Below are 72,089 nucleotides of genomic sequence, written 5' to 3'. Positions count from 1 at the left end.
TGTTAAGGTTTTCGGTTGCGTGGGACACATTAAATTACCTATTGTGCATGCAACCAAACTTAGTGATCGTAGCAAGTTGGTAGTTAACCTCGGGAGAGAAGGAGGGACAAAAGCATATAGACTGTATGACCCAGTCACTGGTTCCATGCATGTCAGTAGTGCTGTTGTTTTTGAAGAAAAAAGGACCTGGACATGGAATGATGAACAGAAATCAGGGGATGGAGGACCAGAATATGTTACATTTATTTTAGTGGGAACTGAGAGGAATGAAGATAATGAACATAATGGATATCACAGTGAAGAGGAGACAAAAACTCCTAGCATGACTACAGGAGGTGACACTGTTGGAACAAAAAATTCAGAAATGGGAGAAAGCAACACACGAAGCAGTGCACATAATCTTTCCTTGAGTAGTAACAGTGGTGGTAATCAGTCAGCAAGCTGCAACACATCGAGCAACTAGCAGTGAGCCTCGAAAGCTTCATTTACTTAGCGACATTTATAATGAAATAGAAGAAATGAAAGGTGAGAATGAGATGCTATTGCTGGGAATAGATGAGCCCAATACCTATAATGAAGCAGCTACTGGAAAAGCATGGAAATAAGCCATGAACAGTGAGATTGAAGCCATTGAGAAAAATAATACGTGAACCTTGGAAGAGCTGCCACCTGGGAAGAAGGCTGTGGGTTTAAAGTGGGTGTTTAAGCTGAAAAGGGACACAAATGGGGAAATAATCAAACACAAGGCTAGGTTAGTCGGGAAGGGTTACGTACAAAAACAAGGTGTTGATTTTAATGTGGTGTTCACACCGGTGACAAGGCTCGAGACTGTGAGACTGTTATTGGCACATGCAGCAAAAAATGGGTGGTAGTTGCATTATTTGGACGTTAAGTCCACGTTCGTGAATGGGGAACTATAGGAGACTTTTATGTAAGCCAGCCGAAGGGTTTTATGAAAAAGAATAAGGAGCACATGGTGTACAGGTTGATAAAAGCTCTGTATGGATTACGTCAGGCTCCTAGAGCTTGGTATGCCCGTCTCAGTAAGTAACTCAAAAGGTTAGGGTTTACCAAATGCCCATACGAGCATGCTGTGTATACAAAGAAGGAGGGAACTGAAAAACTGATTATTGGAGTTTACGTGGATGATATTCTTATCACAGGTATGAGTCTTTCCACCATTAACAGGTTCAAATAACAAATATCTACAGTATTTGATATGACTGATCTCAGAAAATTATCACACTACTTGGGTATCGAGGTGAAGCAAGAACGAGATTATATCGAACTCAAGCAGACTGCGTATGCCAAAAGTTTACTTGAAAAGACCGGGCTATCTGATTGAAACTCGGAAAAATACCCAATGGAGGCTAAATTGCACATTAAAAAAGATTAGAAGGGAAAAGTAGTGGATTCAACAAAATTTAAGAGCTTAGTGGGGGGCTTGAGGAATCTAGTTTATACATGTCCCAACATTGCCTTCGCAGTTGGAATTGTGAGCAGATTTATGGAACGACCTACAGTGCTGTACGTTAACGATGTTAAGCGTATACTTCGATATATAAAGGGGACTTTGGAGCTCGGTTTGGTTTATACAAAAGGCACTGGTAACTACATCCTTAGTGGATACTCGGATAGTGACTTGGCGAGAAATGTAGAAGACAGGAAAAGCACAGGTGGAGTGGCGTTTTACTTAGATGAAAGTCTTGTTACGTGAGTTTCACAAAAACAGTGATGTGTTGTATTGTCGTCATGCGAGGTGGAATTCATGGCAGCGATAGTGGCTGCTTGTCAAGGAATTTGGTTGAGAAACCTGTTAGGACAGATTATGGTTGGAAAGCCAGGTCCCATGACTATATATGTGGATAACAAGTCATCTATAGACCTTGCCAAAAATCTTATTTTTCACGGAAGAAGCAAGCACATAGACATACGATATCAATTTATAGACGTGAGTGTGTAGAGCGAGGGGAGATTTTTGTTAAACACATTAGAACTGATATACAGAGGGCTGATATTTTGACAAAGGCAATGAGCACAGTCAAGTTCGAATGAATAAGCGCGCTGTTGGGTTTGAAGCATCTGCAGAAGCGAACTTGCTCAGATTAAGGGGAGAATGTTTGGATTATTAATCTAAGAAAGTTAATATCATTTTATCTAATAAATCTAGTTGGCAATGTAATATTTGCTCCTAGAATCAGTCGTAGTTTATTACCATTAAGTTAGGAGAGTCAGTGTGTGATTGGTATTATGGAGAGATTGTTGGAGAAATTCTAGAGTGAGTTGATTGGAAGTTTCTATCTTATTTATATTCTTGTACTCGTTTTCTATGCATTATCGGAGGGAATAAAATCAACCAGGTTCTTTGTTTTACTCTTGTTCTTGACGTGTGTACAGTGTAGAGCCTGTGCTGGTTCCATCATTTGGTATCAGAGCTCATATATCTTTATATGCCAAAGTACATGCCAAAACAAAGCACGATGGAGACAGGGAAAAAAAGATGGTTCAGTAGGGTTAAGCTATCCATTGTTGTCCAAAAGTAACTATACAGCCTGGTAGTAATATCTATGAGGCTAAGTAGGGTTAGGCCTTCATCAAAGAAATATTGAAATAAATCAATAAAATCAGGCTAAAATAAAAGTAAAATCGATGTATGTACAGATTTTGCATAACTAGGAGAGGATAAGGGGGGGAATGAGAAGGGTGAAGAGAAACAAGAAAACGAGAGAATGAGACTGATTCTCTTTCCACGTTTATATGGGTAAAAGTTATGTGTTGGTTCAATTGCAATGTTTTTAAAACCCCTGACATGTTAGAATTTAAACCCTTCTAGAATAATATTTGTATGGATATAAGAAATACTACACCATAAGTGGGCTACTATAATGCAAGTGTTACAAGCAGTGTTACATTAGATAAGAAATTTTTGTGCTATTGTAACACCTCTAAATTAGTGTTACAATAACTATAAAACTAGTGTTGCAAAGAAATGCCTATGTTACATAACATGTAACACTAACCTGGTGTTACATTAGGATACTTTTTTATTTATTTTAAAATTATTAAAATGAGTTTGCTATAGAAAATAATAAAATCATTGGGGCCCGAAATTGGTGACGTGGCCTATGGGTGGCCTACTACTGTTGACATGACCCTCAACTTTGGGCTTTATTTTGAAACTTTATGTAATAATTATATATATATATATATTATATAAAACGATTAAAATATTTGTTTAATTTTAAAAATGGTAGTCTATATTAAATTAATTAACATATATTCAAATAGCAGGAGTTTCGTAAATAGGTAAATTATTATTTATTAAATATCATTTAAGATTTTATTTTATAAAATTTACAATGATTAATTTTGTAAAGTAAAACTAGAAATTAAATATATATTTGATTTTTACAAAATATTTAATTACATGAAAGTAGTTTTTTTAATTATTAGGATACCAGTTAAATAATAGTTTAGATATTTATTTACTGAATTTAAAATTAAAAATAATTAAAAAATAAAATCTTGACAAATTAAAAAATTAATTATAGAGGCATGTGAATTACAAGAGCGGTAAAAGCCCCGCCCCTAATTTCACAAGGAACATTAAATTTTCGCGCTCCCCCTTATTTTTCACAAGTACCTCCCCATCTCTTTACCACATCTCACCCGTCTTTGAATCTCACCGGCAAACTCACTTCGGCTCTCTGTAATCTCATTGTATCCTTTCTACAACCTGATCATATGTATAAAGAGCTCGATTAATTAAGTTTTTAAAGCTCATTCTTTAAATTAAGGGTTCAATTTTGAGTTCAATTAGAGCTTGTAGTAATTTGAATTTCAACTAATTGCTCCTTATTGTTGTTTTAAGGGCTTCTTCATATCTTCGAATTGGAGGCTTCGATTTCAGGTATTTTAGCTCTCTTTCTTGTTGTGAACGGGCATAATTAAGTATGTTACTACTTGTAATTACTAACTCTTTTTCTCCTATGTAATTTACCAACAATAATTTATAATTTATGTTCTGTTTTTGGTCAATAGTTGGAGTATGTCTTGTTTTCTTATCACTTGCACTTTATTTGGCCACAAGATCTCAGATTTGTTATACTCATTGCCCACTATCCATTTCGTATATGAACATTATGACACCGGAGGTATCCTTGCCCAGAAAGTCATTCCAGTGCTTCATACTGATACGGTAAATGAGATGGCTGCAAGAGTTTTTCAAGAGGTCTTGAAATCCTGAGCACCTATTTAGTAATATATTTTGAAGTAATAATGGCTCCTTGCCTTTCTCCTTCAAATTTTTATAACAGCGTGAGTTAATTGTTAGGAGCATCAAGTATATGTGGAGGTAGCTGCTATTTTGTGTGAAGAACAGATAATTTGTAGGGAAGATGATGTCCCTCTCATCCAGAGCAAAGAATAACCCAATAACTATTTCTAGTAGATCGTATTTTGTATCTTCGGTGTCGCGCAATAAGAAGCTCGTGGCACATGTCTGTTTTATAGTGGGTAATTACTAGGATTTTTCAGGTGTGTATAGACAAGATTTGTTGGATGAGAACTTCTCTAAGCTGTTTAACAGTTCAACTCATTCTCATTATCAGTAAGCCTTTATGCCTACTATAATTCAATTATGTTTGTCGAATAATGATTGAGATTTATTGAACTCCCCGACCAAAAAATCACAAGTAGTTGGAAATAAATAATAGTACAACACATCCGTGATGTTCTCTTGTATACATAATTTATATATTATTTATGCACTCAATGATTACTTGTTATTGCAGATTTCAATACTCTTCATTATACTGGTAATCCGCTATGCATATCTATCTCAGAACCAACCCGATCACTTGTGTAAGTTCCTCATTGTACCGAGATGGATTCCATTCGAAAAGTCTAAGTATAGTCTTATAATTTATCTAAATTTTCTTTTCTGGTTTGCATAATCTAGATGTGCTATACTTCTTTATAATTTATAATTTATCAGACATGCCTACTTTCAGGAATTGACATAGAATGTACTTTATATGTTCAATAGTCATGGATCACTATTTATTAGTAACATAGGAAATTAAGGATTCATTACAGATTAGCGGCAAGATTCTTCCTTTGTTGCCAAATGTGGTGTGTTTTGAATCATCACTCTTATTTTGTTTTGCTCGCTTTTGCATCATAATAATTTCCTATTTCCTAGAAATTATATCTTTTTGTTTCTAGATTCCATTTATTTAAAACTTTCTGGCTGTAGCACTCCAAACACATATTGGTACTTTTTTCACTGTCCATAAATATTATTTATGTGTTTTTTAAGTGTTGTTTTGATGAGTTCACTTTTTTTAAGCTTGTATAGAGAAACATAAACATTCAGATAAAAATACACACTACTTTTCGAATAGAAATGAAAATTTGAATGTTTTAAATGCTCCTATTATTTTATCGAATAATATATATCATTATACATCTACTATATGTAATTAACTAATTAAGTATGTAATTTTATGCAGAGAGTTCATATACACCAAGGTTGACAAAGTTTAAGTGTTGATTGTTAATGTCACTCAGTAACAGGATTATCCATCTCGTCTGGTTTGTAACGGACTTCTGCTCCACTTGAGGTGCCAGCTCAACTATCTTAAATTTTGTGACACCAATCTTTTTTCCTGCTTTTATCTTGCTTGCAGTTGATTGTTTTGCTTCTATGTTTGTAATAGTAATTTATCAGATTATCCAGTGGACAAGGTTGCTTGTATAGGTCATTTACAACCCAATTTCCCTCGTGTTAATTATCTGATAATTTTTTTTTTCTTATCAATATTTGAAGCTGATAATCTTCAGCTGATATGTAGCATATACACTGTTTTACATGTTAATTAAGAAATATGTTGTTTGGATCTTTGTTTTAAATAAATTAAGAATTGTTAATTTTGACTTGTGACAAAATCAATAGACAAATTATTATTTAAGTTAGAACATTTACTATGCATTAATATCTTGTCAATCAAATGACTAGTCTTATATGACAAGTTTAACAAGCAGATATTTTGTAGAGATTGCAGAAGGAATATTATTCGAGAGTTCAAAGACTAGGAGTTGAAGCGCATACAAAGAGAACAAACTATTTTTTATGAAGTTTAAGTGATCAAGACAACAATGACCCTCATGGCAAGGCGGATAAATTCTTAGATATTCTATTTATATTGTTTTGTATTGATATCATTCTCATAGTTTATTGTTGTCTACGTACTTTTGTTGTAATGTAGTACTTTTGTCGTAGTTGTGATATGTGTTGGGGGTGTGAATAGTTGATGTTGGCCTAGTTTCGATGTAAAATAACAGTATGGCATGGAGTTGACACGGTTATCTAATAGTATGATTTGGATATTAAGACTCTTATGTATGACAACTTTGATGATTTGTTGCTAATGGTATTGTTCTTTAAATTAAGCATATATTTCAAAAAATTTAAAATTAACGGTTACATGTGCCCCTATTCTAGTGTAATGTATGATTATATATAGTGTTACATTGTATATGCTAGTGTTGCTTAATTATAAAAATTTGTGTTACAATAGATAAAATAGACTATTAAAATAGGTTATATGGGACCCACAAGCCCACATGTGGGTTCCACTTATGCAATCTTGATCAAGATATTGTATGACTAATTTTGTGTTACATTTGGGCATTTTACTGTTATAGTAGTTGCCTATTGTAACATTTTCTTCTTTGTTACAATAGATCAGTGAAGTGTTACATTAGGGTGTCTATTGTAATGCTCGTATACGTAACGCCCCTTGGTATTACAATTGACCTAATGTAACGATTTTTGGGCCTATTGTAACACCATTTAGGCATTACAATAGCCCACTTATGGCGTAATGAAATAAATTTGTTGAAATCCTGGATATTAAGGTTTTTCCAGCTCGCGTGTCAAATAACAGTTGGGTTTATTTCGTTGATAAAATATGCATGGCTCAACTGGTAATCAATAAGACATGCTGTAGTTATAGTAACATGTAGAAAATAAAGTTGGTATTAGAAACATACAATGTGGAAGGAGGAAAAGGAGCATGCAACAGCTGTATAATCCTGGAAAAATAGTAGGCTAAGTTTGACAAACGATTACCAATGCTCAGGAGCTTGCTTGGTAAATTGAGCAGAGAAGAAAATATATGTGTGCTGGTAAAAATTTTACGTTACAGTATTAAACCTGCTGTGAAGTAAGAAATGATGCAAGCTAGAGATTTTTGGAGCCTGTGAAAGGCAAACTGCAGTGCATGTAATAAACTAGGCCAAGTGATATTAGTAGAGAAAAAAGAGCAGAAGCTCAGATAGTATTAAAAAGGCTGGAGCTTTCTTTGTATTGAATAGCTGTAGTTTTGTGAAATTAAAATACCCAATGTCATACTATATATATATATATATTAGTGTAAAGCTCATTCATGTTTACAAAATTGCAGTGGATATGAACTCATGTTTCAATAGCAATATTTTTTAAGGAATTTTTCAAGTCTGCTTGTGAAAACCAAAATATGGTGTAGTTTTTATAATATAAAGTAAACTGTTACTACAAGTCCAAGAAAAATAATGGGGTTTTTCTTGGCTTCTTTTCAAGAACAAACTCTCGAGTTGGCTTACGGTGAAAAGAAAATTACAACAAAAGACATGTACTTTGAAACATATCAGTAATTCAAATGGTAGAATCTATTTGATCATATATATAAGTCATAATTTATATATCAGTAGTCAAAATTCTTTACCATGATCAAATCTCATGTCATAATCATCTTCTATATCTTCATCTTCAACAATAGGGTCTAAATCGTATTCTACTATTTCATCTTCCTTAGCTTCATCCTCGTCCAAATTAGTAGAAAAAGTATAAGTACTTTCTCGGCAACAAACTGTTCTAATGTTCTGACCAAGACCATTTTTAGAAGCACTGGAAGCTCTATCAACATCAGCCCACTAGAGCTCCTTTATTTATTTTATATCCCATTATAAGTCTTCAAGAATGAGTAGATCAAAATATGAACCCTCCGTTACGCGCTTTTTAAAGCTAGTATCAATCTTTTGATTATACACTCTATAGACCAAATCATTCAACTTTGGATGCTCCAACCGATTTCTTTTTTGTATGAATCTGATGAAATTAAAGTTCATATTAAGAGATTGTTTTGTGTAAAAGGCAGGGGGCGAATTTGTACAAGTAAAAGTAAAACACAAGAGGAAAAAATAAGTTGGCCTATTGGGCCACTTGAGTTATCATTTTTATTGAGACTTTAGAGAATAAGATAAAGGTGCCCAATTTGTTGAGTTTAGTAGATTATGTAATTAAGTTACAACATATATGATTTTGGGTCTATTGAGCCTTTTTTAATACTTTTTTCTTGGCCATACTCTGTCGGGCTTGACATCATGGCGGTTAAAACGTCATATGGACCCCAAACTACGTTTTATCAATGCCTTGGAAATGTCGTATAAACAGCGGGCCTCAATTCGACTTGATTATAGAAAGTGCCACACATAAAACTCTAAGGGATGATTCAAAGTGACTTAAGAATCTAATTTAATTTTCATTTTTAGTTTGGCAAATCATAAAAATCTAAAAGTAGAAGTATTAACCTCTCAAAAATAAATTGAATGAGGGTTGTTTTTTTGCCGGAGGATGACCGTAAAGGGGTGCATGATCATGGCCGATGTGGGGTGGTGGTTTGAGTTCGGTTAGGCCTAAATTGAGAGGAATATTAGGAAAAAAAATAACGAGGAAGAAGAGAGGACGAGCTTGTTCAAGAGAAAAGAGAGAGAGGAGGTCGAGATAGAGAGATTGATGGAAAGAAAGAGGGGGAGTGAGACATGCAAAAGAGAGAAATGTGCTCGAGCGACAGAGAAAAAGAAGGAGAGAAGAAAAATGAAAGGGGAGGAGAGTAAGAGGAAAATAAAATTGAAGAAAGAGGAGAGGGCTGCACCCGAAGAAGTATTTTGGCCGGCGGCTATCTAAAAAACATTGAGGAAGAAGGAGATAGGTGACGGGAAGAAGATGAGAGCATATTTGTAATTTCAAAATTTTTAAATACTATATTGATTTTCATTTCATAATATAAGTTGGTTTTAAATATTGGATAAAAATTAAATAACGGGTAATATTTATATGAATACAAAAATGATTTATTAAAATGGAGTAATTTAGTTGTTTATTAATATTGGAATACTTGGAACAGAAGAAAGTATGTACTTTTACTTTTTTATTTTTTTAATGGGCAGTTTCAATTAACTCATGTGGTTGTGCAATTGTTTTATATTTCTCATGGGATGCCTGTTGCATAATAAACTGATGATTTAAATGACGTTGAAGGCAAGACCATTTCTAAGGCTAGAGCATCAAATCTTGTAGATCCAATCACTTCATATATCATTTTTCAAGAATTTAAACTTCATGAAAAGAACAGGGGCCTTGGGCCCTTGTTCAGATAGATTTATTGTTGAATATTTCATTGCTACGTGGGAAATTATGAGGAGATCTTTTTATAAAGCTTCCTCAAAGATTCTATCATGCATCGAGGATTAAACTCGTACATATGTGTTTCTAAGTGTGAACCTCAAAATTAACTTGCATAAAACTTTTAACTCTATTAGTTTATAATTAGTTGATAACTCTGTTAAATTGAATATCTATTTTTTGTCATTTTTTTCATAATTAACTATTATAAACCATTATTAACCCCCCCTAAAAATACCATTTTTTTTGTTTCAGTTCATGATATCTCTTTTTAGTGTTTATCATTTGATTTAGTGCTTAAACTTTTGAATAACATGTTTAAGTACAATCTTTTATCTTTAAATTGAGAACTGTAGTTTGAGATCACAGACTCTTCAAGATATACTAACTTATATATATACACACTCACACAGAAAAAGAACAGAAGCAATGGAGAAAAACTATTTCTGTTAATATAGATCAACAGGTAATACAACGTACATATAAAGTAAAATAAACAAGTGCTGTTATAAACTAGGAAACAGAAAAACTACCAGACTCTTACACCTGCTCCACATCTCCATTATTCACTTAACCTCCTAAAAACTCTCCCTGGACAATAGACCAAATCAAAACAGTGCTGACTCAAACAAATAAATCACGAATAAAATAACTATTAAAACACTAGTTTAAAAATCAATATTTCGCCCCATTAGTCTTAAACTCTCGTTGCCACCTGCTTGACTCCTAACAGTTGCCTCAGACGCTCGAACTTGACTGTTGTTAACGCCTTGGTTAAAATGTCTGCCCGCTGAAAATCACTTAGCACATGTTTAACTATGATCTCCCCACATTCAACACACTCTCGAATGTAATGATATCACACATCGATATGTTTTCTACGACCATGAAAAACCGATTTTTTTACAAGATGAATGGCTAATTTGTTATCAATGTACAAGACTACAGGACCAACTTTCTCTTTAGTCACATGTTGTATTACATTACGTAGCCAACACTTTGACACACAGCTGCAGTGGCTGCAATAAACTCCGCTTCACAGGACAATAATGCTACACACCTCTGCTTTTGGGACACTTAAGTTATCAGGATTTCATTTAAATAAAACACCATTCCACCTGTGCTTCTTCTATCAGCAATATTGCCTGCCAAATCACTGTCTAAGAAGCCTGTTAGCTCGTTATTTCCATTCACATAGGAGTACACCAACACAAGTTCAAGAGTTCCTTTCACATACCTCAAAAATCCTCTTCACAGTATTTAAGTGTAGCTCGGTTGGATGTTCCATGTATCTGCTCACCATACCAATAGCAAAAGCGATGTTTGGTCTGGTATGAACCAGATACCATAGATAATGAATCCTCCTTTCAGATGGAAAAGAGGACTATATGTTTCCCACTAAACTGCGATACCCTCGTTGGATTGCAATATCGCGTACCTGCATGTTCAAGCAATTTCTTCGCATACCCACTTTACTTTAGCTCAATGAAGTCCTCTTCTTGCCTTACTTCTATTCCTAGATAGTATGTAAAGTACCCCAGGTCACTCATCTTAAAGAATTGAGTCATTTGTTTCTTGAAACCCTCTATGCTTGAAATGTCAGTACCTATCACCAAAATATCGTCGACATAAACTCCTATTATTAGCACTTTTCCTTTGTCACATCGAGTATACACGGCTTGTTCAGATGGACATCGTTTGAAACCCAACTTCTCAAGAAAACTATTTAACTTTGCATACCAAGCACGCGGTACTTGCTTCAATACGTACAATGCCTTGAAGAATTTGTAGACAATTTTCTCCTGACCTGGTTTTATAAATCCTTTTGGCTGTGAGACAAACACTTCTTCACTGATATTGCCATTAAGAAAAGCCATTTTGATGTCCAAATGGTGCACCTGCCAATTGTTCTTTCCTGCTAAAGCTAACAACAAACGAACGGTCTCCATTCTAGTTACCGGTGCGAATACCTCCTCAAAATCTATACCATATTACTGCACATACCCTTTCGCAACAAAACGAGCCTTGTATTTTAAAACCTACCCGTTTGCATTCTTTTTTATTTTATAAACCCATTTCGGATTAATAACTTTCTTTCCATATAGGAAGTCAGTAAATTTCCATGTCCCATTCTTCTCAATGGAAGCCATTTCTCCCTCCATTGCTAGCCTCCAATTCTTATCACAAACAGCTTGTTCATAATTCTGGGGTCCCTCAGTACCTTCAAACAAAAGCTCATGTTCCAGCTGTATTTGCTCTATGTTGTTATAGACATCTCGAAGTGATATGAAATGCAATGGCTCACCACAGTCATCATACCAGTGAGAACTATTATTATTTGTGGATGGTTGTGATGAGTTTATGCTCTAAGACTTAGCTGTACCACTTACAGCTGATCTTTATGACGTCTGGACGTCCCTTTCCCAAGTGTCACTGTCATGTGATTGTTGATCATCACCATTGTCACTCCAAGTTGATTCAAAGAACTCAGGAATTGAAAAACTACTCTCCTCATGATTTCTAATTGTTTCAAGATTTGTGAAAGGCCAACGTTTTGATTCTTCAAACACGACATCCCTGCTAACATGAATACATTTTTTCACGGGATCATAAACTCGATACGCCTTAGAGCCAGGTTATCTTCCCAGGTTGATGACTTACATACTCTTGTCATCTAATTTCATTGTATGAACATCTTGAAACTTCATATGGGTTAAGCAGCCAAACACACGAACATGACTCAAATTTGGCTTACTTCTGGTCCACACTTCGTATGGGGTCTGGTTTGACAAACCCCGAGTTGGTAACCGATTTAGGAAGTACACAGAATGACACACAACCTCCCCCCACAGTGTTGTTGGCAAACCCATTTCCTTTATGAAGCATCGAGTCATATTAATTACCATTCTATTTCGCCTTTCTACGACTCCGTTTTGCTGAGGAGTGTAGGGGGCGGTGTAGTGTCTTTCAATTCTGTTGTCCTCACGATAAGCCTTGAATTCATTTGAAACGAACTCACCTCCGCGATCAGTTCTAAACACTTTAATCCTCTTCTCTTCACCATCTTCCACCTGAGCTCGAAACTCTTTAAATGCACTAAAAGCTTTATCTTTACTCTTTAGCATGTAATCCCACATTATACGACTGTATTCATCATCCAACAAAACCATATATTTGTTACCTCCAAGGGTAGTTGGTTCAATGGGGCCATACAGATCACCATGTACCAGCTGTAAAGCCTTTGTTGCACTGAAAGTTACTTTTTGAGGGAATGCTCTCCTGGTTTACTTCGAAGTTAAACAACCCTTGCATATCTCTTTCAAATGACTCACGTTAGGTAACCCATACACCATATTGTGTTTATGCAACACAGCCAAGGACAAGTAATTCACACGTCCTAAACGAATGTGCCAGAGGTTTGTTAACTCATCAGAGTTTGACGATAAACAAATTGGATCCTCAGTATCTGCTAGTAATTTGTACAATCTATTCTCAGAATGTTTCACTTTCATGAGTAAGCCTCCTTGTTTTTCAAACATCCAAAGATAGTCGCCCTTTAAAACAACCTCCTTTCCCTTCTCATAAAATTGACTTAAACTTATTATATTGCTATACAAGGATGGAATATAGAATACCTCATTTAGTGTGCATTTTTCTCCGTTTTTACATTTGAATGTAACTGATCCCTTTCCTTGAATCTTCACGGTTGAGTCGTCGCCAAACTTCACTGACCCTGTGATTCCCTCGTTTAATTCCGTGAACTTTCCTTTGTCTCCTGTCATCTGATTACTTGCTTCGTTGTCTAAGTACGACACATTTGAGTTGGCTTTCTTTCCCCTTTCATCAGTCATCACCTTTGGTGTCACACCTCCTTTATTCAGCATTACTTCTTCACACTTACTGTCATGTTTTGCCAGCAAGAGAGCTGGTTCTTCTTCCTCCATCTGTACCATCAAAGTCTCTTTCCTTGCTTCCCTTTCGCGTTTCGGTTTTCTGCACTCATCGGCATAGTGGCTATAGATGTGGCAATTATAACACCTTATTCTACTTTTGTCTCTTCCATTGCGTCCTCCAGAATTTTGCCTACCTTCATTACCACCCCCATTCATTCGCTTTTCCCATTCTTCCCTTGTGAGCAGAAGTTTGCTGTAACTATTTTCCCTTTTACGCCACTCCTCCTCGGTCAGCAACACCTGATTCCATGTAACCTCGGTAGTTCCCTTTAATCTTTCTTCAGGTGCTTTTAACGATCCAATCGCCTCTTCCACCGTCATCTTTTCAAGATCACCAAATTGTACTATAGTTGATGTTATTTGTAATTTTTTGACCACATTGGATTCTTTCAAGTCCTCTCCTAGAACTCGAATGTTTGTCACCAAACCTATGAGTTTCAGACTGAACTCGTCCAAGAGCTTTGTATCTTTCATTTTCAAAGCCTCGAACTCAGCTTTCAAGTTTTGAATTTTCGCTGCTTTGGCTCTGTTTGCACCCTGACACATAGTCTGCAACGCTTTCCAGGCCTCTTTAGCCAGTTTATTCTCAAAAAGAGACAATAGTATCTCCTCGGGAACACTTTGATAGATCATTTACATCGCCACCTTGTCCACTGCTGTTGCCTTGGGGTCTGATTGTTCCACGGCCTCCCAGACTCCATGTGTCTGCATGAGGACCTTCATCTTCATTGACCAAACCGTGTAGTTCGTCTTAGTTAGCATTGGGTAGCTTAAGCCTATAGACCATTTCCCCTTCACAGCATGCATTCCTTTTGACTTGTACACCAGCTAAAACAAATACACCTTGGAGCTCTGATACCAAATGTAGCTTGAGATCACAGACTCTGCAAGATATACTCACTTATATGTATACACACTCACACAAAAAAAGAAAAGAAGCAATGGAGAAAAACTATTTTTCTTAATATGGATCAACAGGTAATACAACGTTTATATAAAGTAAAATAAACAAGTGCTGCTATAAACTAGGAAACAAAAAACTACCAGACTCCTACACCTGCTCCACCTCTCCATTATTCACTTAACCTCCTAAAAACTCTCCCTGGACAATAGACCAAATAAAAACAATGCTGACTCAAACAAATAACTTATGAATAAAATAACTATTAAAACACTAGTTTAAGATTAAATCAACAAGAACAGGGATAAAAAGGGAAAATATTTTTCAAAAGATGCATTTGAAACTTATATAGTTTTACCTCGCTATATTTTAGTGGTATCGCCGCAGAATTGCTTTTTTCTTCGACAAAAAATAAGAAACTCGCATATACACATAGGCATACGTTTAGAGTATCATTCATGCAGGAAATAACTAATATCAACATCAATGTTTGATATTTTTCTGGGGTGCTAGTAAGATCTAGAAAATTAATATCATAAATAAATAAAATAATATAACAAATATTAGAGAATAATTTAAGAATTAGGGTTCTTCAATTGGTTGTCATGAATATCTAATTTGTGTATCTTTAACTCCAAAATTTTATGTTGTCTACCTAAGAAAAAAAGAAGAAATAACGACTATTTACAAAAAGCATAAATCCAAAACTAAAACAAATAATTAACATAAAATCGAGATTGCAGACTTCCCAAGCTGGACCAAAAACTTGTTGCTTAAAATCTTGATGTGTGCAAGTGTACGCAATAGTAAACAACAAAAATAATAGTAAACACCATAAATCATTCATCAATCATAGTCTATTATATAAATCGTAATTAATATCAAATACTTCAGTTAAAAGATACGAGACTAGACTTTTCTAATTAAAATTATAAATTAGCAACTAACTTAACTAACTATTACTAGACTAACAAACTTAACTAACTAATACTAGACTAGAAAAGAAAGTTTGATGAGTTTAAGATACAAGAAAGATATTACTTTCGTATAATATGCTCATGTCGGTGTAGCACTACAACAAACACTCAATTTACTAACCTGAATTTCAACAGCAAAAAGAATACAACTTCAAAAGTTTCTTAGAAATCTCGATGAATCTTTTGATTCTTTCTTCCAAAGTTTTACCCTTCTTTGTCTGAAGTACTACTATCTCTAATTTTACTATTTAACATGTTAAGGTGGTGTTTAGTACAGTATCTTAAAACCTAATATAATGAAGAGTTCTAATTATTTCCAAGAAAATACAAGTAATTTCTAAATGTAAAAGTCGTAGTTTATTTTTAACTCCTGATTTTGAGGTGATCTAGTTGAAATATTGATTACGGCCAATTTTAAATTATATATAATTCTGTCATCTTTGCAGAGGGTGTAAAATCGTATAATTTTGATGTACATGATTCGAGTGAAGGCCCATATTGTAGTGTATGTATGTGTAGCCCAATAAATATAAATTTCTTTATACTTTGAGACCAAATAAACATAATTATTATTAAAAAGGGAAGACTAGAATGATAATTGCAGAATAAATACGATGGATATTTGATATGTACAAGATCCAAATGCTCTCGAGGACTATATTTTATTATCTTCAGATTTCTTTAAAAAACAAATTACATGCTGCAAATAAATAAGCAAAATACAGAGTGTGTGATACTAAGCTGCTGCTACAAACTAGGAACTATATTAGTCACTTCACATACTATTTCAACTACTAAATAAACTTCACTACCTCCTATAATCTCTCCACTAAAAGGTTGACTACTTCATGCTTCTATATCTAATTTAGCAACATTTATTATTTTCAAACACTAAACATAAACATAAACATAAGCCCAGCTTAACCAAAGCCCAAACAGTTTATATTAGAATCCAACAATTATTTAACCTTTTGGAATTCTTCATTTACCATTACAATATATTAAGCTTAATAATATTCAATTAATGACAATCAAAAATACGATAATAATATCATTATATATATTAAAAATATATGTATACAGTAGAAAATTTTATTGAACTTTAATATTAATTAAGTAAATATACTATAAATTATATGCAGTACTTCTGATCAAAACATCAAAAATGATATCCTAGGATCTCATGCAAATGTAACTTTCTTTGTACTCTGAGTCCAGATAACCCTAATTATTTTAACTATTGGAATTCTTCATTTCCTATCATAAAATATTAAATTTTAACTAATAATATCCAATCCCGATAGAAGTGTTTAATATGGTAATAAATTATATATATAGGATCATGATCAAATAGAAATAATATTAGAATAGAAACTAGAAACTAGTGGAAATTTTGTAAATTTTGTTGAATATAAACCCATAAAAATCATTTTATATGATTTCACTCCTGCAATACATATAAATACGGTAATACATATGGACACAGTGCACATCATCACTTTTCATCATCGCAAATATTTGATTGGTGCAATAATCAGTTATTATCGATTTCTCCATTCAATCATTCATCATCGCCATCCGGCAAATCTGATTTTGTAACACCCCCTTTTTAATAATAAATGGAGATATTACTTAAAATTCATAAACCTTCAAATAGAATACTAATATATTTCTAAACAATAATTAAACAATCTAAAAATTTTCAAAATAATATTAAATCTTCAAATAGTCTAAACCAATAATATAATTGCCGAATTCTCTAAATAAATAATTAAGTCTGGATAATGATAGATTCCGAAATCGTAATTAATAAATGGGGTAACTCGCCATCACACAGATATTTCAAAACGCCTAGTACGAATTTGGAATATAGTTTATAAAACAGAAAATCAGGAATGAATAATTCACAATTTATTATAAAACCACAATATTAAACAAGTATGGTTGAAATAACAAGGGGTTATGATATTTTATATATATATCAGAATAGATACGAATACACACATCATAGGGTGCCTAATGCGTACAACTGAACGAGTAACGTGTACGGCATATACAATGTCACCGTAAATCAAATCACAAATCAACCTCTGGGTGCACCCATGTATCCTGAATAAATATCAAAATGGCCAAATGATCCTCCCAAAAACTAAAAGAAGGATTTGCGTGACCAATCACACTATCACGGAAGTATCATGTCACTAGTGTCGCAATGACATGGTTGTAGTACCCCTACAGCTGGTTAACTCGGTATACCCTAAATCACATTAAGGATTCAAAAAAAAAATTCTCACAAAATTTAAAATCACATGAGACAAGTAATTCATATTTCCAAAACAGAGGGTGTCATAAATATTTTTTTCCAATAGCATACACAGATATTTAAAATTCCCCAAATTAATTTTAAAAACAAATTCGGATGTCAAAATAGTGAGATTAAATATTTAATGGAACGAGCAGGATACATAAATGAGTGAATCAAATATATCCAAATGCTAAGAGGAGTAGCGCTGAATAATAAGGGGACAGAATCCGTAACTCAAATATCGCAACTTAAATACTTACAAAATCCACAAAAGATCCCTAAATTCCCGATCCGCAATCTAAATACAAAATTTTATAATTTATAATTAATATTTATTGTTTTTTACATTAATTAGCAACTAATCGCAAGTAAATTTTATATAAGTCTAATATTCGACAGCTCCTAATTAACAAGCCTCGTGCATAAGTTAGAGTGTATGCAGTGTACTTCACTAATCAATTAAATAAACAATGTCACCCCCTTTTTTCTCTATTTTTCTGACGAGAACAACGCGGTCACCACCACCGTTGTTACGGTGGTTTTGCTCGACTCCGACCACCAACACAATCATTCAAACCCCAACAACACTCCCCATTTCATAAACATCATAACCACCAATTATTTTCACAGAAACAAACCCAAAACAAAATCCCCTATTTTTTTATGAACCCCAATTTTTTTATTTGATGGAACCAACTTCACATATATTAATTATGACCCTATTAGAAAATAATAATATACAGATTCTAAAAAAATAGTAACTACACATATTCAATATTTTTTCCTAATCATCAAGGTATCCCAATTCAATTATTTACATTCAATTCTAAATATAGCAACTAAATTTCATAAATATAAATTAGAAAGAGTCTTAATAATAAATTCTATTAACAATAAGGTACAAAAAGAAAGAGAGTTAATACCACCTAATAATAAATTCTATTAACAATTACGTACAAAAAGAAAGAGAGTTAATACCTATTTTAGAATGGATGATATCCGCAATGTCTAAACCACTAGCTACTTGATTACCCAAATTCAAAACCCAATTTGATCTTCTCCCAAAACTTTAATTGATCTTCTCTAATCTTATTTACCAAAATTCCAACGCAACTTGATATTTCAAAGATTTAATTACATCTTATATTTTTTCTTAATAACTCAAGTACGTGATCAATTAAACGTATATAATTATAATTTTTAGTGAGCTAATCTTAGGGATTTGTAATTGAAAAGGAAGATTGAGTTTCCCCCAAATATATATAGAAGATTTTATTGCCAAAGTGATATTTTATGAATAATCTTCACTCCTCTAGAATCTTCTCACCATTTTATTATTTATGAATAATAATATATATTATTATTTATATTAGTAACTTAAGGAAGACATTTACTCCTAAATATACATAATAAATAATTGTACTACATCTCCATATTGATAATAAAGAAAATAAAGCGCTACCTTGAAAAAAATTGATCATTTATATATTAGTAATTTGATATAAATAATAAAAAAAATAAGCTTTACTAGTTCACGTAATAGTGGCTAGTATTTTATTATATCAAATTCATGAAAATATTATATAATATAAAATTTTAATATTTGAATCACGATAAAATTTTACGATATATGAATAGCAATTATTTACATAAATTTAGTCCCATGCCCACTTTAATTCAAAAAAGTACACTATAGTGAATATATTAAAAGAAAATCTATAGCATTAATATTTGTTAAATAACAAATTCCACGACTCTCGATTATAAATATAAATAATATTAAATAGTAGAATTTCTCGAGTGCGTTCCCCTGTGATTACAATAGTAAGCATTTTAAACATATATTTTAACACCGGTTGGATCATCGAATAAATGGTTTAAAAAATTATTTAGTTACTAAAATTGATATATCTGAACATCCATATATGTGGATCATTGAAAAAAAAGTTTAAAAAAATTATTTGGTTAATGAGGAACAAATCCGAGATTTAGACTTTTCCTAGATTTTTCTATTTCCCTTCATGTAAGATGAATTTGAAACTTTTTTATATTTTTTTCTGATGACTAAAATTTGTACATCTTAACATCTTTACGGTTGAATCATCGAAAAAATTGTTGAAAATTAATCTGGTTAATCAGGACCAAATCTCATGTTTGATAGTTAGACTTTTGATAGATGTTTTTTAATTTTTTTTGTTAATATTTCTTATGACTAAAATCGTTATATCTTAACATCCATATGGTTATATCATAAAAAAAAATTAAAAATTATCTATTTAATTCGGAACAAATGTTTCGTTTTAGAGTTACACTTTTCCTAGATTTTTCCATTTGTGTCATGCAAGTGGAATTTGATTTTTTTTATAATTTTTTCTTATAGCTAAAATCCATATATTTTGACGTCCATATATTTTGACGTCGAAAAAAATGTTTAATAAAATTATTCGGTTAATCGCGAACAAATATGGAAGATGAATTTGAAACATTTTTGAAACGTTTTCCCCGTCATGCAAGATGAATTTGAAACCTATTTATTATTTTTATGACTAAAATCGATACTTTGTTAGATATTGAATGCAACACAGGAGTGAATGTCTTTCTTCGATTTTTAGCCTTTTTTAAAATATTTGGATTTTAGGTGAAGAAAACATTTTAGATTATGCAGAGATATTGTGTTTACAGAAATAATCAACAAGCACAGTATTTTCAAAACTTACTTAATTTATATTAAATTAATTTTGTCTTACTATAAATTTTGTGTTCTTACAAAAATAAGAACTCAGCTTCTTACTTGAGAGAATACAAGAAAATTTGTATCTGGTTTGTTACTTGTGAACTAAAGATCAGTGCATGCTTTATAGACTAGCAACACGGGTTTACAAGACTTGCACTAAAATGTACTAAACTTCTTTATAAAGCAGCCTTATTCTATATCCATTTCTAGTTTAGCAAATCTCACCACGCCATAAATGGCCTACTACAATGCTTTTTCCAAAGCGTTACAAGCATTTCATTGCGGTAGCTCAAAAAGTTGAGGTGTATTGTAACACCATGAAATTGGTGTTACAATAGCCGTTAACCTAGTGTTAGAGGAAAGTGATGGTGTTACATGACATGTAACACTAGCACTTGGTGTTACAATAGGTATTATTTTTATTTTTTTAATAATGTAATTATATTATCATAAATTTACATTTTAAATTATATTCCGGATGATTCATAACTTTAAAATGTTATATTTAATATTATAATTGTTTTTAAAATTATTACATTTTATTTCAAAAACAAATAATAATATATAAAATTAAAAAAACATTTTTTACTTATATAATTAAATAAAAAAAATATTTTTTTAAAAAAATAAATAGAAATATGCTATTCCCGAGGTGAATTTTATGGCGGTAGTTTTTCCCCAACTAAAAACTATGCTAACACGCTCACACACTCACAATACACTCAGACACTCTCTCTCGATACACAAAAATATACACACACACACACTTTCTTCTCGATACACAAACACACACACTTTCACAAAAAAATCGATTCTCTTCTTAGCGTTGATTAACTGGTACTTGTATACAGAAACACACACACTTTCTTCAATTAGGGTTAGTACCACATCGATTTTGGTTTTGTAGGTAATTAGGGTTCTTCGATTTAGGGGTTCTTTGATTAACTGGTAATACATCTTTTTTTTCATTTTTTACTCTTGCATTTAGTTGTATAAACTGTTTTACTAACAATTTATATCTTGCATTTCAGGGGATTGAAGTTTTCAGGCCATTTGGGGGTTCTTTGATTTTTGAAGCATTTCACTGGGTAAAAAGCTTGCACTAAGGTAAAGAGCTTTCACTGGGTTTATATGTTTATGTGTTTAATAATTAATTATTGTATTTGTTCGATTGGGTTTGTTTTATGTTCGATTGAGTTTTTTTTATGTTCGATTGGGTTTATTTTGCGTATTATTGGGTTTATGCATGATGTTTGGGTATGGGTTAATTTAGTGATATATATGATATACTGTTCTTCAAGCTGGTTATATTACTGAATAAGTTGGTATTTATTCTTATTTGTTAACTGAATAAGTGAATAGTTTTATGGTATAAATGCAGGGGTTTTTCCGTTTAGGCATGATACGGTACTTGTTTTTCTGTTTATATACTCACAATCCTTTATGAATAGTTGGTATTTTTCTATTTAGTGATATGCATCTACGTTTACCTTAACACTTACTCGAGAGTGCATAAGTCCCGAATCAAGGAGCATTACACAAAATATGACACCGATGAGCAAAGGCTTGAAAACAGGCCTCATAAAATTTCTCTTGATGATTTTAAGTTCTTGATGAAGTATTGGGGAGATGAAGGAGTTAAAGTAACAGTATTCAGTTTAGGTGCCAAACTAGTCTTACATTGCTATGTATTTCTTTTTTTACACTCTAGAAAAACAAAAACCCAAATCTTCAATTTCCATCAAATGCTAGAGTGTACATAAAAAGCCACAAGCGCAAACCAGGGCGCAAGTACAAGTCAAATATCGAAGCTATTCAAAAATAACTGGTAAGCATATTTCTAGTGGTGAATAATAACCCTGAACATGTTCTAGCTTTAACAAATATAATGTAAATTTCTATTGTAGAATTCCATTCAGGAGGTGTTGGAAGAAGGGAACACTGCAAACGAGTTGCTTCCCAATGGCAAACATGGACCAAATTGGGTGGTGGGAAGGAAAGGTGGCATGGCTGGCTCTGAAAACAATCCTACTACTCCACAATCTTCTGCTGCTGATTTGAAGCACGTAACTCAAGAGCTGGAGGCCAAGTTTCACCGAAAGCTTCAAGAAAATATGGCTTGGATGTTGAAAAAACTAGGCGAAGCAAATCCGGGGATGAAAATAGATATTGGAGACTTTTGTGCCAGTGAGTCGAGTGATCATAATGAGAATGACACTCATTTTGCTAGTGGAACTCGAGGAACTCAAGGTCAAGGAACTGAATGCACATAAAGAAACACAATCTAAGTCTTTTTAATCTATCAAACTTGTTTTATTGTAGTTGTCTAGTTGTTTTGGTTTAGTTATTTAGTTGTATTTGTTTTGGTTGGAGGATGGAGTTTAGACTTGAAGTTGTTTTGGTGTAGTTGGATGGAGGTTGGTATATTTGGTGTAGTTTGGGATGCTTATTATGTTTGGGATGTTTGGTATTTGAATTATGGAATTCTTCTTCAAATATAAATGACATTTCAAAATTTTATATATTAAGTTTTACATTAGCATAATTTACTGTTATAGTATATTAGATTTAGTGTCATATTATAATCTACCTATTGTTACATTATTGTGAACTTTAGTGTTATAATAGATAAATATAGTGTTACAGTAGGTTATTTGGGCCCCACAGGTGTGTCCCCCATTTAAAAAATCAGTCAAGCAATTTTAACACTTCTCAAGTGTTACATATAGACCTTATGGTATTACAATAGGGCCCTATTGTAATGTATTTTCTAGTGTTACAATAGATCCAACAAGTGTTACAATACGGGGCCTATTGTAATGCTGTAACGCCCCTTGGAGTTATAAAAGACCAATTGTAACAATTTGTTGGCCTATTGTAAAGCAGGAGGGGCATTGCAATAGGCCGTTTATGGCATACTGTCTTTGCACAATCTTACAGGAGGGGCATTGCAATAGGCCGTTTATGGCATACTGTGGTACAAAACCAACCACTTAATGAAACCAATTTCATTTTGTTTTTGTTTAGGCAGAAAAAAAAATTAAATTTTAATAATATCTTTTGCATTGGATATTTAAAATTTCATTAAAAACTGAATAACTCACCTTCAAAACCACCTACTTCATGACCATAACCAACCAAATTCATGTTAGTGCTGACCTCTTTGTTGAATGGCTTAGAGAAAGATTTTATTTTGAAAATCCACTACACCACAAAATATGGTTATGATGCTGTAGCACTGAGAAAGTGGGTCCCGCCAGTGCTGTATCGGGACCCACCAGTACTAATGTGGATCAAGATATGTCACTATAGTAGATGTGGAAACATATTATTGCTAAGGTGTGTCACCTTAGACTCTTTGTTTGTCACTTTAAAATTTTTTAGAAAATATATGAAGCCCAAACTTTACAAAATTTTAGACAATATATAAAGTCCAAGGTATTTGAACGCGGGACCTCCATAAAACATAGATACTAGCTAGTTAGTGTTATAAATAAAGGTTCCATTTTTTAAAATTACTTTTCAAAGATCAATCCGTATGGATGTTAAAAGTTATCAATTTTAATGATGTAAATTTTTAAACAATATATTTTAAGATTTATATTAGTAGATTTTATAATAGTAAAAACCCTAAACCCTAAACCCTGGAACTTAAACTCTATAATAATTAACGTTGACGTAGCATTTCTAATGTGAGGCGATATTAATGACGTAACACATATTAAACAATATATTTTAAGATTTATTTTAGTAGATTTTATAATAGTAAAAACTCTAAACCGTGAAACTTAAACTCTATAATAATTAACGTTGATGTTACATTTCTAATGTGGGGCGATATTAATGATGTGACACATATTGACCGCACAAGCGGGGTCTACTATTTATGATGTATTATCTGGCACATGTGTTGATATTACTTGTCGCACCTTCGAAATGTAATTGTTAACAGCCAGCGTGGGTACTACACACTTAAATTATAACTGTCATAATAGTTAAAGCAGTAATTATTTTGGTCAAAATGTTTATATAGCTCAAAATATTTATATCGGTCAAAACAGTTAAATCTTAATTTTATAAATATAAGAAATATTTTAATAAATTTCATAATTTACCAAAAATAAGATAAAATAATAAATTATTATTTTATTTTTTAAAAGGGAATATTTAATAAATCAAAATATTAAAATATATATTTAATAATGTACGTATGGCTAAAAATTGCTTAAAATTGGATGAGCGGAAAATAGACCACCCAATCCAATTTTGCCCGCCTAATCGAATTTTCAGACAAAATTAAACACAATTTTTATTTCGTCCTCTAGACCTTAGTAAGTTTTTTTGTACAATCTCCTTCTTTTTTCTGCAATACTTCTCTCCATTTCATCTCTTCTCCGGTCACACTCACACCCACTTTCTTTTCTGTGTTCTGTGTACACACAATCTCCTTCTCTTCTTTATACAAACACTCGAAGTAAACTCCTTTTCATAATTATTACAAATACTCTATGTATACACAGATAGATTAGTGCTTTAGTTTTAATTTAAATTTTCAGTCAGGTTCGATTTGGATCTTCAGTCGGGTTCGATTTTAAAATTTATGTTTTAATTTTGGGTTTCATCCGGGTTTAATCGGGTTTAAAATTTGGGTTTTGTGTTTAAGGTAGTTCTCTCTCTTATCTATTTGATATGTGGTTTAATTTGTATGTTCTATCTCTCTTTCTTTACAGATATGTGTAAAGAAATAGAGATATTCTTTAGAGTTTAATTTTTGCTATATTTTGTTGCTTGAAATGAAATAATTGATGATTGAGGTTGATTGGTTGTAGCTTTTGAATAAAGATGTTGTAGTATTATTATCAAACCTGCTTAAATGCTCGATATGCTAGTTTACGGTGCCCAGTGCTTAATTAATACATGTTTTAATTATGTGCCTACATGTTATGAAACTGGTTAATTGTTGTCGTTATTGCTAGATTATGCCAGGTTGCTCAAATGCCCTCTATAAGTTGATGTTTCAAGTTGTTAATTTTTAAGAGATTTAAGTTGCGCATTGGATTATGTTTGTATGTATGACTGTCTTTAAACTGTTATCAGTTGAGCTTTTGTGTTTTTTAGTTGTGTACTGCCAGTAGCATTACAAACCCATTGTCTCGCCAAAGGCCTGTGATGTATCAAAACCCAAATGTGCAATATGCACCTGTTCAAAGTAGGGTTACTACTAATCTTGATGAACAGAAGATCACTGATTCAAGAATGCAAATGCAACAACAATATCAAGACTCTGGGTATTTGTTGCCAACCCAATATGATCCACAACATCATCTACAGTTGCAGCAACCTTAGTTCATTCATGTTGGTTCGCAGTATGCCCAACATCTTCCCATGGGAGGAGTGCCTGTTATAATCTGAAGAACACTGGTATATATTTTGTATTGAACTAAATGATATAACTTAGATTGATTATGAGCTTGACTAATTTCCAGCCTTTATATATAGATAGGCTTTCATGAGAACATAAAGAGACATCAAAAAATATTAAATCAGATACATGTATAACTTTTATTGAATACATTGAACGTGACAGTACATGAATCTTAGAATATTGCAGAATCTTCTTGAAAACCATAACATTCAATACGTTAATTTCTAACATTCTCCCCCTTAACGTATTTATGGATTCCAAGAGCTTCTCTTAACTTCTGAAATCTGTGCTTTGACAATGCTTTGGTGAATATGTCCGCTACTTGGTCTTCAGATGGACAGAAGAAAAGCTTTATTTCATCATCTTCAACTGCATCCCGAATAAAATGATGTTTTAGTGCAATATGCCTGGTTCTATTAATGTTAACAGGATTTTCAGCCATATCAATTGCTGATTTGTTGTCACAATAAATCGGAGTTCCACCATGTTGTTTACAACCAAAGTCTGTGAATATTCTCCTAAGCCAGATTACTTGAGAAGTGGCTACTGCTGCTGATACATATTCAGTTTCAGCCGTAGATTGCGTAACAATTTCTTGTTTCTTAGATTGCCAATGAAAATATTCCTGATCCAAGTGAGAAACTATAGCCAGATATACTTTCCAAATCAGCTTTACATCCACCAAGATCACTATCAGTATAACTAATGAGTTTAACTTCCTTGTTTTTCTGATAACAAAGACCATATTCTAGTGTTCCTTTAAAGTAACGAAGAACGTGCTTTACAGCTCCAAGATGTAAGTGACTTGGATTTTGCATGAACCTTGAGAGCAGACTTGCAGTAAACATAAGATCTGGTCTTGTTGTATAAAGATACAATAACTTCCCGATGAGACTTCGATAATATGTAGAATCCACAAAATTTCCACCATCTTCCTTGTGTAATTTCTCCCCCATAATCAGTGGTGTAGGAACTGGATTACATCCAAACATTCCAAAAGTCCTTAATATTTTTTCAGCATAGTTCCTTTGGCAAATAAAAATATTCTCCTTATCTTGATAAATCTCCATGCCAAGAAAATGTCTTAGGAGACCCATGTCACTCATTTCATATTTTTTGGTCATATTATCTTTGAATGCTTCAACCATATTTTTAGAACTTCCGGTAAAAATTATATCATCAACATATAGCATAACAATTAATATATCAATACCTTGGTGTTTGACAAACAAAGTTGGTTCACTCCTGCTCCTTTCAAATCCAGATTTGATAAGAAAGCTATTTATTTCAATGTACCAAGCACGTGGTGCTTGTTTTAGACGGTACAATGCTTTCTTGAGCTTATATACCATATGTTCCTTTCCTTCAATGACAAACCCTTCTGGTTGATCAACATATACTTCTTCCTTTAAATTTCCATTAAGAAAAGCTGATTTTACGTCTAATTGAAATAGCTTCCAACCCATTCCAGAAGCAAATGCTATTAGTGCTCGAATGGAATCTAAGCGAGACACCAGAGCATACGTCTCATTAAAATCAATCTCTGGCTGTTGTGAATATCCTTTCACGACAAGCCTTGCCTTATTTCTTTGTAGTGAGCCATCAGGATTATGTTTTACCTTGTAAATCCACTTCACACCTACAACATCTTTATCTTTTGGTCTATCCACAAGCTCCCATGTCTGATTTTTTTCTATTACTTGAACTTCTTCTTCCATTGCTTTTTTCCAAATTTCTTCTTTATATGCTTCCTCAAAATTTTCTGGTGCAATTGGACAATAATTACAATATGGATAAATATGGTATTTCAAGGATCTGTACCTTTTAGGACTTGAGTCAGGAGATGATAGTTGTTCACTTGAGTCAGAAGATGATACTAGTGAACTTGATTGACTTTGTGTTGGTATTGATGGAGGTGAATCATTGTTATTTTTACCTGAAGAATCTGAATTCTCGTCTTCCGTATTTGTAATAGGAAAAATATTATATTCAAATCTTTTTTTATCAACCCTGTTCTCCTTCCAATTCCATGATGCATATTCATCAACTTGTATATCACGACTAATGTAGACTTTATTTTCAGCTAGACTGAAAATTCTGTAGCCTTTGCTCATACTACTGTATCCAAAAAAAATACACCTTTCACTAGCTTCACCAAGTTTAGATCGATGCACCTTTGGAATATGTGCATAATATATTCTTCCAAAAATTTTAAGATGATTGAGTGATGGCTTTCTGCCCCTCCATGCTTCGAACGGAGTTTTACCCCAAACAGCCTTTGTTGGACATCTATTTGTGAGATATACGGCTGTATAAACAGCTTCCGCCCAGAATGTTTTTGGTAGTCCTTTCTCATGTATCATTGATTTTGCCATCTCCACAATTGTTTGATTCTTCTGTTCAGATACACCATTTTGTTGAGGCGTGTATCGAATAGTGAGTTGTCGTTCTATTCCTTCATCTTCACAAAATTTCTGAAATTCTTTTGATGTGTATTCTGTGCCATTATCGCTCCTTAGAGTTTTTATATGGCATCCACTTTGTTTTTCCACAAGTAATTTGAATTTTTTAAATATTGAGAACACTTCTGATTTCTTCCTCATAAAATAAACCCAAGTCATACGTGTAAGATCATCAATAAATAAGATAAAGTACCTGTTCTGAGCAAAAGATGGATTTTCCATTGGTCCATAAATATCAGTATGTACCAACTCCAGCTTATATTTTGCTCTCCATGACACTCCTTTTGGAAATGATTGTCGATGTTATTTTCCAAATGCACATCCTTCACAAATATTGTTTATTTCTTCAATGTAAGGTAACCCGTGCACCATTTTTTGATTATAAAGAACCTTCAGACTCTGAAAATTTATATGGCCAAATCTTTTATGCCATAAACTTGAAACAGGTTCACTAGATGTTATTGCTTGTAAAGCTGATGTATATTTGATATTTAGAGAAAAAGTTCTATTTTTCATCTCAATTGTTGACATCACGTGCCTCTTGTCTTTCTTGTCATATATTTTGCATTTATTATTATCAAACTCCAATTTATATCCATTTTCCAATAGTTGGCCCAAACTAAGTAAATTTTCATGTAAACTTGGAACAAGAAGAACATTTTGAATCTGACTATTTCCATGCTCAGTTTGGATTGAAATAGAGCCCACACCTTTTGATTCCACAAGTTGTCCATTGCCAAGTTTAACCGGAGTTTTAATACTTGAATCAATGTTGCAGAAAATTTCTTTTTGTGGTGACATATGATTGCTACAGCCACTGTCCAGGAGCCATCTTTCGTTTCTCTGGTGCACCGTGCTCTGGCATGCATAGAAAGTTGTATGAGAATCTTCATTTTGTTTCTGAAAATTTTTCTGGTTTGCTTGCTGAACATCACGTGATCTGCAATCCTTAGATAAATGTCCAAATCGATGACATTTATCACATTTCGGCTTGCCTTTGAACCAACAATCTTTATTTGAGTGACTAGATCTATTGCAAATAGTGCAGTGTAAAGAAATTGATCTACCAAAATCTTGTCTTCCTTTTCCTCTTCCATTTCTGAAATTTCGAAAATTATTTCTCATGTTCCTGCCTCCACGAAATTGAGTGCTACTTGAACTTTATCCTTGCTTTTGATTTGAAATGTTAAGCTTTGACTAAAACGCTGCTTCAACAATTTTTTCAGATTCTCGAGATGTCGTTTGCTCAAATGATTTTAGGGACCCCATGAGTTCTTGAATAGTTAAAGTTGCAAGATCTTTTTTTTCTTCAATCACGGAAACAATATTATTGAACTTTTCTGGTAGACAAACAAGGATTTTCTCCACCTGTCTTTTGTCAGTAATATCTTCTCCAAATGATTTCATTTGATTAATTAACTCAAAAAATCTTGTAGAGAAATCATTAAGAGTTTCATTTTCTTTCATTTTTATATTCTCTAGTTCTCTTCTTAAGGTTTGGAGTTTAATAGTTCTTACCTTTGCATCTCCTAGGTATTCTCCTTGAAGAATATCCCAAGCCTCCTTTGCAGTGTTGGCTCTCATTATTCTTGGAAATATAGCTTTTGTTACAGCTCTTTAGATTATGGACAGAGCACTGGCGTCAGTTTGTCTTGACTTGTCCAAATTTTTTTGTTCAGCATCTGAGATAGCATCATCATCAGGAGGTTCCTTGTATCCTTTCTCTACGATCTCCCATTGTTTAAGAGACCTAAAAATGGTTTTCATTTTAACTGACCAGAACTCATAGTCTTCGCCATTGAGTTCTGGAATAAATTGTTGACTTGTGAAACTTGTGGAGGATTTAATTGCTACCATTTTGTTGTTGCTTCTTCCAACCTGGCTCTGATATCAAATGTTATAATCTGAAGAACACTGGTATATATTTTGTATTGAACCAAATGATATAACTTAGATTGATTATAAGCTTGACTAATTTCCAGCCTTTATATATAGATAGGCTTTCATGAGAACATAAAGAGACATCAAAAAACATTAAATCAGATACATTTATGACTCTTACTGAATATATTGAACTTGACAGTACATGAGTCTTAGAATACTGCAGAATCTTCTAGAAAACCATAACATTCAATACGTTAATTTCCAACAAGGCCAATTCCAGCATACTATCCTCTATATTCTTCCTAGCAACCACAACATTCTCACCATCTTGCGGTTGAATAGCAATACCCAGTGTACTATGTGTCTACTATGTGTCTCCTAGCACTACTAGAAATTTGTCGATAGACATCGCTTATTAGCCGATGTCTATTTAAAATTCAAGCGATGTCTTTGCATGCGATGAAAAAGGTAGGTGCATTACACATCGCTTATTTGCCGATGTCTATACACAGTTTAGACATCGTTTTTCTTAACAATGTGATGTATTTTTCTTCAATGTATACCTTCACTATTGTTTCAGTTATTCATTCATATGTCATGTATATCATTTTAAACTTATCACATATAAAGCAATATGATACATTAACATCGAAAAACTTGTTAAACTGATGTGTAACTTAACATATTATATCAGTCTTTTATCAGAAGCGATGTCGTACCTTTCTTTTTTTAATGGAACCGATGTCTTTGTGTGTGTTTAACATCAGTTCTTTCAAAATGTGATATCTATTATATTGTTTTACATCAGTCATTTCTTGTGAGCTGATATATGTGCCTGCTTATGACATCAGTTTATTGAATGAAATGTCTTATTTGACTACATTTTACATTAGTTATTTTGTTCATGAAGTGATGTTTGTTTATTATTTTATTCATGAATCCCCTGTTTCAATCAAATGCCCAACACCCAAACAAGAGTCATCCAAAAATATACCAACTGCCATTTTACCATTCCAAAACTAACCAAACCAAAACAAACGCAAAAACAAACATACATTCATTGATTTACCATAGATTATACCATTTACGTACATATATCCACCACCAACCAAACTTCATAATCCAAACAAACTACATAACTGCAATAGCAAGTACTAGACATCCACCATCGATCATTTACATAGTTCATCCCAAACAGAAATTTACCAACTAAAGTTCCCCCATTATATTTATCAACCAAAACCACTAGTAGCTCTTACAAATTCTTACAAATTCAGTCTACATAAAGGAGCTGCAGATTAGGCCTTTTTATAAGAAGGACTCGATGTGGCTAAGAGTCTCACATCGAACCTCGTCCAGCTCAGCCTTGGCAACAGTCACCTTTCGATTCTTTTTCGACCACTGAAAAGTGTAACACACAGGAATTAGTAACAATGAATTCTACCACAAATTATATGTACACCAGTTATATCAAGAATGAATTAAGCAAAAAAATATACTTTTTTGATAAATGTCATTTCATTATCCATGGCAATTTCTTTCATATACCACATAACAACATAGCCGCATTCAGTTCCACCGGGCTGTTTGGGGCATCCCTATTTAATTCAAAAAACTCAGACCAATTAATAAGTAAATTAATGCCCCTATCTAACCGAAAAAACTCTGACTAATAAGTAAATTAATGCCCCTGGTTCTTACGGTAACATATCTGATAGTCGGTGCTTTATTTCCCATTCCGGCCTGAATATTGAACGCAATCACAGCCCTGACATCTTAGCAGTATCAATAAAACAAATTGATTGATATCTCAATAATGAAAATAATCACTCGAAATTAAATGCAAATACCTTGATATTGCTTTTTCCAACTCGGGGTAGGTAGTTGAACGAGGCAGATGATTGACTATGAAAACCTCGCCCGCCCAAATCACAACCAATATCCAATGGCAGCTATTTTTTATAAATATTTATAATAAACAGAATTAATATCAGAATCATATCATTTTGAATTTCATGCTTATAAATAAATAAATAAAGCGATTTATAATAAATCTGAAGACATTTTTTACGTACTTGTTATTATGTGGCATAAAAAAGAGACGATCAGGATTACCCTCTTTAAATCGACTAACCAAATTATCTTCAAAATTGTTGTTCAAGGTAAACGAGACTCCGGGATCACAGAAAGCAAATTGCTCCAAATTTTCATTTTTACAAACCATGCAATGCAAGTATCTGCATTGCAAATAAAATGAAATTATAAAAAAAACAAGAATATAAATGCAGAAATTATCAACAAGAAGACAAGACAATAATTAAAAAATTTATACTACTCACGCCATGTATGCAGAAATTGCTGCTTGGCCAATCATTTTAAACTCAAGCAAAGCAATTATGTTTTCATGCAAAATGAAAATTCTTTTCTCAACACCAAACACTTCCGCATCGCACGGGATTTGAATGGAGTTTCCAGTGGACTTCATGAATGTCGTTGCATGTTTATACAACAACTGAAAGCGCTTCGGAACATTTTTATTGATTTCCATATTCTCAAATAAGGACTGAACCTTATGCAAATCAGTTAAAGGATCCTTCCCTTTCCTTTTACTTTTCTGAAAATATTATCAAATTTATTAAAACAAATATAGAGTTAATATAATAGTGCGAGATCCAATAAAACATAGATGTAAAAATATATACCGCGGTAGCAGGGGCATCTGGGAATATGATTAAGTCGCGGGGCCATGAGACGTAGGAGCCAACAGCCTGCTCTACTGTTTCAATCTCACCGACTACCGGAACAGGAATCTTGGCTTGTCCTTGGATTGGCCCATCCACTGAGACACGAGCACAACCAGGCTGCATTGACAATCCGTGAATAGATTTGTTCATGTCATCATCGTCAAACAACAAGCCAAATGCCACCTTATTTTCTATTGTGCCCACAGCCAACTCACATTTTCGTGGACCAGCCTACACATATATATATATATATATCTTTAACGAGTAACTATGACGAATGCTTGAATAATGTCGAGCTAAATTAAATAAATGTGCTTGTTATTTTACCTTGTTCTCTGGTGGAAAAGGATCCATTTGATCATCAACTATTTGAGCATCACAACTTGCTTTTTCCGAAACCAGAGGAGATGAAATATTTGCTTTACTGAGTAAGCCCTTTAGTTCAGCCAACTCCTGCCTTGTCTTCTCCATTTCCTTTGCCATCTCTTGCTTGGCCTTCTCCAACTCTGCATCCCTCTCACAATCCTGGGCCAATAGCTCAGCTTTGGTTATTCTACTTCTTTTTCCATTTGGTAAATTAAAGAAAATGGATGGGCTAACAAAGCCTCCAACTCCTCGAACCCTCCCCGAATGTTCGGGAGTTTGCAAGGCCGTAGTTAACACATCTTGACTCCCACAAGGAATGAATTCCCCCTTACTTTGCAGCTCCAGTAAATTCTCCTGTCATGAGAATGTTAACATATAAATCAGAACTGAATGAACCTCCTCATAAAAATAATAAAATTAGAACTGAATTGAATTGCATTAAAAAAATTAATGTTGCTTGTTAAATACTCACAATTCTTTTCCCTATTTCAGCTAGCTCTGGATCAACCTCCTCATCATCAAGTTTTCCCTTACGAGCCTTGTGCCACATAAGAGCCCGATCAGGTTCTTCATCGAGAGCCAAGGTTCCTTTCTTTTGCTGATTAAAATCAAAAAATATTAAAACAACAATATATGTAGAATGTAACTATTTAAGTTCAATGCTTAAATAGAGGTTACCTCTTCTTCTAACAATCCAACATAACCCTTTCTAGATGTGCGCTGAGGATATTTTCGATTGCTCACCCGCTCCATTTATTTTTCACTAAGTGACTACAACAAATATTTTAAATAATATTAACATGCTATTTTTCCTAAAATATTTGTAATACATAAAAATATCAGTTCACAACATAAATAAAACACAGATATAAACACACGATCGATCTCTTTCACGTATACCTTCCATGTCGAGGTAGTCCTTTCAGCAACAAAATTTTTCCAAGCCTCCTTACCAACAAAAGCATACTTCACTGGAGGCTTTCGTAGTTTCTTCTTCTGTCCAAGATACGACTTAACATAATCCCTTGTTAAATTTGCTTTAAAATTTCTCCACTTTGCTCCTGCAGACCTGATCAGCCCCTTCTGAAGTTGCTTGGGGACTTTAAATGTCTCCTGAAACCATTGTTATGCTCTACATGAGTACAAGAAAATGAAAAATTTACAAAGTGCATAAGAAATTGCTTATTTATATACCTTCACATCGATCCATATTTTCTCCTTTAGTTCATCGGGTACCTTTGACCAGTTAGGAAAATCAATCGGAATCATCATCCTAGCAAACATTCCGGTGTAGGACTGTAGACTGTGCCTTGCATTCCCGACTAGAACTCCATGTGCATTGTACGATATCTTTGTTTTCTTGCCCTGCGCCTTCCTCACCACCACTTTGTGCATAGCGGAAACCCCTCGGGCAGATCCATACCTTTTCTTTGTAGTTTCGGAAGTAGTGACTGTTGCCTTCGTGTCTTCCATAGAATCCACATTTTCATCTTGAGGTTCTGTTTCCGGCTCCAAGCTTTTATCCACCTCCTCATCTGACTTGTCTTGTACTTTAGATATTTGTTTTTTATTTGCCATTTATCTTTTTCAATCTGAAAATGAAACATATATTTCATTAGTCACAAGCATATATAAATAGTTATAAACAGTCATAACTAAACTAGTGAAGTATGCATACATAAACAGTTATAAACAGTTATAAACAGTCAGACAGGATGACTATATGCATTCATAAATAGTCATAAACATACGAAAATTCAAATAATATCATTAGGCATAAACAATGCTAAACAGTTACAAAAAAGGTGATACATGACTGCGAATAATATTGTCACTTCTTAACCCAAGCGCCCTTAATATTTTCTCTAATATTTTTTACAACATCTTCACCGACATCACATATAGGAATTTGGCAGCAGAATGGGGGATTTTCCATGGTTGTATCTCCTAAATCATCATCGTTATACACATCTTGGTAGTCTCGAGTTGTAGAGGTTAATACAACGGACCACTTGGCATCCACCAGATCTTCAATATAATAAACTTGCTTTACTTGATCCATAGACACATATTCATCTCTCTTGTGGCCTTGTCGACTTAGATCGACAAGTGTGAACCCAAGATCATCCACCTTAATTCCCTTGTCATTATCTTCCCAATTACATAAAAATAACGGGGCTTTGAATGCATGATAATCTAGCTCCCATATTTCTAAGATAACACCGTAAAATGTCAAGTCACTTTCTACAGGGTTCAAATCTTTAGCGCTAGACACTTGGACAGTTTTAGCAACTAAAGACACTCCACTGTTTTGAATAACCCTCACACCGTCTCGCTCTTTTGTAAAGTATCGGACCCCGTCTACTAGATAAGCTTCGTAAGTCAAAACTGAAAATGATGGTTTTCCGGCTATCCATCTTATTGTCTCTGAAACTCCTCCAGGATTCTCCTCCATTTCCCTACTAACCTACATATTTTCAGAAACAAAATACTTCTAAATTCCATATTACTACAGAGCAAATAAATTAGGCACAAATGAAACTATAAAAATACTAACCTTTTCTAGAAACCAATCGGCAAAAAGGCGATTGGGCTCTCTCAAGAGCCAATGAACACTTTTCTTTTTTTCTTGATGGATTCCCTCTAGATACTCCTTATGCATTCTAACAGAAATTATATAATCATTAACTAGCCAGTAAATATATAATTTATATATTAATTGAACAGCCACAAAATTAATAAATTCTTACAAAATATATGGTTGTACTTCAATGTTGTTTAGAAGAACATGTAAATGAGCTTCATCCCGCTCTTTTTCATCGATTGATTTCATTGTCACAACAGATAATGGACCACTTAACTTGCCTTCATCTTTACGAAGACCAGCAGTGGTGCAAGCTTGCTTGACAAACTCTTGGCAGAATTCTACCGATTCTTCTCCCAGATAGCATTCAGCTATACAGCCTTCGGGGTAATAACGGTTGCGTACGTAACTCTTCAACACCTTATTAAACCTCTCAAATGCATACATCCATTTATAAAATACCGGCCCACATAACCGTAATTCCCGAACCAAGTGCACTATGAGATGTATCATTATATCAAAAAATGATGCAGGAAAGATTTTTTCCAACTCACACAAAGTTACTATTACATCTGATTGCAATTTATCTAGTTTCGATACGTCTACAACTTTGCTACACAAAGCATTAAAAAAGAAACACAACCTAATTATGGTGACCCTGACTTTTTTTCGAAGTACCGCACGAATTGCAATAGGAAGCAGTTGTTGGAGTAAGATGTGGCAGTCGTGGGACTTCATCCCAAACATCTTTAATTCTTCCATGAAAACACAGTTTTTAATGTTTGACGCGTGTCCATAAGGAAGTTTCATGTGCATTAACGATGACAACATTTTCTTTTTTCTGCCTTGGACAAATTAAAAATCGAAGGGGGTAAGTAGGGTTTTTTTCTCCTTTTTGTGGAGCTAGATCATCCCTAACCCCCATGTCAATCATATCAAGACGAGAAGCTTCACTATCTTTAGACTTAGATTTCATATTTAGTAGTGTGCCGATCAAGCTATCACACACGTTCTTCTCGACGTGCATGCCATCTAAACAATGACGGACATGGTGAAACTTCCAATATTCTAATTCGAAAAAAACCGACTTTTTCTTCCATGGACAATCAACCTTCTTTGACTTCCTTACTTCCTTCCCAAACTGAAATTTAATTTTATCTTGCCGCAATAAAACCTCTTCTCCAGACAGAGGTTGACGTGTCTGCCCTAATTCTTATTGTCCATTAAAAGCGGCCTTTTGCTTCCTATATGGATGATTCCTAGCCAAGTAACGCCGATGGCCTTGGTAACACATCTTCCTGCTATGGCTTAAATACTTGGCAACTGTATCATCAGCGCATACTGGACAACATATATAACCTTTATTAACGCATCCAGACAGATTTCCATATACAGGAAAGTCATTTATTGTCCACAATAAAATTGCTTTTAAAGTGAAATATGACTTGGTGTATGCATCATAAACATTTGGTTCACCTTCTTCCCACAACTTCTTTAAATCATCGATTAAAGGCTGTAAATATACGTCAACGTCATTGTCAGGCTCATGTGGACCGAAAACTAAATTTGTTAGCATCATAAATTTCCTCTTCATACATAACCACGGAGGAAGATTATAAGTCACTAATACTATTGGCCAACAAGAGTATCTATTGGTTAGACCGTTAGTATGTGGATTTATACCATCTGCAGACAACGCCAAACAAATATTTCGTGCATCACTACCGAAGGCAGGCCACCTATAGTCGATATTTCTCCAAGAAGGAGAGTCGGCTGGATGCCGCATCTTTCCGTCTTCTATTCGCTGCTTTGAGTGCCAGGTCATTAGTTCAGATGTAGAAGGAGATTTAAACATCCGTTTGGATCTCGGTATAATTGGAAAATACCACATTACTTTAGCAGGAACATTAATCCTTATTTTACCATCCTTTCCTAACTTCCAGCGAGATAAATGACACTTGGGACACTCGGAAGCATCAACGTTTACCCCCCGATACAGTATGCAATTGTTTGGACATGAGTGATATTTTATGTATTCTAGGCCCAAGTCGGATAAGGTTTTCTTGGCTTCATATGCATTAGGTGGCATCATATTGTCCTTAGGAAGGAGAGAGCCAACGGTAGACATCAAATCGTTAAAGGCACTATCACTAATTCCGAACCTAGCTTTCCAATTGTGCAATTTTAGTATCGACTTCAACTTGGTACATTCACTACCCTCATACAAAGGTTGTTCAACATCAGCCACAAATCTCCTAAACTGATATGACTCATTATTGTACTCACTCGAATTATATGCAACATCACAAACATTGACTGTTTCTGATGCAAGGCCAGGGGAAGGTATCGGTGTGCGGGCAGACGTAGGTGCAGGGGCAGGCGTAGATGCAGGGGTCGGAGCATTTCTATTAACTGATGACCTACTTGCAGACCCTTGTGTATGCCAAATCCAATCAAGGTACCCCAGACTAAAACCATTTTCATATAAATGTCCCCTGATAATCTTAACTGCAAATTTTTTAAAGTTAGCACATCTTTTACAGGGGCAGGGGATTCTTTTAGGATCACTAGCATTTTCCTCGGCAAATATCAAAAACTCTTCAACCCCGATTTCATAGTCAAGTGTGTCTCTATCTTTGAAAATCCAAGATTTGTCCATGCTATTCTCAAACTACCTGATTGTCAAATAACATATTAATTTACTATATACTATAGTACATTTACTACCTAGTATAATCAATATAAAATTCCTATATTCACTCATAAACCATGCTATTTACAACGACAAGCCCCAAACAAAAATATATTTACAAACTACACAAACACAAATATATACAAGCACTTGTTATTACATGTAAATTCGTATTTTAACTTCACAGGGTCTATAAAACATAAAAAAATACAAAAATTTCTAAGAGGACAATTTGCAAACAGTTTTAGACAAATAACTACACATATAACTACACATGCAACAACTACACATTTCAATTTCATATGCATACATACAACTACACAAATGTATACATGCAGCCCAAACAAATATAAATAGATATGTAAAGAAGAATATACCTAACAAAGCAAGCTCCAAAATCCCAAAAAACTAACTCCGAAGCCCAAAATTCAACTTAACTCCAAGCTCCGAGCTTTAAGCTTTAACAAACCCTTAGCTCCAAGATTTAAGCTCCAACAAACTCTACTCCTCACCTTAAACTTTAATGAACACACTTCACTCCTTAATCTTCGAATCTGTCACAAAAATTGAAACAAATGAGAAAAAAGAACATTTGAAAGTAAGAGATGAGTTGAAGAAATTGAGAGCTTTAATTGGAGATTGAAAGTCTAATCGGAAATTGAATACATTTGAGAGTTCTAGGTTTAGCTATGAGCAGTCGAGAGAAAGGGGGAATGAGGTGAGTGTTTTGTCTGAAAATGCAAAACCCGTTTTGTTTTGTAATTTTTTGTTTTTGTTTTGATTTTGATTTATTTTTAATTTTATGTTATAATCTTATTATAGTGAATGAGTGATAGGCGGGAGGGGAAATATACTAAGGGGGGGAAAGGAAAATATTTGGCTAAGGGCGGGGAACAAAAGGGAGAAGCAGCGGGCTCTAATTTTTTTAAAATTGAGCTTAGACATCGGTTTATATGTCAACCGATGTTAAAAGTGAATTGGACATCGGTTTATATGTTAACTGATGTAACGTAGTTTTTAAAAGAACAACTTAGACATCGCAATACTGAAAAGCTGATGTAAACATACTAAAAAGACATCACTTATTTTTTATGTGATGTAAAAAATGTTTTTAACATCAGTGACTTTTCTGACTGATGTCTAATGTGCGATGTCTAATGCTGATTTTCTAGTAGTGTAGAAAGAGCCAAGCATACAACATGCCTGTGCAACAAACGGATTATAGTGAAGTTTCTGGTGCCGTACCTGAAACTACTGCTCAGTTGTATAATGGTATTTACATTTTTGTATTACATACTGAAAGGTTAAATATTATTATAGAAGTTGAGTGGCTAAGAGATTATTTATGTAAATTATGGTATTTTTAAATTTCAATTTATATAATTGTGTGCATAATTGCTGTTATAAAATTCAAATTTTAATTTTGTGTTGAATTGAGATTCAATTATATTTAGAATTTAATCTGAAAGTTGAATGGGTGGAACTAGAATAGCAGTCTTTTAGAAAATAAAACTTATGATGGAAATTCGGGGTTATTTATGATGACTGTTCATTACATTATTTTAGTAATTTATTAAAGGTGGGTCCTTAAGTATTTAAACTGACGATTTTTTCAGTTGGAAGTTCCCAGCATACGACGATTATTTTCGTCATAAGTTTATTTATTATTAAACTGTTTATGTGGGTCCACGTTCACCAACTTACGACGAAATTTTATTTTTTGACGAAAAACTGAACTTACTACTCGAGCAAAAACAGCAAAATTATTCCGTCGTAAATAGCTGAATTACGACGATTTTAGCTAAAAAAATGTCATAAATGGCATATTTTCTTGTAGTGGATTAAGTATTGTCCTCTTTGGGCAAAATTCATATTGTCCTGGTTGGTTTCTAGATTTCTTTTCTTTTATATTTACAAATATTATAAGTTCTATAAAAGTCAAACAATCATTTTGCGCAACATTTTACCTTCTGGTTACTATCATCTTGATGTTTTCAAACATCTTGATGTCAACCATTGCACAAGTGCAACTGAGCCTGATGGAAGCAAAAGTATGCATTCATAGCACTGGGTTTTATTAACAGTTATTTGGTGGGTTTTTTTAATCTTTAGATGAAGTATCCATTTGAAATTTATTTACACTACTTTTCTGTAGTTTATATCGTTTAATGTGCCAACAATAGCATCTATTCTTTTATGTAGTGTTATATAGATGTTGCTAGAGTTCAATTCGTTGGCATTTAGCTCTGGTTGTTATACAAACTTTTAAATTGGCTTGTGTACATATATATTCCCTATATATCAAAGAAAAATCCAATGGTTTGGCGTAGTACATGCATATTGTTTTAACGAATTAAATGACAGTGGTATATGCAAATTGATTCAAAGAATGGAATAGTTTAACATGAAATATTTATATAGAGAAGCGAATAAATGAGAATTACTCTTTCTTTACAGATCAAGTACTGTCTGTAGGGATTTAAACAGCCAAATACGCAAGATACAATACTTCTAAACAATCAACCAAATAGCTTAACTCAATACACCACAAATATTCACCAATGACAAACTATATAACGCAGAAGATTAACCAACATAAATTAAATGACACAAAGATTTATACGTGGAAAATCCCTTCGATGTGAAGAGTAAAAACCACGGGACGTGTAAGGAGTCCATCGTTTATAGTTCTCTTATTGCGATAAAATTAAGGGTTAAAGAAACCCAAATCAGTCTTACAAAGGTTCACAACCCACCAACAAACTCATACATAAGAGACTAACATTACAGAGACTAAAATGAGAAAGAAATAAGCAAATAATTAACAATCTTCCAGCAGCAATTAATTAGCCAAAACTGTCAATCAGAAGCTCAAATCAACGATCCAACCGTTCAGAATATAGCACTGTGAGTCCCCAACAAGGTGTCCAAATTTTAGCCAAATCAGACCACGTTTGCTCCTCGATCAGATCACTTGAAGAGGCTGAGCTGAGTTTCGTTAAACCCTTTTTTTTCTCTCTCTCTATTTCTGCTCTAACCAAAGGTCAGCACCAATGTGATATATGTGTCACATATATTGGGCCAAAAACTTATTGGACCAAACCTTAATTATTTTGGGCCGGACCCATAACAATCTCCCCCTCCAGCCCATTACGGGGAAGATAGGAAAAACAATTCGTTCATCACTTAAACCTCATTCCAGCAAACTTATTACATAACTCAAGCTTGCTTGCTGGAACTGTCTTTGTTATCATATCAGCACCATTCTTGTTGGTATCGACTTTCTTCAGCTTTAACATCTTTTCTTCAATCATATTTCGCAACCAATGATATCTAACATCTATATGTTTGGTGTGAGCGTGATACATAGAATTCTTACTTAAATCCATAGCACTTTGATTGTCACAAAGCACCACATATTCAGTTTGCTTCAAGTCCAACTCATGGAGAAACATTTTCAACCATAGCTTCTCCTTACTTTCTTCCATAGCTGCTATATATTCTTCCTCAGTGGTCGATAAAGCTATAGATTTTTATAGCTTGGATTACCAAGAAATGGCTCCCCCTGAAAATGTAAACAAATAACCCGGGGTAGATTTTCTACCATCAGGATCAACAGCCATGTCTGCATCCGTATATCCCTCGAGTATTATTTTTTCACCTCCGTAACACAAACTTAGTTTGGAAGTACCACGCAGGTATCTGAAAATCCATTTTACAGCATTCCAATGAACCTTACCCGGATTAGATAAGTATCGGCTAACCAACCCAACAGCTTGTGCTATATCCGGCCTTGTACACACCATAACATACATCAAGGAACCAACAGCAGAAGAGTAAGGAATGAATGACATAGTTACATTATCCTTCTCTGTTTTAGGATAATCCCTCTTACTCAAATTCATGTGAGAAGCTAATGGTATACTAACAGGCTTGGCATGATTCATATTGAACCTTTCAAGCACTCGTTCAATATACTTTTCTTTAGATAACCACATTTTTCTATATTTCCTGTCACGAGCAATTTCCATGCCTAAAATTTGTTTTGCAGGACCTAAATCTTTTATATCAAATGACTTAGACAGCTCTATCTTTAAGTTGTTAATCATTTTAGCATCTTGTTCAACTATTAGCATATCATCTACATATAGAAGAAGGATTATGAAATTACCTCCGGGGAATTTTTTGAAATACACACAAGGGTCAGCAAGAGTTCTTCGATAACCATTTGATGTTATAAATGAATCAAATTTTCGGTACCATTGCCTTGGTGCCTGCTTGAGCCCATAAAGACCCTTCTTCAACTTACAAACAAGATTTTCTTTCCCCTTTTCTTCAAAACCTTCAGGTTGCTCCATGTAGATATCTTCATGCAAATCACCATGTAAAAATGCGGTTTTTACATCAAGCTGCTCCAACTCAAGATTAAGACTTGCAGTTAAACTCAACACAGTTTTAATAGAAGTCATCTTGACAACTGGAGAGAAGATATCATCAAAATCAAGGCCCTTTTTCTGGTTGCATCCCTTCACCACAAGTCTGGCTTTATGCTTCACTATCTTCTCACCATCTACCTTATTCTTAAAAATCCATCTATTTTTCAAGACTTTCTTGCCTTTGGGCAGCTTCACTAGTTCATATGTTTCATTCTTTTTTAAAGAATACATCTCATCCCTCATTGCATCGAGCCAAAGATCTTTCTCTTTATGTGTCAATACTTCTTGATAATTGTTTGGAGCACCCTCCTCGGTAACTAAAATAAATTCTGAACTTGAATATTTTATAGAATGTCTTTGCTCTCTTGATGACCTTCGTACTTGAGCTTCCTCTGTTTGAGGAACGTGTTGCTCCCCTTATTCATGAACTCGTTCATCTTCATTTTAAACATCATGTGTCGTATCATCAAAGTTAGTCGTAACATCATCATCATGATAATCTGGTATATCATCATTAATATCAAATTGTGCATCCTCGGCATTACCATTCATAACCTCAGAATCATCATTTGTTGGCTGCTCAACTGAAATAGAGGTAGGGGAAGGAAAGGATCATCAAGTTCAAAACACAAATCTGAAGTAGAGTTGTACCTTGTACTCAACAAGTCTGCACCTTTTTCGTGCTCAAAAAATATCTCATCTCTGCTTATGATTGTCATTTTTTTCTCTAGATCATAAAGTTTAAAACCATATTCTTCATCTCCATAGCCAACAAACAAATAAGGAGTAGTCTTTGAATCCAATTTTGATCTCTGTTCATTTGGCACATGCATGTATGTTTTACATCCAAAGACTTTCAAGTGTGAGTAAGTAGGATCACCACCTCTCCAGGCTCTTTCCGGAATATCAAAATCAAGAGGGACCGAAGGAGCTGAAGGGTTTTTAGCACATAAACGCAACGAAAACGTAAATTTAATTCTTAAAAAATCGAAACCCTCCGCAGGATCCATGCGAAAATAATATTTAATTCGTAGTTCAGTATTTTTACCTTAAGAAGCTTTACGTTAATGGAACGATGGAAGTCTTGAATGATCACCACGTAGCCCGTCGCTGGAACGATCTACGCCTTGAAGGTATCCACACGAATGATTGCCCGAAGAATGGGTGTGTACTAGTACATTCTTGAGGCCGCCTTCTTGCTCTCTCTATCTCTCTTCAAGTTCTAGGGTTTATATTTTTTATTAAATAAAACGTGTAACCCTAGTTCTATTAGAAAAATATATTATATAGGCAAGAGCTATTGTGCCTCCAACTTTAAACTTAATTTTAGAGTTATTATTATTATTAAATTCGAAATTCTAATTATTGTATTATTAAGTCTCACTTAATCATCCAATAACTTAATTTCGGATTTAATATTAAATTCGAATGTCCTATTTATTTAATTAATTAAGTCACACTTAATTAATAACAAATAATTCGAATTACTTACATTTAATTTAAATCTGAATTTAAATTAAATAATCCTCCAATCATTCTTTGTGCGACCCTTTAGGTTATTATTACGTTGGCAACAATTTTAAATCTAATTTAAAATCATAAATAATGAGCAGCATCTAGTAATACATCATTGTTACCCAAGTAATAATAATTAAATCGGTGATCGATTAAACCTTTTGTGTATAATGTACAATATACAATAATCCTTTTAACCATATATTATAGATTAAACTCGAGGCATGTTATGTGTCATCCTCTTCATAATTTAATCCAGGTTTCCTTGATCGATGAGTAGACTATAACATCAAATCAACATTTGAGCATGGCCATACATCTTATAGTCTAACTCAAACAAGAGGCCAATAATATCACTCCCAAAATAGGAGGGTTAAATCATTTCTAGATCATTCATATTTCTCATATGATTCATAATATACCCAATATACACTTTTATCATCACCCGGTCAAAGGTAACTTTTAATGCAACCAAAGTATATTAATTCTCATATAGAAATATAATGATTTCAAGTCTAAGGACCAATACATCATTATCACTGTGAGAATTACTTATGACACAACAGACATGTAGAATCTCACATTGGGTCTTCCAGCACCATGTATATAATACATATGCCTGTGTTTTGACTTTAGTATCACTATACCTATGATCAATGAGATGTGATTATCAGTCAACATTCACACTAGTCTTAATGCATTATTATTGTCCCTTAATAATAATACTCGACTAGGGATCTTTAGGAATATCGATACTATTCTCATAATCTCATTTCTAAGTCACGTACTTAGAGATATAAAATTATATATCATATTCCAAGGACATTTATTAATCTAACATCTTATCGTAGAAAATAAAGGTATAATAAATTACTAAAGAATAATCCATATAATCAGAATTAATAATCCAAATGTTTCATAATATAAACATAATAGTGTAGTCTCTAGGGCACAAACACTAACAGGAGCCCGGTTGATCAAGTACACAGCACAATTTACAGCTTCACCCAAAATGTCTTTGGTAAAGTAGACATTTTAAGCATACATCTCACTTTCTCCACAATGGTTCGATTCATCCTTTCTGCGATGCCATTATGTTGTGGAGTACGGGGCACTGTTTTCTCTTGTCTATTCCATTTTGTGAGCAATAATTTTTGAATTCACCAGAAGTATACTCCCCGCCATTATCGGTTCAAAGACATTTAAGCTTTCTTTCTGTTCCCTTTCTACCGAGGCGTGAAAGTTTTGAAAAATCTCAAACACTTCACTTTTCCTCTTTAGCATATATACCCAAGTCTTCCAAGTAGCATCATCAATAAAAGTAACAAAATATTTGCTTGCACCCAAAGACTCCACCTCAATAGGACCGCAAACATCATAATATACTAAATCAAACTTTTGTTGTCTTCTCATAGACTTTTTAGCAAAAGAAGCTCTATATTGTTTTCCTGCCAAACAATGATCACAAGGGTCACGAGAAACAGATTTATTAACAGGAATATATGATTTACCTGCTAAAATTTTTAATCCTTTGTCACTCATGTATCCCAATCTCCGATGCCACAAGTTAGGAGAGTTATTTTCTTCAACTGCATTCAATTCACCCGAACATACTTCCAAGTATGTTTTATACAAGGAACAACACAGCTGACCACAAGCAACAGTCATTGAACCATTGAACCCTTGGACAATTTCCATTTACCATCACTAAAAGTATACTTGTATCCTTCTTTATCAAGAACATTTGCAGATAATAAATTTAGACTCAGATCAGGGATATGGCGTACATTCTTTAAAGTAAGCATGCACCCAATACTTGTCTTCATACGAATATCACCTAATCCAACTATATTTGCTGAACTTTGATATTCCATCTTGACACTGCCCAAATCACCAACTTGATAGTTTAGGAAATACTCTTTTTTAGGAACACAGTGAAATGAAGCACCTGTATCCACAAGCCATTCTGAATCTGAACTATCAGCATGAAGACACTCACTAGCTGTATAAATTAAGGTGACATCATTATAACTTTCGGTAACAGCTGAAATAGTATTTTTGTCGTCTTCACCCTTTTGTGTGTCTTGATTCTTTCCATGATCTTTCTAGTCTCTTCGTTAAACATGTGATCTTTTATCATATATAAAGAAAGCACACCAACAGGAGCAAAATTACTAACGGTCACAACCAAAGTTTCCCAACTATCTTGCAAAGAACTCAACAAGAACAAAGTACGCAGCTCATCATCAAAGACAAGCTTCATAGTTGTCAGCATGTTAATAATATCTTGAAAATCAATAAGATGTTCAGAAACTGATTTCCCACTTTTCAACTTTAAATTTACAAGTTTCTTAATCAATGAAGCCTTGTTGTGAGCCCTCTTCCTTTCATAAAGACTTTTTAGTTTCTTCCACAATTCATATGGATCTGACTCCTGAGAAACGTGGTTGAATATGCTAATATCAACCCACTGTCGAATAGTTCCCAAAGTCTTCTTCTTCAATTTTTCCCAATCTCTATCTTCCATCTTTTCTGGTTTGGATGGAATAGATTTTGTACTATCTGCCTTTTTAGTTACTTCAAGTGGATCAAACAAGTCTCTGTAATTTAACAAGTCTTCCATCATCGGCCTCCAAATTGAATAATTGGTTGATGTCAATTTTATCATCGAAGTACCACTACCGGAATCCATATCACAGTTAAATAAAGAAGCCTAGCTCTGATACCAAGTTGTAGGGATTTAAACAGCCAAATACGCAAGATACAATACTTCAAAACAATCAACCAAATAGCTTTACTCAATTCACCACAAATATTCACCAATGACAAACTATATAACGCAGAAGATTAACCAACATAAATTAAATGACACAAAGATTTATACGTGGAAAACCCTTTCGATGTGAAGAGTAAAAACCACGGGACGTGTAAGGAGTCCACCCTTTATATTTCTCTTATTACGATAAAATTGAGGGTTAAAGAAACCCAAATCAGTCTTACAAAGGTTCACAACCCACCAACAAACTCATACATAAGAGACTAACATTACAGAGACTAAAATGAGAAAGAAATCACCAAATAATTGAGAATCTGCCAGCAACAATTAATTAGCCAAAACTCTCAATCAGAAGCGCAAATCAACGATCCAACCATTCAGAATTTAAGGTCGGTGGCTTTTAGTTGGTGGATTTTAGTTATTTTTGTTGTAGTGTGGGGACTCATAGTGTTATATTCATCCAAATTAGATGTGAAGCAAATGACATCATTGGAATTCTAATTCAAAGGGAAAGACAAGGAAAAGCTAAAGGAATTGGTATTAAAATCGGACAAAATTCCAGATAAAATGCGGATCGAATATTTTTGGAACATGACTTATTCATTCTTTCAATTTTTGAGACATAAAAAGTATCTTTCTATTTAAAGTAGTACTTTTAATATAAATAATATACTTTAGAAAAAAATTATTATTATATAATTATGTTATCATAAACAAAAAATACTTTTTAGTATGCATTTTGCTTAATTCGGATCATATTCGGTTCAGATATTATATTATTCGGTTTTGATCGATTCCAATTTATAATCAGATCTAGTATTTTGGATAATTTTCGGTTAAATTTTTGGGTGAGGGTAATTTTTGAATCGGTTTTATTTGGTTTTCGGATAACTATCCGATTATGTAATTCGAGTCTCGGATGAGATATCGATTTCATGTATTTCGGTTTAATTTTTCCGATCCAAACCTATTTTATCAAGTCTACAGTACACTAGCCAATTTCCACAATCAAATTCTTAAACATAGAATCCAAGGCAATAAAATTCATCGTCAAGCAATTCGAGGAAAAAGTTACAATTTCAAAATTAAATAAGAGATTTCAACAACATATCGTCTAACTTAAAACTGAAAAATAAAAATATGTTAACCAAGATAATATATAGACTTTTTTTTGAGAAAAGAATTTATTCCATTAGAATAATAAACAACATAGAATTTTTATTTATACTTAGAGAAGTATTACAATCCTCCACAAGCTTTCTAATGGCCTAATTGGATGTATTCCACTCTGACACGCTGTCAAGGTCCACTCGTAAAAAACTAAGTTGAGGAGATAAAATGGTCACTGGTTGAAGATCTACCGACTCATCTCGCCGGATGTTTCTGACAATTCCATCGAGGCTGAGATCAGGATTAGATTAAACCTTAATTGTAATATTGATATTGTGATTACTAACAACTATATATCTACTTTTGTGAATGTAGCTGCATCAACAGTTGGGCATCGCTTTCAAAGTGCAGCAAATGTGGTAGCTACACCTACACGTGAGATTGGGACTTCTACTTTCGGAAGTGATAATCTGTTTGGAAGAATCAGCTTCAATGCCCAGTTGCAGGTAACGCAGAGATTTGTACATTCCTAGTCTGATGTTGCACCAATTTGTAGTTTCACTTTCCTAACAATCCAACCCTTTTAACTTTTCAATCATGTATATACTTTGGAAGCGTTCAGCTTGATCCAAGCATTGGGAGTTCTTTGTCTGTTGCCGATGAGTTCTTCTTATAGATGTGTGTGTGTGTATCATGTGTGTAGGTGCAGCGCACAAGCTCGTTAACTCACAGCAATCCAGGAGTCAATAATATCCCAGCAACAAGTAATGAGGTATATTACCAGGCCAAGCTGAGAGAGTGCATGTTGTGGTAATTGTAGAACATGGAGCAGGTGAATGAGGTGCTCAATGGTGGCAGAGGCCCAGTCTGTTTCAACTCCAGGCTGCAGATTTACCTTACAAATATAAATACTTTTTCCCATCTCTCTGTTTTCATAAATACATTCATACTGACTCTATTTTTATATTTATGTAATTGATATCACTGTATATTTATTTAACATGATACACACCAAAATTGTGAAACTAAGAAAATAAACACATCCTGAGCAAAAAATGGTACACTAATGTTACTCCACAAACTACTTTTTACCAAATTTTTGTTCATCATGATTTTGGACCTCAAAATGGCGCAATTGTACATAATATTATTTTAATTTTTTTCGTATCAAAATAGAAACAAAATACGTTAATACCAAATGAAAAATAAATCCATCTATGCAAAACACCTTTTTTAATTGCCTATAAATTGCAGTTAGGCCATTAAAACACAAAAAAAAACATAATTTCTACGATGCTAAAAGAAAATAATGACGTACCTTGGAGTGGTGAACCTTGATTTTCTGGGGAGCATTTTCTTCATTGTTTTAGCAAAAGTCATGTATCTAAAAATAAAAATTAATTAAAGAAATATATTAAGTGCCCTTTTACAACCAACCATAAATTATAGATGAAAGGAAAGACTAGAAATTAAGATTTGATGTGTGCATTTAATGGACAAAAGCAAACAAAATCGAGCATTTAATGGACAAAAGCAAACAAAATTGAGCTAAAAATTAGTGCTAATCTACGGATGTAAAGCACTCTTATCATGGTGTATTCACATCTCTATAACTAAAATGGAAACATAAATATGAGGATCGAATTTAATTAAGAAATATCCGAATTAAGAAAAAATATAAAATTAAATAAAATTGTAATCATATTCAAAATTTAAACGCGTTCAAGAACTCAAGCCAAATTATATATATATATATATATGTACATATATTACACATTATAATTTCGAAATAAATATATATATATATTTATTTTTATTTATATATATTACACACTATAATTTCGACAAAGGAAAAAAACGCATATCAATTGAAAGTAAAATTTTTGCGTTTAGAAATATTCAAGACTTGAAATCTCTGTTTAGATAAATACGACCTGATGATCAAGAATTGAGTAATTATCAGTGCGTGCATCTAGAAGATATGAATTTTCAAATATTTAGGTTGAGCTATCACTTACCCATTTGATTAAAAAAATCATATTGGTAAGTATTATGTAGACTAGCGATGTGGTTGATATAAATAAACGAAAAATTAACAAATGGCTTAACAACCGAATTGCTTTGTTGTCAATTATATTAAAATTAGCGATATTTGAAGAGTTTTTTAGAAAGAAAGAGGGGAACTGAAGAGATGACTATGAGGAATGAATGATTGTAGAACGTGAGAAATTTGTATTTATTGAGCAGTTTGAAGGGTATAGAATAGTGGAGAACGTACTAGAATGGGCCGGCTTAGATATCAGATATCAATGAACCGTCCTGGTTGCAGATTGGGCCAGGATTGTAAATTTTAGGAAGCTATTTAATAGAATGACATTGAAGTTAAACATGATCACAACAATCAAATAACGACATTTTTTTTTAATTTATTGTAAAGAGGCCGATAAAACAAATGAACTAAATAATCCAAAAAATTATTGAACATAGACCATTTTGGTTATATGAAATAAGTGGTGTCTTCATTTTTTTAATTTTTTTTAATCTTGATCATCAACTTTTCAAAAAAAAATTACTAGTATTATATACTTATGATGTAATCTACAAGATAAAAATGCGCTAAGGAGTGTCAGGACTTTCTTGGAGCATAAGGCGTTAGGATTTGCACTAATGTCAGGATGTAGATCGACATCAGGATATACATGAATAGTCAGGAGATTGAGATCAATTCAGTATCTATTGATTGACACGGTCCCATTGCTTTAGGAGCTATTGATTTGTCGGTTCCTAAATTATAGGAACGTTGTTGTTGATTAGGATATGTATAAAAATATAATAATTATCTTTATAACATATCTTGTAATTGATGAAATAACTGTGTAATATATAAACATAAAATACGTATTTATTTTGATTAACACTTATCTCGAGAATTATTGTAACCTAGAAGCTCTCAAGAACATCAGAATTTATTAAAATAGTTTGTAATAGTTTTATCAGAATTAATAAATTATTATCACATTTATATCATGATCCCGATTAGTTTACACTACTGTAAATATTTTACTTTACTTGCATTTTTTCTGTTTTTGCCTTTTTCTGGTTATTGCATTTATTCTGTCACAATATAACTCACGGGTTGCTGGTCTGGTGGCGATTTCCTGCACTCTAAAGGTAAAGGCCGATGCTGGGGAGACATCGAAGACCGAAGAGGAGAATCTGGATAGGGAGCTGAAAGCTTTTAAGGAGGCTAGTGAGAAGGATAACAATGCTCATAAGAAGATTATTGATGGTCTTCGGGAGAAGCAGGACCGGGTTGAGGCTACTATCCGAGAAATGAGGGAGGAGAATAGGAAGTTGAAGGAGGCCCTTGCTTCCCGTCCGACCCCGGATGAGATTCTGGCCCACTTCCGAGTAACTCCTGCTTACTTTGAGGAGTTAAACGAGAAGGCAATGGAGAAGATTCAAATTTGCTGAAGGGTTGCCTCTCGGTATCTGGCGGAGGTTCCTGGGGGTACAATTGATGGCTTTCTAGACCGGTATATCCAGGAGGAGACCCGCCTCAAAGAAGAAGCTAATACCGTCCGGGCTGCTGAGACCAGGGCTGGTCCATCGATTTCTGCTCCTATATTTATTGTGGAGCCTCTTGCACAACAGCCTCCTCTCCCCCAGGATGATCCAGAGTTGCCTCCTTCTCCTCCTCCCGAGCCCGAAGTTGAAGAATGAAGATATTTAACCTTTCTGGCTTGTAATTTCTTTCATTTTATTCTAGTGTTTTTCATAGAACTAAGTCTGATGGCTTTAAAACTTTAACTGATGGTTTGTTTATTCAGTCTGTGGTTTATTTATCCCATTATGCTTTAAATGCATTTTCATTTTCTGTATTTACCTTGCATTTTATTATGCTGCTTTAGGCTCGTATCATGCTAATTCGACCCCGGGACGAGGAATAAAATTTGAAAAAAATTACAATTATAAAATTTTCTACGTAGGGAAAGTCTAAATGCACATGGACTGTGTTAACTTGGTCCCAGGTTGGGATAAATTTTAACTTGTATAAAATTTTATAAATGGACATGGGTTGTGCTTAATCGACCCTGGTTAGGGGTAAATTTTAGTTTATAAAAACTTCTACAAGTACACATGGGTTGTGTCCAATTGATCCCGAGTTGGGATAAAATTTAACTTGTATAAAATTTTATAAGTGCACGTGTGTTGTGCTAAATTGACCCCGGGTTGGGATAAGTTTTAGTTTTTGGAAACTTCCACAAGTACATATGGGTTGTGTCCAATTGATCCCGAGTTGGGATAAATTTTAAGTTGTGTAAAATTTTGTAAGTGCATATGTGTTATGCTAAATTGACCCCGGGTTGGTATAAATTTTAGTTTATGGAAACTTCTACAAGTACACATGGGTTGTGTCCAATTGATCCTGGGTTAGGATAAATTTTAAGTTGAGTAAAATTTTATAAGTGCACATGGGTTGAGCTAAGTTGACCCCGGGTTGGGATAAATTACAATGTATGCAAAATTTTATAAGTGCAAATGGATTGTGCTGAATTGACCCCGTGTTCGGATAAATTTTAATTTGTGATAAATTTTATAAGTGTGCATGGGTTGTGCTAAATTGAGTGCAAGAGTGAACATGCATTTTGTGATAATACTCATATAGACTAAAACTGAAATCATTAAATTTTAAGCTATGGGATGCTTAAAACATAACATACTATTATAATTGAACGATGATTACATTCCAGGATAGAAAGAAAAATATTTGCATTACTTAGTTTGGTAACAAAAGCATTACAATTCTAGTAGAGAGATGACTCCGGAATGTGCACCTTTTCTTATTGGTAGAATGTCCTCAGCCGGGCTCTGTGCCAAGTGTTTGGGACCACGGTATCATTAAGATAGCTCAACTTGTATGTCCCCGGGTGCAAACTTCTTTTACTTTATATGGACCTTCCCAATTTAACTGGAATTTGCCTTGATTTATCGGATCTGAAGCCTCCGTGTCCCGAAGGATAATGCCCCCACTTCATATTCTCTGATTTTTGCTTTCTTGCCGAAGTGGAGCTTCTTTTTTATTTCCATCTTTTGAACCGCTCGGTCCCTCACTTCATCTAAAAGCTCCAAATTGGTCTGCAGCCCTTCAATATTTGAGACTTCTTCGAAGTTAACAATCCAGTGGGAGGGGCACCCGGTTTAAACTGGGAGCCGAGCTTTAGTAGCGTAGGTAAGCTTAAAGGAAATCTCCCCGGTGCTCGTCCTAGGAGTGGTTAGGTATAATTATGTTTCTTACTTCCACTTGTCTATTTCCTTATTGGTGTGCCATAAAAGCTCTTTTATGTTTGATGTCGAGCTCTTTTAGGTATGCTTCAAAATCTGAGCCTACGAACTGTGGTCCGTAATCCGAAACAAAAACCACCGGGATCCCGAATCTCATCATGATGGAATCCATGAATTTTATGCAATCCTGCTGATTAATCGTTCACATAGCCTTTTCCTCTGCCCATTTGGTCATGTAGTCGATTGTTATTAGGACGTAGCGTAAATCTCCCATTTCCTTGGGAAAAGGACCCATGATATCAATGCCCCAAATAGCAAATGGCACCGGGGAGAGTACTGATAATGGGAGGCTCAGGCTCTGATTTGGTACATTCCTGAATTTCTAACAATTGTTACATTTCTTCACATAGGCCACCACATCCACGTGGATTGTTGGCCAATATTATTCCTGCCTGATGACTTTGTAGGCTAGAGTCTTTGTTTTTAGGTGATCCCCAAATATTCCTTCTTGGACCGCCTGGAGACAGTAATCGGCTTCATCTGGATCGACACACTTGAGGGTTGGTGCTGAAAAAGTTCGTCTGCATAGTTGATTGTCTTCAAGGAAGAAATGGGCAGCTTTATGCTTGAGGTATCAGGCTTTGTTTTGGTCTTTCGGCAGAGTCCCATCTTTCAAGTAAGCTGTAAAAGGAGTCATCCAATTATCTGTGCTGCTGATGCATAAGATTTCGGCCCTCTCGATGATTGGAGTTTGGAGCTCTTTAAAGTAGACCGAACTGATCAAATTCGAGGTATTATGTACAAGCTTGGATAGCTCATCTTCTTTGAAGTTTTCTTCCCTGTTGATATGCAGGATGGATGTATCTAGGATGGTCTCCAGGATACTACTCATGATTGCTTGATACTGTGCCAGCTTTTTGTCTTTGGCAATGCATTCTCCATTCGTCTACTTTACCAAAATTTGGGAAGCACTGTTGATGATAAGATTTGGTACCCCGAGAGATTTTGCTAGTCTGAGTCCAGAAAGCAGTGCTTCGTACATATCCTGATTGCTTGTTGCTCTGAAGAAGAAGGTTATTGCCTGTTGGATGGTAAAACCTTCTGGACTTATAAGGATGAAACCCACCACGGATCGATCAGCTGTTGTCGATCCGACAATATTCAATTTCCATGCTTTCTTACTTGGGTCTTCAACCACAAGGATGATTCGGCATGGTCGGGTAATCGACATTTCCGGAAATGTGCATTGCATGATAAACTAAGCCAGTGCCTGAGCCTTTATCGCAGTTCGAGGCACGAACTTAATGTTGAACTGGCTTAGCTCAATTGGTTAGTTGACCACCCTCTCAGACGCATCTGGCTTGTGAAGGATTTTCCGGAGTTGCTGATCAATGATGACTTTCATTTCTCGGCCCTAGAAATATTGTCTTAGATTCGCGCTTGAGTGTACTAGGGCTAATGCAAATTTTTCCAAGTTTGGGTACCGGGTTTCTACATCCTTGAGGACTTGACTGACATAGTAAACAGGGCTCTGGACTCCTTTTTCTTCCCAAATAAGATAAGAAGAAATAGCTCCCGGGCCAGCTGCGGTGTAAAGAGGGAGTGGTTCCTCGGGCTGTGCTTTTGATAGAACTGGGGGTTCATCAAGTGTTGCTTAACTTCTTCAAATGCCGAACTCTAGATTCCAATCTATCAGCTTCTTGTTCAGAGCTGGTTTTAGTAACTCAAAGAAAGAAAGACATCTCTCTGCAAGTTTTGGGATAAACCTGCGGAGAGCTGCTAGGCACCCTGCTAGTTTTTGAATATCTTACTGGTTTCGTGGTATCTTCATCTCTATTATGGTACTTATCTTTTCTAGATTCGCTTCGATCCCTCGCTCACTCACAGGGAAGCTGAGGAATTTCCCGGACGGGAATCCGAAAGTGCATTTCTACGGATTCAGCTTCATGTTGTATTTTCTTAGGTTGTCGAAGCATTCTTTGAGGTCCCCAATATGATCCGGGATCAGGGAGGATTTGGAGATCATGTCATCGACATAAGACTATGTTTCTTTCTAGATGATCCTTAAAGATAGTGTTCATCATCTTTTGATATATGGCCTATGTGTTGATGAGTCTGAAGTGCATCATGACGAAGGCATAAACCACTCGATGGGTTATGAATGCAGTCTTTGCAATGTCGGTTGTGTTCATTTTCACCTGATCATACCCGGATAAGGCATCCATGAAGCTTAACATTACGTGGCCCGAGGTCGCATCAATTAATTGATCGATATGGGGGATGGGATATGAATCCTTGGGGCATACCGAGTTCAGACTCGTATAATCCACTCACATTCTCCACTTTCTGCTAGGCTTTTTGACCACCATGACATTGGCGAGAAATCCGAATATTTGATCTCGCAGATGATGATAGCCTTGAGTAGCTTCTCTATCTTTTCATCAATTTCCTGCTAACGCTCCTGGGAAAAATTTCTCGTTTTGCTTTATAGGTCTTTGTTTTGGATCAACATCTAGGCTATGCATCGTGACTGACACATCGATCCCAGGCATGTCTTCCAGGGTCCATGCGAACATATATGCATATTCTTTCAGCAGCTCGACGAGTTCTTTTTGGAAAGCCGTTTCTGGGCATTGGCCAATTCTTACAATCCGGGTTGGGTTCCCGAGCTCAATTTCTATTTCCACTGTTTGTTGGGCCGGCTCAATCTTTGTCTTCACTTTTGTTTCCACGAACTTCTGGATCTTGGCGTCGGCATTGGTTACACTGTACCTCGAATCCTCTATGATTCACATCTAATTTAGGTATTTTGCTAAGATGTTCATGGTGTTTATTTCTGCTTTGCCCTTTGGGAAGGGACATTACATTTTTTCTATTTTCTGGTTCAGTTTCTGCCATGAGTAAACCCTATCCATACCATCTTCCTGCCACGTCTCTGTCTCCCTTGAGCTCTCCTATACCTCCCGGGGTGGGGAATATGAGTTTCAGATGAATTGTTCATGGGATGGCCCGGAGCTAGGTAATTGTGGGTCTTCCAAGGATCATGTTGTATGAGGATTCCGCATTTATGACATAGAATTTCATGATATAGGAGACCTGCTGGGGTGTAGTTCTGAAAGTGAGGGGGAGATAGATCACGCTCCGGATCAGGATCATTAAATTTACGAATCCGTAGAGGGGGTCTTCTAGGCAAGGATCAATGCGTAAATGGCCAAGCTTCATTCTGTTAAGCGTGTGCTCAAAAACTATATTGGCAGAAGAACCATTATCTACTCAAATTCTTTTTACCTCATTATCTGCCATATTATGAGTCACTACCAAGGCCTGGTTGTGATCCGGATTCAGTCCTTCGTAGTTTGCATAGGTGAAGTATATTGGCTCATCTTCGAAGGGTTGGATCATCATCACGTCATTATCCACGTCTGGGCTCCGGGTAGAGATGTGGGTCCACAAAAAAAAAATTAACCACATGCTTGCCGCTTCCCGAGGCCTTGTCTTTATCATTGGTTTTCCTCTGAAGGTATTGGTTCATATTTCCCTTTTTAATTTATTCTTCGATGAACATCTTGAAGGAGAAATAATATTCGATCGCGTGGCCGTGATCCTCATGATCACCACAGTGTTTGTCCCAAGCTTTATTCTTAAGTGGTGCAAGTAGGGGTTTTGGGGGATAATAAAAAGGTTTACCTTTAACTTCACGCATGATGTGTGCCCGGATCTGTTTAGAGGTATCCACTTGGACTCTGGTTTAGGGTCCTTCTTTGTTCTTTGCTTCCTATCGCTTTTTTGGAGTCTTGAATATCCATTCAGGGTGGGGTTCCGTGAGATTGCTAGATATAAATTGGACTCTCTGTCAACCTTGAATCTTTTATCTTTTATATAGGATGAGCGCCTCTCTGGGGATTCGTCATCGTCATGGATTCGTCTGTTCATTTTCATCGATTTAAAGAAGTCATTCTCTTATATAAATTTGGTGGGCAGGGCATATGCATAAGCTAGGCTCTGTGGCTCCTTATGAATCAGATCTTTGACGTATTTTTCACAAGATACCGGGTGCAGATTTCTTCAAAAAATGTTTACAACCTCTATGTCTTCCAGGTAAGAGAGTTGGTTAACAGGTTCCTTGAACCTTTTGATGAATTCGAGTAAGGACTCATTGCCCATCTAATAGATTGTTTCTAAATGGCACATTTGTAGTTCGTTCATTCGATTATCCCTGAATCATTTTAAGAATATTTCTCTGAAATCCCCACATAAATCAACATTGTGGGATGGAATCCGTCTGAACCACTTCTGTGCTCCAACTTTCAAAGTTGAAGCAAAAAAATGACATCTCGTGAAATCGCTATAGTCGTACATATTGGAGATCTGCTCAAAGTAGTTGGGGTGCACTTCTGGATCAGCAAGACCATCAAAAGAATCAAAGTTATAATGCTCCATTCTGTATTCTCTTGGTGTGGATTCCAGCTTTCTGGTAAAGGAAGGTAGCAGCCGCAGCTATTTCCACGTCACCTTTAACTTTTCTTTTATGGTTACGGAAGGCTCGAGCCAAGTGTTCTTGTTTCGACACCTTCTCGGGCTTGGATTCTGACGATACATAAATCCTGTGAGACTTTTTCTTCAATTTTACTTCTTCCTCCCGCATCCATTTTTCGATGTTTGCTTGGGCTTTATCCTCTTCCTCTCCCCCAGGATGATCCAAAGTTGCCTCCTTCTCCTCCTCCCGAGCCCGAAGTCGAAGAATGAAGATATTTCACCTTTGTGGCTTGTAATTTCTTTCATTTTATTCCAGTATTTTTCGTAGAACTAAGCCTGATGGCTTTAAAACTTTAACTGGTGTTTTGTTTATTCAGTCCGTGGTTTGGTTATACCATTATGCTTTAAATGCATTTTCGTTCTCTATATTTGTCTTGCATTTTATTTTGCTGCTTTAGGCTCGTATCCTGCTAATTCGATCCCGGGAAGGGGAATAAAATTTGAAAAAAATTACAATTATAAAATTTTCTACGTAGGGAAAGTCTAAATGAACATGGACTGTGTTAACTTGGTCCCGGGTTGGGATAAATTTTAACTTGTATAAAATTTTATAAGTGCACATGGGTTGTGCTTAATCGACCCTGGTTAGGGGTAAATCTTAGTTTATAAAAACTTCTACAACTACACATGGGTTGTGTCCAATTGATCCTGGGTTGGGATAAAATTTAACTTGTATAAAATTTTATAAGTGCACGTATGTTCTGCTAAATTGACCCTGGGTTGGGATAAATTTTAGTTTATGGAAACTTCTACAAGTACACATGGGTTGTGTCCAATTGATCCCGAGTTGGGATAAATTTTAAGTTGTGTAAAAATTTTTAAGTGCATATATGTTGTGCTAAATTGACCCCGGGATGGGATAAATTTTAGTTTATGGAAATTTCTACAAGTATAGATGGGTCGTGTCCAATTGATCCCGGGTTGGGATAAATTTTAAGTTGTGTAAAATTTTATAAGTGCACATGGGTTGTGCTAAGTTGACCCCGGGTTGGGATAAATTTGAACTTATGCAAAATTTTATAAGTGCACATGGGTTGTGCTGAATTGACCCCGCGTTGGGATAAATTTTAATTTATGATGAATTTTATAAATGTGGAGGGGTGGTGCTAAATTGAGTGCAAGAGTGAACATGCATTTTGTGTGCTGATAATACTCATATAGACTAAAATTGAAATCAATAAATTTTAAGTTCTGGGATGCTCAAAACACAACATTCTACTACAATTGAACGATGATTACATTCCAGGATAGAAAGAAAAATATTTGCATTACTTAGTTTGGTAACAAAAGCATTACAATTCTAGTAGAGAGATGACTCCGGAATGTGCACCTTTTCTTATTGGTAGAATTTCCTCAGCCGGGCTCTGTGCCAAGTGTTTGGGACCACGGTATCATTAAGATAGCTCAATTTATATGTCCCCGGGTGCAAGACTTCTTTTAATTTATATGACCCTTCCCAATTATGACTGGAATTATAGTGAAGTTTCTGGTGCCGTACCTGAAACTACTGCTCAGTTGTATAATGGTATTTACATTTTTGTATTACATACTGAAAGGTTAAATATTATTATAGAAGTTGAGTGGCTAAGAGATTATTTACGTAAATTATGGTATTTTTAAGTTTCAATTTATATAATTGTGTGCATAATTGCTGTTATAAAATTCAAATTTTAATTTTGTGTTGAATTGAGATTCAATTATATTTAGAATTTAATCTGAAAGTTGAATGGGTGGAACTAGAATAGCAGTCTTTTAGAAAATAAAACTTATGATGGAAATTCAGGGTTATTTATGATGACTGTTCATTACATTATTTTAGTAATTTATTAAAGGTGGGTCCTTAAGTATTTAAACTGACGATTTTTTCAGTTGGAAGTTCCCAGCATACGACGATTATTTTCGTCATAAGTTTATTTATTATTAAACTGTTTATGTGGGTCCACGTTCACCAACTTACGACGAAATTTTATTTTTTGACGAAAAACTGAACTTACTACTCGAGCAAAAACAGCGAAATTATTCCGTCGTAAATAGCTGAATTACGACGATTTTAGCTAAAAAAATGTCGTAAATGGCATATTTTCTTGTAGTGGATTAAGTATTGTCCTCTTTGGGCAAAATTCATATTGTCCTGGTTGGTTTCTAGATTTCTTTTCTTTTATATTTACAAATATTATAAGTTCTATAAAAGTCAAACAATCATTTCACGCAACATTTTACCTTCTGGTTACTATCATCTTGATGTTTTCAAACATCTTGATGTCAACCATTGCACAAGTGCAACTGAGCCTGATGGAAGCAAAAGTATGCATTCATAGCACTGGGTTTTATTAACAGTTATTTGGTGGGTTTTTTTAATCTTTAGATGAAGTATCCATTTGAAATTTATTTACACTACTTTTCTGTAGTTTATATCGTTTAATGTGCCAACAATAGCATCTATTCTTTTATGTAGTGTTATATAGATGTTGCTAGAGTTCAATTCGTTGGCATTTAGCTCTGGTTGTTATACAAACTTTTAAATTGGCTTGTGTACATATATATTCCCTATATATCAAAGAAAAATCCAATGGTTTGGCGTAGTACATGCATATTGTTTTAACGAATTAAATGACAGTGGTATATGCAAATTGATTCAAAGAATCGAATAGTTTAACATGAAATATTTATATAGAGAAGCGAATAAATGAGAATTACTCTTTCTTTACAGATCAAGTACTGTCTGTAGGGATTTAAACAGCCAAATACGCAAGATACAATACTTCTAAACAATCAACCAAATAGCTTAACTCAATACACCACAAATATTCACCAATGACAAACTATATAACGCAGAAGATTAACCAACATAAATTAAATGACACAAAGATTTATACGTGGAAAATCCCTTCGATGTGAAGAGTAAAAACCACGGGACGTGTAAGGAGTCCATCATTTATAGTTCTCTTATTGCGATAAAATTAAGGGTTAAAGAAACCCAAATCAGTCTTACAAAGGTTCACAACCCACCAACAAACTCATACATAAGAGACTAACATTACAGAGACTAAAATGAGAAAGAAATAAGCAAATAATTAACAATCTTCCAGCAGCAATTAATTAGCCAAAACTGTCAATCAGAAGCTCAAATCAACGATCCAACCATTCAGAATATAGCACTGTGAGTCCCCAACAAGGTGTCCAAATTTTAGCCAAATCAGACCACGTTTGCTCCTCGATCAGATCACTTGAAGAGGCTGAGCTGAGTTTCGTTAAACCCTTTTTTTTCTCTCTCTATTTCTGCTCTAACCAAAGGTCAGCACCAATGTGATATATGTGTCACATATATTGGGCCAAAAACTTATTGGACCAAACCTTAATTATTTTGGGCCGGACCCATAACAATCTCCCCCTCCAGCCCATTACGGGGAAGATAGGAAAAACAATTCGTTCATCACTTAAACCTCATTCCAGCAAGCTTATTACATAACTCAAGCTTGCTTGCTGGAACTGTCTTTGTTATCATATCAGCACCATTCTTGTTCGTATCGACTTTCTTCAGCTTTAACATCTTTTCTTCAATCATATTTCGCAACCAATGATATCTAACATCTATATGTTTGGTGTGAGCGTGATACATAGAATTCTTACTTAAATCCATAGCACTTTGATTGTCACAAAGCACCACATATTCAGTTTGCTTCAAGTCCAACTCATGGAGAAACATTTTCAACCATAGCTTCTCCTTACTTTCTTCCATAGCTGCTATATATTCTTCCTCAGTGGTCGATAAAGCTATAGATTTTTATAGCTTGGATTACCAAGAAATGGCTCCCCCTGAAAATGTAAACAAATAACCCGGGGTAGATTTTCTACCATCAGGATCAACAGCCATGTCTGCATCCGTATATCCCTCGAGTATTATTTTTTCACCTCCGTAACACAAACTTAGTTTGGAAGTACCACGCAGGTATCTGAAAATCCATTTTACAGCATTCCAATGAACCTTACCCGGATTAGATAAGTATCGGCTAACCAACCCAACAGCTTGTGCTATATCCGGCCTTGTACACACCATAACATACATCAAGGAACCAACAGCAGAAGAGTAAGGAATGAATGACATAGTTACATTATCCTTCTCTGTTTTAGGATAATCCCTCTTACTCAAATTCATGTGAGAAGCTAATGGTATACTAACAGGCTTGGCATGATTCATATTGAACCTTTCAAGCACTCGTTCAATATACTTTTCTTTAGATAACCACATTTTTCTATATTTCCTGTCACGAGCAATTTCCATGCCTAAAATTTGTTTTGCAGGACCTAAATCTTTTATATCAAATGACTTAGACAGCTCTATCTTTAAGTTGTTAATCATTTTAGCATCTTGTCCAACTATTAGCATATCATCTACATATAGAAGAAGGATTATGAAATTACCTCCGGGGAATTTTTTGAAATACACACAAGGGTCAGCAAGAGTTCTTCGATAACCATTTGATGTTATAAATGAATCAAATTTTCGGTACCATTGCCTTGGTGCCTGCTTGAGCCCATAAAGACCCTTCTTCAACTTACAAACAAGATTTTCTTTCCCCTTTTCTTCAAAACCTTCAGGTTGCTCCATGTAGATATCTTCATGCAAATCACCATGTAAAAATGCGGGTTTTACATCAAGCTGCTCCAACTCAAGATTAAGACTTGCAGTTAAACTCAACACAGTTTTAATAGAAGTCATCTTGACAACTGGAGAGAAGATATCATCAAAATCAAGGCCCTTTTTCTGGTTGCATCCCTTCACCACAAGTCTGGCTTTATGCTTCACTATCTTCTCACCATCTACCTTATTCTTAAAAATCCATCTATTTTTCAAGACTTTCTTGCCTTTGGGCAGCTTCACTAGTTCATATGTTTCATTCTTTTTTAAAGAATACATCTCATCCCTCATTGCATCGAGCCAAAGATCTTTCTCTTTATGTGTCAATACTTCTTGATAATTGTTTGGAGCACCCTCCTCGGTAACTAAAATAAATTCTGAACTTGAATATTTTATAGAATGTCTTTGCTCTCTTGATGACCTTCGTACTTGAGCTTCCTCTGTTTGAGGAACGTGTTGCTCCCCTTATTCATGAACTCGTTCATCTTCATTTTAAACATCATGTGTCGTATCATCAAAGTTAGTCGTAACATCATCATCATGATAATCTGGTATATCATCATTAATATCAAATTGTGCATCCTCGGCATTACCATTCATAGCCTCAGAATCATCATTTGTTGGCTGCTCAACTGAAATAGAGGTAGGGGAAGGAAAGGATCATCAAGTTCAAAACACAAATCTGAAGTAGAGTTGTACCTTGTACTCAACAAGTCTGCACCTTTTTCGTGCTCAAAAAATATCTCATCTCTGCTTATGATTGTCATTTTTTTCTCTAGATCATAAAGTCTAAAACCATATTCTTCATCTCCATAGCCAACAAACAAATAAGGAGTAGTCTTTGAATCCAATTTTGATCTCTGTTCATTTGGCACATGCATGTATGTTTTACATCCAAAGACTTTCAAGTGTGAGTAAGTAGGATCACCACCTCTCCAGGCTCTTTCCGGAATATCAAAATCAAGAGGGACCGAAGGAGCTGAAGGGTTTTTAGCACATAAACGCAACGAAAACATAAATTTAATTCTTAAAAAATCGAAACCCTCCGCAGGATCCATGCAAAAATAATATTTAATTCGTAGTTCAGTATTTTTACCTTAAGAAGCTTTACGTTAATGGAACGATGGAAGTCTTGAATGATCACCACGTAGCCCGTCGCTGGAACGATCTACGCCTTGAAGGTATCCACACGAATGATTGCCCGAAGAATGGGTGTGTACTAGTACATTCTTGAGGCCGCCTTCTTGCTCTCTCTATCTCTCTTCAAGTTCTAGGGTTTATATTTTTTATTAAATAAAACGTGTAACCCTAATTCTATTAGAAAAATATATTATATAGGCAAGAGCTATTGTGCCTCCAACTTTAAACTTAATTTTAGAGTTATTATAATTATTAAATTCGAAATTCTAATTATTGTATTATTAAGTCTCACTTAATCATCCAATAACTTAATTTCGGATTTAATATTAAATTCGAATGTCCTATTTATTTAATTAATTAAGTCACACTTAATTAATAACAAATAATTCGAATTACTTACATTTAATTTAAATCTGAATTTAAATTAAATAATCCTCCAATCATTCTTTGTGCGACCCTTTAGGTTATTATTACGTTGGCAACAATTTTAAATCTAATTTAAAATCATAAATAATGAGCAGCATCTAGTAATACATCATTGTTACCCAAGTAATAATAATTAAATCGGTGATCGATTAAACCTTTTGTGTATAATGTACAATGTACAATAATCCTTTTAACCATATATTATAGATTAAACTCGAGGCATGTTATGTGTCATCCTCTTCATAATTTAATCCAGGTTTCCTTGATCGATGAGTAGACTATAACATCAAATCAACATTTGAGCATGGCCATACATTTTATAGTCTAACTCAAACAAGAGGCCAATAATATCACTCCCAAAATAGGAGGGTTAAATCATTTCTAGATCATTCATATTTCTCATATGATTCATAATATACCCAATATACACTTTTATCATCACCCGGTCAAAGGTAACTTTTAATGCAACCAAAGTATATTAATTCTCATATAGAAATATAATGATTTCAAGTCTAAGGACCAATACATCATTATCACTGTGAGAATTACTTATGACACAACAGACATGTAGAATCTCACATTGGGTCTTCCAGCACCATGTATATAATACATATGCCTGTGTTTTGACTTTAGTATCACTATACCTATGATCAATGAGATGTGATTATCAGTCAACATTCACACTAGTCTTAATGCATTATTATTGTCCCTTAATAATAATACTCGACTAGGGATCTTTAGGAATATCGATACTATTCTCATAATCTCATTTCTAAGTCACGTACTTAGAGATATAAAATTATATATCATATTCCAAGGACATTTATTAATCTAACATCTTATCGTAGAAAATAAAGGTATAATAAATTACTAAAGAATAATCCATATAATCAGAATTAATAATCCAAATGTTTCATAATATAAACATAATAGTGTAGTCTCTAGGGCACAAACACTAACAGGAGCCCGGTTGATCAAGTACACAGCACAATTTACAGCTTCACCCAAAATGTCTTTGGTAAAGTAGACATTTTAAGCATACATCTCACTTTCTCCACAATGGTTCGATTCATCCTTTCTGCGATGCCATTATGTTGTGGAGTACGGGGCACTATTTTCTCTTGTCTATTCCATGTTGTGAGCAATAATTTTTGAATTCACCGGAAGTATACTCCCCGCCATTATCGGTTCAAAGACATTTAAGCTTTCTTTCTGTTCCCTTTCTACCGAGGCGTGAAAGTTTTGAAAAATCTCAAACACTTCACTTTTCCTCTTTAGCATATATACCCAAGTCTTCCAAGTAGCATCATCAATAAAAGTAACAAAATATTTGCTTGCACCCAAAGACTCCACCTCAATAGGACCGCAAACATCATAATATACTAAATCAAACTTTTGTTGTCTTCTCATAGACTTTTTAGCAAAAGAAGCTCTATATTGTTTTCCTGCCAAACAATGATCACAAGGGTCACGAGAAACAGATTTATTAACAGGAATATATGATTTACCTGCTAAAATTTTTAATCCTTTGTCACTCATGTATCCCAATCTCCGATGCCACAAGTTAGGAGAGTTATTTTCTTCAACTGCATTCAATTCACCCGAACATACTTCCAAGTATGTTTTATACAAGGAACAACACAGCTGACCACAAGCAACAGTCATTGAACCATTGAACCCTTGGACAATTTCCATTTACCATCACAAAAAGTATACTTGTATCCTTCTTTATCAAGAACATTTGCAGATAATAAATTTAGACTCAGATCAGGGATATGGCGTACATTCTTTAAAGTAAGCATGCACCCAATACTTGTCTTCATACGAATATCACCTAATCCAACTATATTTGCTGAACTTTGATATTCCATCTTGACACTGCCCAAATCACCAACTTGATAGTTTAGGAAATTCTCTTTTTTAGGAACACAGTGAAATGAAGCACCTGTATCCACAAGCCATTCTGAATCTGAACTATCAGCATGAAGACACTCACTAGCTGTATAAATTAAGGTGACATCATTATAACTTTCGGTAACAGCTGAAATAGTATTTTTGTCGTCTTCACCCTTTTGTGTGTCTTGATTCTTTCCATGATCTTTCTAGTCTCTTCGTTAAACATGTGATCTTTTATCATATATAAAGAAAGCACACCAACAGGAGCAGAATTACTAACGGTCACAACCAAAGTTTCCCAACTATCTTGCAAAGAACTCAACAAGAACAAAGTACGCAGCTCATCATCAAAGACAAGCTTCATAGTTGTCAGCATGTTAATAATATCTTGAAAATCAATAAGATGTTCAGAAACTGATTTCCCACTTTTCAACTTTAAATTTACAAGTTTCTTAATCAATGAAGCCTTGTTGTGAGCGCTCTTCCTTTCATAAAGACTTTTTAGTTTCTTCCACAATTCATATGGATCTGACTCCTGAGAAACGTGGTTGAATATGCTAATATCAACCCACTGTCGAATAGTTCCCAAAGTCTTCTTCTTCAATTTTTCCCAATCTCTATCTTCCATCTTTTCTGGTTTGGATGGAATAGATTTTGTACTATCTGCCTTTTTAGTTACTTCAAGTGGATCAAACAAGTCTCTGTAATTTAACAAGTCTTCCATCATCGGCCTCCAAATTGAATAATTGGTTGATGTCAATTTTATCCTCGAAGTACCACTACCGGAATCCATATCACAGTTAAATAAAGAAGCCTAGCTCTGATACCAAGTTGTAGGGATTTAAACAGCCAAATACGCAAGATACAATACTTCAAAACAATCAACCAAATAGCTTTACTCAATTCACCACAAATATTCACCAATGACAAACTATATAACGCAGAAGATTAACCAACATAAATTAAATGACACAAAGATTTATACGTGGAAAACCCTTTCGATGTGAAGAGTAAAAACCACGGGACGTGTAAGGAGTCCACCCTTTATATTTCTCTTATTACGATAAAATTGAGGGTTAAAGAAACCCAAATCAGTCTTACAAAGGTTCACAACCCACCAACAAACTCATACATAAGAGACTAACATTACAGAGACTAAAATGAGAAGAAATCACCAAATAATTGAGAATCTGCCAGCAGCAATTAATTAGCCAAAACTCTCAATCAGAAGCTCAAATCAACGATCCAACCATTCAGAATATAACACTATGAGTCCCCACACTACAACAAAAATAACTAAAATCCACCAACTAAAAGCCACCGACCTTAAATTCCACCGATTTTGGTGAAATTTAAGGTCAACAAGTATTTTCTTTAACTAATGAATAAAGTCACCGCATACGGTGGAATTTAAAATCGATCGCTTTTAGTCGGTGGAATTTAATGTTGTTGTCCTTTTTATTTGGTCAAATTCAACATAAATAGGCGGGAAACTTCCCTCTTAAAATTACAAATAGTGTAAACTACAAAAACAACCGAATTTGGTGGCTTTTATATTAAAGTTAAGTTAAAAAAATATTTTATTTTATCCATATTTCATTATTTTATGAAATTAATATAAATTATAATTAAATATAATAAAATTTATAATGAAAATAATGTTAGATGCACAATATCTTTAATGACAAAAGAAATATATTTAAATAATTCATAAACCACTAATACTAATTATGAGAAAGTAGTTTGTGATTGTTAAATAATTTGCTGATGTAATGGTCAATTAGTTGATTGATCAAGTTGGTTAAAATAATGCATACAATGCCACATGCACTTTACAGTACTTAAATAAACATGGAATCCATCACATAGCAAGGTAGCCAACTCACCAATCCAGGTGATGTTAAACCAACCAATAGTAAACCACCACACACTGCTATACCTCAGTGTTATCTTTACCCTATTATTCATCCTATATCTTTCATTTCTTTTCACTCATCCTGCAAACTCCCATTCTTTACACCCTCCACTATCAACACATCCTTCATTAGGCTTCCCCGACACATATGCACCAACACACATTTCGAATTCACTTTCCCTATCCCCCTTACCTTCATCACGAACATTATCTACCTCCACCTCCTCCTCCTCCGTAAAACCACCTCCACAAACCGGACACTCAAACACATTATCTAAGTCGTAACCGTTTTATTCCATTTACCAGTAGTAACTAACGGCTCGTACGGATCAGAACCGTCTTTCGGTTTCGGTTTCGGTCTAGCTTAATGCCTCTGAAAGAAGCCGGATGATAGGAAAGGGTGAACTCCTTAAAAAAACAGCTTGCTTGCAGAGACAAACAATGAAAACGGTAGAAGCATACAACAAGATATCTCCAAGTAATAGTTGTGTATATTTTTTCTTTTCTTTGTTGCTAGTGAACTTTTGGAGATTGGGATGACTGTTCAATATACAAATTGTAATTGTTTATATAATCTTATTTAAAATTATGAATTCAGTTTTAAAGTTATTTGATATGTCTCTGGTAGCCATATATATTGTGTAGTTAAATCTGTATATGTTGAAGGGTTTGTGTTAACTCTGGACCTGAGTTAACTCGTCCATCTGTACCTGAAGCAGAAACATGGTTCTTCACGCCTGAATTCTTCTTCTTTTTTTTGAAATATGTTATGTTAAAGTACACCGATTTTGGTGTAATTTGATCTGGGGCGGGAGATTCAAATTTCAAAAAATTTAAAATTTGAAAAATTTCATTTTATAAAGCGACCAAAGATCGGTGGATTTTAAATAAATTCCACTGCAAAACTTAAATTCCACCCCTTTAAAAGCCTCAACTTGCTCCTTTCGATTATTTACTAAAATCCACCGAATATGGTCGATTATAGCTAAATTACCACCCGATTTTTTGTGGTAGATTTTAGTGATTTTTTGTTGTAGTGCCAACAAGCTGTCCAAAATTTCAGCCAAATCAGACCACATTTGCTCCTCGATCAGATCACTTGAAGCGGCTGAGCTCAGTTTCGTTAAACCCTTTTTTTTTCTCTCTCTGCTCTAACCAAAGGTCAGCACTAATGTGATATCTGTATCACATATATTGGACCAAACCTTAATTATTCTGGGCTGGACCCATAACACTGTCCTGGTTGGGCAAGATTCATATTGTCTCCTGCTTGGTCTCTAGATTTCATAGGCTGAAAGTAATTCTACTTATATAACATGATACTAGGCACATGGTGGTCTTTAGAGGTGCTGAAATGCTAGGCATAGGGAGGTTAGTTCTCGTACTATATTTGCTAGGCAGGGTAATAGATGAAAAAGGGTTTAACAAGAGAAATGAGTCAATAACCTATTAAAAGGAAAGAGTACTTTCAGAACTGACAGCTGATTGTTTGTCAGTGGAGTAATCAAAGTCGTAAATAATTAAGAGTTAAATTGTTTATATAGAGATGTTAACACTCATGTTTACGTCAAAAAAAACATGTTCAAGACCAAGTAAAATCCTAACAAATAATAAGAATTTCATCTCTTAAGATTATCTACCGTCATAAACAAAGACAATAAAACTTCTATTATTTTAATTATAACTAAGCTACTGAAATCAATTAGCATAATTCTTTTTGTAGATCATTATAAATTAATTAGAAGGATCCCCTAGTATTTGCTTATGATCAGTATGTAACATCATATAAATTTTACTTGACATTCACCTATTATACGGTTTATAAATAATATGATCGACAATTATTCTGTTTGTTTTTTCTGTTTGTTCGGAGGTTGTGTGTGTTTATAAATAATTATTGGTTTGTTCTTTGTTTTGATGTGAAGGGCTGCACCTGATAAATAGAGATTGGTGAGGGCACCATGGTATTGCTGAGGGGCTTCCTACCGAGGATGATATGGTTAAACATTGAGTTTGGTCATAATGCTCTCGGTGCAGGACGCATTTTTTGCTCAAGGATAATTGTTCCTCTTCTTGTAATTTTTCTTAAAGGAATTTTTGATAGAATTAATTGTCAACAGATGAATTCCAATTTTAGAATTGAGATTGATTTGACATTTCGATTTTGGGACAAGTCTAGGTACAATCAGACAATGATGAGACAAATTAGAAAAAAAACAATGATAAGACTCACATTTAAATCTGGCTCCAATTTTTTAACTAAACTATTTAATTTAATGTTAGTTGGAGAACTGAAATGAACTATTTTTGAGTATGTACTAATCTTCCTAACTTTGTGAATTTATTTGTTTATAGTACAAAGCTCTGCGACCTTGCTCTGGAGTCTGGAAAGCTTTTTGAAGGAGATGAATTTAAGTACATTAAGGAAATCTTTTGAAAGTGGCACATTGACCTCATTAGGCTGTTGAGTGATGGTGGTGTACACTCCCAGCTTGACCAGTTGCAGGTAAAATGCATTTGAACAATTAAAGGATGTATACAATCTGAGATATACTGAATTGTACTTGATCAATAATATGAACAATTATAATTACAAATTATTACCTATATAATTCATTAAACGATATGTACATAAAAATATTGTGTGTGCATATTATTAACTATAGTCCGTTATTAAACGGACGTGATGGTTATAGTGTATTACTAAATAGCATTGTGTTGTGATAGGGATCCCGAGGGTTGTATAACGATCTGAGATATAATGGAATTGCAGGAAGTAAATAATTATCTTGACTTATTAAGGGCTTCTATTAAAAAGTTTGGCGGTAGTGTGGATGTTAAATCTATTGCAAGTGCGGATTTACTTTTTAATTATAAAGCGCCAGAGTCCATAAGAGTCCATAGGATCTGGAGTCAAAGCAGCTATCAAGGAGTGAAGTTCCCAGATTGTGCCAATATTGTTTTAAGCAGTTAAGTTGTTATTTATAAATAGTTTTGAATTTTTTTTACATGCAATCTCTTGTTACATATTGCACAACACTTTTCATTGCAAATTTCCAAGAAATAAAAAGGATTAAGTCAAGTTGTAGAACATTTACTTGACATATTTTTATTTAATATATTAACATTGTCAATATCATTTTCTATATTTATAGCAGCAGAACATCAAAAAGGCATAACTGATGAAAAAATGAAATATGTTGATCTTGGTGACTGGTAGCATGTCTCAGAAGTTTTTGGTTTTTAATCAATTTCTTGTCGAGGATAACTTTCTCTTAATTTTTCTTTAGTTGTATATCGGAAAGAAATGACTACCGTAAATTAGGTGAACTAAATTCTTATAGTTGGATGATTTGGTTGAATCAAGATTGTTTGGGCTACTAAGTAGTATATTGTTCACCTTGATTTACTTTTCTGGTATCTTAAAAATCAATTGTTTATTTTTATGTATATAAATTAAAGTGTTTCTATTGTTTCTATAAAGTATTGGGAAAAGTAATAGTTCATTTAAAAAATGTTGCTAGTGTGTTTTGCATTTGCCAAAAGTTATTTTACTAGTGGGGCAGTCATGACACCACATGTGTTGACGTGGAAGTATGTGCCTCACATGTGTCGATGTGGCACATATGGCCACACATATGTTAATGTGGCACATGTGAGCACCACATGTGATGATGTGGCACATGTGGGCCCCACATGTACTAATGTGACATTGTTGGCAACTGACGTGTCACTATAGGTCTCACTAATATTTTTCAGGATGTTTAACACAAAGGCAACTTATAACTCTGGTTGTATAGGATAATAATATTGTTGCTATTACAATTTGTTTCAACAAAAAAATTATGTTGGCATAGAAAAGCATGGTGTTGCAATTGA

The 72,089-nt window shown here is 34.3% G+C and overlaps 3 protein-coding genes and 1 long non-coding RNA gene across 4 annotated transcripts; 2 read left to right on the top strand and 2 right to left on the bottom strand.

Moving 5' to 3' along the window:
* The first annotated feature begins 1,752 nt into the window (after positions 1-1,752).
* Positions 1,753-6,453, top strand: LOC141666293 (uncharacterized). Its single transcript, XM_074472284.1, has 8 exons — positions 1,753-1,844; positions 2,398-2,508; positions 3,570-3,720; positions 3,872-3,910; positions 4,537-4,609; positions 4,794-4,863; positions 5,514-5,624; positions 6,057-6,453. Exons 1-7 carry the CDS (start codon positions 1,753-1,755, stop codon positions 5,545-5,547), a joined length of 570 nt encoding a protein of 189 aa, XP_074328385.1. The 3' UTR covers positions 5,548-5,624; positions 6,057-6,453.
* Positions 6,454-29,462: 23,009 nt separating this feature from the next.
* Positions 29,463-29,849, bottom strand: LOC141666292 (uncharacterized). The gene has a single exon (XM_074472282.1). The coding sequence runs from the start codon at positions 29,847-29,849 to the stop codon at positions 29,463-29,465; it is 387 nt and encodes a 128-aa protein (XP_074328383.1).
* Positions 29,850-37,056: 7,207 nt separating this feature from the next.
* Positions 37,057-38,502, bottom strand: LOC141666291 (uncharacterized). Its single transcript, XM_074472281.1, has one exon. It carries the CDS (start codon positions 38,500-38,502, stop codon positions 37,057-37,059), a length of 1,446 nt encoding a protein of 481 aa, XP_074328382.1.
* A 9,978-nt stretch (positions 38,503-48,480) lies between these two features.
* On the top strand, positions 48,481-49,361 carry LOC141668823 (uncharacterized). The gene is made up of 2 exons (XR_012553234.1): positions 48,481-48,878; positions 49,076-49,361. It is a non-coding gene; the product is annotated as an uncharacterized LOC141668823 (long non-coding RNA).
* Positions 49,362-72,089: the final 22,728 nt, after the last annotated feature.

The sequence above is a fragment of the Apium graveolens genome, chromosome 6 (assembly GCF_009905375.1).
Source record: "Apium graveolens cultivar Ventura chromosome 6, ASM990537v1, whole genome shotgun sequence".
NCBI lineage: Eukaryota > Viridiplantae > Streptophyta > Magnoliopsida > Apiales > Apiaceae > Apium > Apium graveolens.
The sequence above is the reverse complement of the archived record's forward strand: the minus strand, read 5'-3'. Positions and strand labels throughout refer to the sequence as shown.

What these genes read in the sequence shown, in the direction of transcription:
- LOC141666293 (XM_074472284.1), top strand. Translation starts at nt 1,753, where the DNA reads ATGCGAGGTGGAATTCATGGCAGCGATAGTGGCTGCTTGTCAAGGAAT. An exon ending in AGGGAAAAAAAGATGGTTCA is followed by an intron (nt 2,509 to 3,569) that starts GTAGGGTTAAGC and finishes GTGAATTACAAG; the next exon opens with AGCGGTAAAAGCCCCGCCCC. An exon ending in ATTGGAGGCTTCGATTTCAG is followed by an intron (nt 3,911 to 4,536) that starts GTATTTTAGCTC and finishes AGGATTTTTCAG; the next exon opens with GTGTGTATAGACAAGATTTG.
- LOC141666292 (XM_074472282.1), bottom strand. Translation starts at nt 29,849, where the DNA reads ATGAGAGCCAACACTGCAAAGGAGGCTTGGGATATTCTTCAAGGAGAA.
- LOC141666291 (XM_074472281.1), bottom strand. Translation starts at nt 38,502, where the DNA reads ATGGACAAATCTTGGATTTTCAAAGATAGAGACACACTTGACTATGAA.